We start from the raw sequence: 72,089 nt of genomic DNA, 5'->3' as shown, positions 1-72,089 counted from the left end.
CAATTTGTGTTTTTCAAGGAATTTGTCCATTTTATATAAATTGTCTATTGGCATAAACTGGTTTACAGTATTTCCTTTTTATTGTCTGTAAGACATTCCTGATATGGCCACTTTGTGCATTTTCTCTTTTTATATTTATTAGTATAGTTAGAGTTCTGTAAATTTTATTTATCTTTCAAAGAACGAGATTTTGGTTTCTTAGATTTTTTTCCTTAGGTTTCTTTATTTTCTATTTTATTGATTGCTGCTTGTACCTTTGTTATTTATTTTCTTCAACTTTGGGTTTAATTTTCTCTTTTTCTAGCATCTTAAGATGTCAGCTTAGATTTTTGATTTTGGATCTTCTTTTTCTTAGATATAGGCATTTAATACTAAAATTTTCTCTAACCACTAATGTAACTGGATCTCCCATATCTTGATATGTCATGTTTTTATTTTCATTCAGTTCAAAATGTTTTCTAATTTCCCTTGTGTTTTTTGACCTTTGTGTTAATTAGAAGCATGGTGGTTAATTTCCAATTATTTGAGGATGTTTTAGATTTCTTTTTTATTATTGATATTTAACTTCATTATGTTAGAGAATATGCTTTGGTCAGAGAATATTCTGTTTGATTTCAATTATTTAAAATATATATCAACTTGTTTTATGACCCAATTTATCTTAGTTGATGTCCCCTTGAAAAAGAATACAGATTCTGCCGTGTATGACTGTAATGTTTTAAAATATTAAGTCATGTTGGTTGATAGTGTTATTTAAGAAGTCTATGTCCTTATTGATTTTCTGTCCACTTGTTCTATAAATTATTGAGAGGGGAGTGTTAAAGTCTCTGAATACAATTGTGTTTTCTATTTCTCCTTTCAGCTCTGACAGTTTGATTCTTTTGGAGCTTTTAGAGCTTTGTCAGGGCAGACCCAGAGTAGCCTTTACTCCAGGTCTGGAGTAGCTCTGTTCTTAAAGCGTGGAATTCTCTGGGAGTTGAATGAGTTCACCACTATACAGCTCCACTATAGTTCAGATCTTGAGGATCTCCCAGCTCTGTGAGAATTTTAATGGTTGTTCAGCTACTAGGTCCTTTGTAACTGTTCTCTCCCTGGTGATGCTTTGCCTGGCCCATGGAGATTCACACTATAAATACATAGCTTAGCCTAGAGCCAAAGATGCAAATGGACCCCTCTGCAGATTTCTGGACCTCATTCTGCGTAGCTTCCTTCTCCCAGGTGCTCTGCACTGCAAATTTCAGGTGTCTCAGCCTCCTTCAACTCTGAACCTTATCTCCACGGCTCTATAAGACCCCGCCCCCATACTCTATATTTCCCCTCTGTGTACTGGAATCTGATAAATTCCTCCACGTAGAAATAGGGGATCACAGGGCTTGCCTCATTTATTTCCCTTCTTTCAGGGATCACAGTCCTGGGGTGTGTTGTCTACTTTCTGAAACAGTCGGTTACAGCGGAAGGACTGGTCCATTTCTAGTTACTATTCTTTCATGGCTGAAAATGGAACTCTCCATTCGTTTAATTTAATATTTAGCCTTCATGGTCTTTTCCAAAATCTTTTAACACTAATAATATGAACCACATGTCATTATAACTTTGACGCTGTTTCAGGTGGCAGTATGATCTTCTCGAGTAGCTTTTAACCCTTTGGGTGAGGAATGTCTCATGCTTCTGCATTCCCTGTATTGGTGCACAGTATTAATAGGTGCTCAGCAAGGACTTGATTTCTGGTCAGGTTTGATTTGATACACTGTGTTTATATATGGGTACTGGGAACCATGAATTGTATTTATTAAAGCAGACAAACCAAGCCTCTAGATGAAAACACTTTGTAAATGGCTAAAGTTACTTCACATACTGTCTTAGCTATTTGGCTGCTAGAACAAAACACCACACACTGGGTGGCTTATAAACAACAAACGTTTATTTCTTACAGTTCTGGAGGCTGCGAAGTCCAAGATCCAGGCACCAGCATGCTCCCCTTCTGGTGAGGGCTCCCCTTCTGGCTCATAGCGGCTCTTCACTGAGTCCTCATGCAGTGGAAGGGGCTAGGGAGCTCTCTGGAGCCCTTTTATGAAAATAATAATCCCTTACCCTCATGACCTAATCACCTCCCAAATGCCCCACATCCCAATACCATCATATTGGGCATTAGGATTTCAACATATGAATTTGGGGGAGACATAAACATTCAGATCATAGCAGACACCTAAAAGTCACACTTGGAGGAGCGCCACGATAACGGTATTGAACGTGAGTCCTAAGGTCTGGGTTCAACGCCTGCTCTCTTACTCATTGGCTGATTGAATCTCTTAAGCCTTCTGGGCTGAAGCTGCTGTTTCTATAAGCAGAGAAGCGAGGCTGCTTGCTGAGACTCCTTCCAGCTCTTGCTCTGTAATTCTGTGGCTTGTAAATCTGCGTTTCTTTATTTAATTCAAATCTTGCTTACCTGAAGAGGTAATTTTTTTTCCAAATCAGTACGGTTTGCTATCCATTGTTTCCCATAGTGCAGATGACCATACAATGCCTTGTACGTTTTCACTCCAGCAAAATGGCTTCCTCGAGTGAAATCATTTTGCAAATGGTATTTTACTTCATCCTAAAGTAATATAGGTAAGCTTTGTGGCAGATGCCATTCTTCGAGATATGTGACCTGCTTAAAAAAGACTAGTTTATCATTCTCACAGGACTATTAGTAATATATCAAACTATCATGGTGTCCAAACATTGTGATAAGTTAGACTAGAGTCAAGCGGTAATCAAGAGGCATGATTTAGAAGCCCCAGTTTTGCTCATAGGTGGATTCTTTCTAACACTTGATTTTTCTCTTATCTTGATATTTTTCTTTCACTTGAAAGTCAGAAGTATTATAATTTGATTTTATTATTCTGAAAATAGCCTTTTTGCTTTATTCTAGCCCATGGATAGTTTGAAACTGTTTTAAAACACGTTCTCCTCCTCCTCCTCCTTCTTCTTCTTTTTCTCCTCCTCCTCCTCCTCATCACATCATCATCATCCTCCTTCTCCTCCCCCTCCTCCTCCTCATCCTTCTTCCTCAGCCCCTTCCTCCTCCCTCTTCTCCTTCCTCTTCCTTCTCCTCCTCCTTCTCCCTCCTTTTCCACCTTCTTTTTCCTTCTTTCTCTCTTCCTCCCTCTTTCCTTCCTTCTCCAAAAAAATTGAACTTGATGCTCCATATACTTGATAATTGTTACTCAACTGGAAAAAAATGCAAACACTTTGAGGAATTGTGGGGCTTGTTGGGCGAGAAGCTTGAAGTGATTTTATTCCAACAGGATATTTATAATTTTCACATTCACTGAGGGAGGGAAGCATGAAATTCAGCGATTTGAAGGTTATACTGGAAAGGCAGTTTATTACTTTCTGCATCTGTTTAACAGATTGCACTGATTAATGTTTTTGAATTGTGTGGTAGGTATTGAACACAATGTGGGGAGTGTTTTTAAGCCCATGTTAAAGATTGATATGCAAGGTGGTACCATGTGCTTTGGGAATCGGTGTGGACTTTGGCATTTATGATATTGCTGCAGTGGATTTACTGCTCTGTTTGATAACAAACAGGCTGTCAGCCAATCAATTGCAAGACCCTACTAGACATAGGCAGAGGATACAACTTCCCTTAAAGTATGTAAATGATACTAAACTTACCTGTGTATGGCTCTTCAGTGTGGGGGACACTATGGCATCCTCCCAGGTGGGGTTGCACACTTTCTGGCCCTGAAGGCTCATAAGATTTCTCAGCTGCTTGTGATACTGTCTAACAGGGGTGGGAATATGGTCAGATCGTTTACAAATGGGATTCAGGGTATCTCTACCCTCTTGTCTCTTTCCACTTGCTCTGGAGACTAGAGGTGTGCCTGGCTACTCCTTCTGTGTAACTGGTAACAACCCCAGGATCATCTGAGAATTTCCTGTAAGACTGGGTAAGGTGAAGATGAGTTTCTCAGGTATAGCCTCTCCCGGCCAGTCCAGGCCACAGAGCCTCCCAAAGTCTCTTCCTGCATACGCTCTGTGACAGATTTACATAAAATGTGATTACCTTCGCAAATAATTAAGGTTTGCAAAGAAAATTACCTAAGATGCTAGAATGTTTAATTTTATGTGTCAACTTGGCTAAGCCATGATACCCAGATATTTGGTCAAGTATTATTCTAGATGTTTCTGTGAAGGTATTTTTTAGATGAGATGAACATTTAAATGAGTAGACTTTTAGTGAAGCAGATTACCCTCCATAACGTGCATGAGCCTCATGCAGTCAGCTGAAGGCCTTAATTTAAAAAAAGACTGAACTTCCTTGAAGAAGAGGGAAATCTGCCAGTGGATGGCTTTTGGACTCAAACTGCAACTCTTCTCTGGGTCTCCAGCCTGCTGGCCTACTCGGCAGATTTTGGACTTGCCAAGCCTTCCCAGTTGTGCGAGCCAATTCCTTAAAATAGATCTCTCTCTCTAGATGTATACATCATGGTGGTCCTGTTTCTCTGGAGAGCTCTAATACAGATGCCTTTATCATAGAAGTGCATTTTGGCATTCTTGAATGGAAGTAGATAAAATCTTCCATTTGGAGTACTGCATTACATTTTCTAATAAAAATGTAACTTAAGACACAAGGGTTTTTGGCTATTTTTTATAGAGGATAGAAGAGTGCATGGGAAACCTTCAATGATCATAAACATTTGTGAATGAAAGTCGAATGAAAAGCCTACAATTACTCTGTGATGACATTTCCCTCCCCTAGCAGTATAAGGGGTGTAAGAACCATTTACCTAATCCTCTAAAGAGAGTGCATATGGCTTGTTGGCTTATGGTGATGTTTAAGTAAAAAGCTTGCTAAAAATAATTGACTTTTGAAAATTACTCTTTTGCATGTTTCAGTAGCATTTTTCTTCCCATATATGCTTCTTGTTGACTGCTCTTCCTGAGGGGAAAAAGGGCCTGGCCCTTCCCATTTGAGAAGATGTACTGGAAAGACCAATGGACATGTCATTGACTGGAATTTAGTAACATTCTAGCCAGAGTCACCAGAGAGGCTGGGAATTAAGGTCTTTTAGCTGTGCACGTTGACACTCCAAATAAATTTGGGTTCAGTTGCCCAGGAGAAAGGGCAAGTGAATATTGGGGCCAACAGCTACCAGCCTCTGCCACCTGGTGCTTATCTTTGTTAGTGTTATTTAAGATCTCAATCTGTGGAAAAGCATTTTGCCTAGTGATTTTCAGTACTGCTATATTAAATCTGGCAGACCTGAATCATCATTGTTTTTAGGGAAAAACAAAAGCCACATACACACACTTAAAATTACTGGAAAATGTTGGAGCTGGCAGGGATCTTAGAGTCTGGCACATTATCTTCATTTGGCGGAGGAAGAAACTAAAGCACAGAGACGCGAAGTGACTTAAAAGTTATAATGCACTGCAAAGACTTCTTGGAAGCAGGAAGTTGGTTGTCTCAGCCTATACCTATACCCACCCCCCGCCCCAAACCCTGTCATTTCAAGTTTAATCCAAGTCAGAAAGCTATCCAGCCCTTCAGGGCTGCATTTGTTTCTTTCCATGAAACTTAACTCTACAAATACCTGCCATCTGGGAATAAGCAAGCCCAAGTAAAAAGCTGCAAATTCTTGCTGTACCGCTCACACCATTTATTTTTAGCAGCGAAAGGATCATTCCCACTCTTAGCATCTTGAAATAATAAAAGTCGGCATCTATTGAGAATTAGTTTGTAAGCTCCATGGAAGCAGGGATCAAGTTTGATTTTCCTCATCACTCTATCCGTTGTGCCTAGCCCAGTCCGTGATGTGTACTACAGAACACAACAAATAAATAGCTGTTGGATGAGTGGACGTAGTGTTTACGAGGCGGCAGGCACTGTCTGAAGCACTTTTCATGAGTTATCTCATTCCATCTTCATAACTATCCCATGAGGTAGGTAATATTTAAAACTAAAATTTGAAAACGTGCTCAAGGATACAAACATAGTGAGTGTTAGGACCTGGATTACTCTGTCTGACTCTATCCTGAATTACTAGGGAGGCTGGAGGTTTCGGGGTTGCCATTGATTATCATATGAAATGTATAAAACTACTGTTAGCTTAAATATGGGGAATTTTAAAAGCCTGACTAGCTGACATGTTATCCAACACTAAAGATAAGTTACTGAGCCTTAAAAAATAAAGGAAGAATAAAATAGGAAAAGACTGACCTGCTGGGTTAGCTAAAGATGGTTGGGTATTTGGGGAGGAAAAGAATGAGGTTGAGTGGAGAATAATTGTGCAATAAAGTTTCTACCTTATCTTGTTTGAGAGTCAAGGCACTTTCTTCCGAACCGTACCTTCTGTTTGAAAATGCCATCCTGTGGCGTATCACTTCTAGATCATAGATGAGAGACACTGAAATCTTACTTCCAGGGTTTATTCCCATGATGCTAAACCTTTCAGAGGAAACGGTGCCTTTGCGCAAACACAGAGGAGAGCAGTGAGCCCCAAGAACTGACTCTGGTTTCTATGCCTCAGGCACTGCTCTTTCACCTTGTTGGGACAGAATTTTTCTATTTTTGTGTATGGGATTTTTCTTTTTCCCCCTGAGGCATTACTAATGCCAGAAGTCTGTGTTAGGTGGTGAGGATGAGATCCTGTTTCTCAGACTCCTACAGCGAGACCGAAGCCATTGTGTCTGGAACAGAATCCCTAAAGCTGATCCACGGGACTGACTTGATCTAGGGCTCAAGTCTTTGAGTGGATGTGGGTTGGAGACCATGATGCCACATTCCTTTAAAGGTTTTATTTTTTCCCTCCCTCCATATTTCTAGAGCCTGGTTGTTCTGGACCATGGGTGCACATAGAATCATCTGAGGACACCTAAAATATGGATGCCCAGGTTCCACCCGTAAGGGTCTGGTTTAACTACTTTGGAGAGAGGTCCAGGCACTGGCATTTATTTTAAAAGCATCCCAGGTGATTCTGATGTGTAGTCTGCGTTGAGAGTCATTTCTGTAGGCTCCTGCCCCAGTGACCATTGTTTTTCTTTGCCTTTCTCCCCTTCCTGTGTCCTGGCTCATGTAGCCTGGGGGCTTCTGCTCATATTGGGCGGCATTGGTAAGGACCGTTAAAGACTGTGCATTTGATTGGGGTGCGGAGGACAGGGCACAGAAGGCTTCTATGAAATCACAGAGTGAGGTATATATAACAGTGGACTATTTTTCTTTTTAATTAAAACTTAATGAATAAACCTAAGGAAAGAAATAATTAAAGCTAAACAAATGTGAACTAGAAAATTTTTATGGCTTTTCTGTAACCAGTAAATCTGAGCACAGATTATCTTCTAACAAGTGGAAAAAATAGGCTAAATGAATGCTTTTGTAAGAAATGACCTTAATAAAACTGACTCAAGATGAATTGAAAAGAAAAAAGAAAGCGATCAATTATCATGGAAGAAATTGAGCCATTTGCTGTAAAACATCAGACACAAACAGTGTCCGCTTGGATAATTTTAAAATATTGAGGACCAGATGGTTCCAAGGCTGTTTAAAAGGGTTCTAGAACAGAGAAAAAGAAGTAAAGCTTCTGAATTATCTTTCTGAAGCAAGCACACCATTGGTATAAAATAATGGGTGAGGGTATCTCTTAAAAACAGTTAGTTAAGGGATATATGTATATGTGTAGCTGATTCACTTTTTTATAAAGCAGAAACTAACACACCATTGTAAAGCAATTATACTCCAATAAATATGTTTAAAAAAACACAAAAGTTAGTTAAGCAATTTAATCTTTCCTAAGAACATTGATATAAAATTCCCAAATAAAGCATAAGCAACTAAAGCATAGCAATGCATAAAAGGTTAGCACCGTGGCCTAGAGAGGTTCATTTTAACAAATCACAGATGGATCAATAGGGGAAATCTGCTAAAGTAATTGTCTATTTTGATGGATAAAGAAGAGGGAAAATTATGGTGATTTCAATAGATGTGGCAAAGGCAATTGATAAAAGTCAATATATATTCTGGATAAACAAAACAGTAAAATAGTAATAGATCATATTAGGGAAATTTCAATAGGTTTTCATTATGCTTGATGGTGAAACACTAGAACCAGTTTTTAAAGTTAGAAATAGATGGGATGCCCACAGCAATAACCACTATGATTTAACAGATGTGACAACAAGTTTAGAGCACCAGGTGAACAATGCTTTCTATGTTCCAGGCAAATCATTGAATTCTCCCAACACCTTGCAAGAGAAATGCTACTATTCACATTTTACTGATGAGAAAATAAAAGCACAGAGAAGTAACTTGCCCAAAGTCACACCGCCAGGAAGTGATAGTACTAGGACTGGACTTTGTGCCTACATTGCCCCTTTAGGAACAAAATTCTTGATAATAGGAGACTTGAATAAATGCAGATTGGAAGATAATTTTGTAAGGATGACATTCCCTCTAAATTTATTAATGAATTAAGCAATTCTCTGATTGTAATTCCAGTAAGATTTTCTTCTCTTGAAAAAACAATTCTAAAGTTCCTCTAGAGAAATAGATATTAAAGAATAGCCAGAAAAGACTTGTAAAGAAGTATAATGAGAAAGAGTTTAAAGTTGTAGTCATGCAGTGAGCATGATAATGGCCCAGGAATAAACAAATAGGGGATGTAGAACAGGGGTTGGTAATCTAAGACTAGCAGGCCAAATACAGCCATGCCCATTATTTACATATAATCTATGGCAACTTTCATGGTACAAAGGCAGAGCTGAGTAGTTGCAACAGAGACCATTTGAGCAGTCCAAAAAATATTTACTGTCTGTTTCTTTGCAGAAAAAATTTGCCAACTCTTGTGATAGAATGAAGTCTGCATTCAAGTGTCTATAGATGACATTTAAAAATCACCAGGATTATTTGATTACAGCAGTTGTCATAGTTCTTTTGCTCCTCTCTCCTCCAATACACACATATAAATTGCAAATAGTAAGCAATAATTGTACTGAAAGAAAATATAGCATTTATCAACATGCCATGGAAAAACTTTTTCCAGGGATGCCATAAATGAAGATAAAGAGTTTTAAAATATGACCACAAACAAAATATTGTTTAAATGGCAAGGGAACAGCAGAAACAGTATTGTAAGTTAAATGGCAATCTTGGAAACATATTTTAAGATATGTTTAGCATGGTTTAACATTTAGTGGTTCAGTTGCAGATTATAGAACCCACTCTGGCTCGTTAAGCAGGAAGGGATTTAACGCAAGGAATTAAGCGGTTCCTGAATTGTTGGGAGGGCAGAAGGAGGAGATTTCAGAGCTGGACTGCCAGGGCAACTGCTGCTCTGGTTCACCCAGGAAGCTGCTGTCTCCTGCCATGGTCACTGGATCCCAGGGTCACCGTTGTGATCCAAAGATCAGGAAGCTTTAGCCAGCACTGTTGACTCACAAGCCCCATGGAACCCAGTGACCCCAGAGCAACAAACGTGAATGCCACATGTGCCTGGTGTGCCGACTCAATTTCTCAAGTTTCCGGCCAGCATGTCCCAGGGGTAGAACGATAACACATTTGCAATCTTAGCTGCAAGGGGGTCTGGAAAGTGTGGTTTTCAGCTCTCCTGGAACAGGAGGAGGTTAGGGTAGGTGCTGAAGGAGCCAATCTACTGCCCATAATGATGCCCCCTGGCACGTACACAGTGAGAGCTGTGAGAAGTTAACCAGGAAAAGATAAGGGTGCTAATTTAAAAAAACAGGCAAAGGAAAAGACATGTAACTCAAAAGAAGAAAACCAGGAGGTCAATAGAAATGAAAAGCTGTCAACCTTATTACAGTCAAAAACTGCAACTGAAATTACCAATGACAAAATTGGTATCGGCCAGGATGTGGGCGGAAGAGGCACCCTCATTCCACTGTAAGGTCAGAAAACCTTTGTAAAAGGCAGGTCAATCCCCTGATTTAGCAATCCTGCTTTGAGGAGTCTCTGCCAAAGAAGGAAATCATCTCATGACGGTAACAGGAGGCATATCCAAGCATCAGAGTACTGCTATCAGAGTGTTGCTTTCAGTTGCAAAATATTGCAAACTAAATGCCCATCAAATGGGGACTGAGGAAATAAATGGCAGTGCATTTACGCCACAAAATAGCCTTTGAAGAAGAGGGGCATTCTCAGGGACAGTGTCATGTGGCAATTAAGTGCACAGGCTTTGGAACTAGAGAGCCTGGGTTTGAACCCCGATTCTACCACTTACTAGCTTTGAGATCTTGGAATGTACTCAGTTTTGCCATTTGAAAAATAGAGATAATAACAGCAAAGTAGACATAATAGATAACCTTCTTGGCTGGGGTGTTATGAGAATTAAATGAGTTAATACAATGTCTCCTTTTGAGCTCTCAATGAATATTAGACGTTATTATGTTTGTTGCTCAAGATCAATGACCATCGCATGACATTTCAAGTGATAAATTAAGGTTTCAGAAGATCAAGTACATTATGATCCATTTTATGTAAAAAGCAGTGTACATATGAGCCCACACACATTAAATAATAGAGACAACAAGAGAATTTTCCAGAGTATGTTCACGATATTAACAGAAGTCCTCTTTGAATGGGATTTCTGGTGATTTTACTTAGTTTGCACTGTCTTGTATTTGTGTATGTGTATGTATGTGTGTTTATAATGTACCATGTAGCGTTTCAAACAGAACCCCAAGGTCCCTGAAGAGAAACTGGGAGTGTCAGCCATGAACACGCTGGACCACAGCAGGGAGCCAGGGTCTCATAGCAGGAGTCAGGCACCAGCTCAAATCACCATGGCAACCACAATGGAAAGTTAAAAAAAGTAGTTTTGCGGGAAGAAAGCGCCTCTCTTTATCATTAGTGACATAAAAATAAGAAGTTATATTTTTACTATTTTTGACAGCAACCTTCTTTCCTCCATCACTGAAGCCTCAAAGCAAGAATTCCAGTCCTTTGGCCATAGGTGCAGACAAATAATGAATAATTTGACATATAAGCTCTTTTCATAAACAGTGCTCTTTGGCAGATTTTTCCTGTTCTGATGATCTGTGGACTCTAGAGATTACTGTTCAATACACGTGTTGGAAATGAGGCATCCAAACGAGTGGTACTCTCTTCAGAACAGAATCAGCAAATCTTCGAGTTACTTGGAAGGTGCTTCGGAGGCTGGATGAGAGGAGAACCCCCGCTTCACAGCTCTGACCTGTGATGGTTTAGCTTCTGCCTGACCCCTCTAATGATAGGTGTCCCTACTTGCCTGGAGATGTCTTCATTGTAGGAAAGTTACGATCATTAGAAATTAGTTGTTTTGAGCCCCAAATCTGCCTTTCTAGAACTGCCACCAATTGTTTCTAATTCTAGGTCAGAATCAACTCCCAGAAAGTGTAATTCTTGTCCCACTCCAAAGCTTTTCAAATACAGAAAGGTGGCTGGCATGGACCATTTTGGATAATGGTATCCATTTATTGTCTGTGGAGGTGATTTCTGGGGTCCTCAGGTCTTGGGCATGTGAAGGTGAAGCAGACACCCCCTTATAGTCTTGTTTGAAAAGCTGATGTATTGTCTCCTCGGCTCATCTCCTCCTGACATTTCCCTCTTGATCTAGCTGTGCTTCAAAAATCAGGACATATGCTATGCCTCTGAGAAGTTTCTTGGTTCTCTCGGGAGCTGCCAGCCTCTGCTGTGGCGCCTTCCCCTATGGCTAGGGGGTTTGTTGTTGGATCCATTTCCTCCCTAAGGCTCACAGTCACTCAAGGTGGTGGTGGGGTGCCGTCCATCTTTGATTCCCAAGTGCCCATCCGACTCTGGGACTCGGTAACTGTCGAATGTTCGGTGTGGCTGGCACTGAGAACAGGGAGACAAGCCCCCCATGTCTGGTGCCCCTGCTGGTGCCACCTAAGGTGACATTCCTGTTCTGTTGGTTGTTAGTGAGTGTGTGGTTGAGCTGCTGACAGATGAGTTGTCACCAGCTGAGATGTCACTGAGCTTTGAGGGCTCCAACCAGGGAACCAGGGGGTCCTCCCTTGGGCTTTTCCCATCTTTTCAGTGTGATATGTTTGAATTCTGATGCTCTCACCCATTTGGTCTTGAGCAGTTAAAATAGTGTAACAGCCTGGTGTTGGCCATGGAGTGCAATCATCTCTCCCTAGAATTGCCCACAAAGCCCCACGGCTGACACCCAGTGATGCTAAGGACCCCATGTTCCATATTCAGAGAACTGCTAGCAGGTGGACCCAGCCCCTCTCTGCAGGGCTTTCCAAGATAACACCAGCTGGAGAAGTGGCCTTATCCTGTCGCCCTAACCCTCTCCTGGTGGAGAGGGGCTGGGGGCAAGGGAGAGGCAGCCTCTTGATGTGTGTATGTGTGTGTGAGCATTATTGGTGAAGAGAGACTATTCCTTTTGCTCTCTGTCCCAAAATAAGGGGTAGGAGGCTCCCAAATCCAAAGAAGGAGCCTAAACCATCCCGTCTCCCACTAGTGTGGGAACTAGTGGTCTCCTCCGCCTGGGCTCCCAGGCTGCTGGGCTGTGCAGGTGGACTTCCCAGAGACAGCTCCTCTGAAGCTGCCTGCACAACCTCTGTGGTCCTGGCAGGGACATCCTTTGTTCTAGGACATGCCCCAGAAGGGGTGGCTGGCTGCCTTTCTCAGATCTCCCTGAGAGAGAGTACCTACTGGAGATGGGTCCCTGCAGCCTCCTCTGGGGTGCCTCGTCTGGGGGTGCTGAGGGAGCCGGGATAAGGACAGACCCAGCAGGACTTCCTGGGGGGAGAGGCCCTGAGGACTACTCTCCCTCACAAGAATCCACAAATGTGCTCCTGAGAGTCCGTTTTGAAGCCCCATCCCCTGGAGACGACTGATGTCTAGTCAGCCTTTGACAGAGAAACAGGGGCCACCAACTGAGAGGGGCTGGTCCTCGGCCCCAGGCAGCTCTCTGTCCTCCTGTTCCAACACCACAGCAGTAGGAAACAGAAAAGAGAGAGAGTGGGGGGGACCCACGGGGCAGAGGGTCTAGGCTGCCTTGCAGAGAGGGCTTTGAATCAAGTATGAGTCTGAAGAGTTAAAATGAAGATTGAGTCTTCAGGAACTGGAACTATATTGTTCTAATAATTGAAAGTGACCAAAAAGTGATGGAATGGGCTGAGATATTATTACAATCCCCTTCTCCAGCAGGGAGATATTTGCAGAGCAGATTCTTCTGGGCAGGGAAGTTACTGGAGAAAATAAGTCCATTCCATGTTCGTATCACCACTGAGTGGGACCACCAGAGAATCGGCTTCTTTGGATATATTTATAAAACAGCTAATGAATCCATGGAACTGTACTGTCATGGTCATGGAGGCTGCTGGGAGGCTGGATCATCTTCCCATTTTTAGCAAGTCCCCTAGAAGTCACCCGGTCTGGTGAATGAGGTTGGGAAGAGAAGATCTCTCCTTACTGTATGGGTGTGGTGTCATGATTGTGTGGAATGGGCCTTGGGGGCCTGCAAAGAGTGGGGTCCTTTTCCTGATCAAAGGAAGGAGATTGGATTAGGAATGGTAAGATGGGAGTTACCAGCAATTAGCTATGAATAGGCACGTTCCTTAGACAGCAAAAATCACAGTGGGTCGGAAGGAAATTAGGAGTGTGGAGAAGTTGGCATAATCCATTCTCTTGCGGTGTCTCTTAGTCAGCAACGCGAAGAAGTCCTAGCCCATATACGACTATCTTTAGTTGCGGGATGCCACCGAAGCACTTCCAAGCTCCCAGGTAAAAGCGTAATCACTCACATCCCGCATCAAGTCTTCTTCCCCTCTCGTCCTCCCTTACATCCTCCTCCCTCCCTCCTTCATTCCTCCCTCCCCCCTTCTTTCCTTCCTTCCTACCTTCCTTCCATTCCTTCCTTCCTTCACATTCCTTCCTTCCTTCCTTCCTCCCTCCCTCTCTTTCTTTCATTGTGTTTCCCTCCCTGTGCTTTTCCTTTGTAGAATTTACAAGCACATAAACATTTGTTTAATTTCTGTTTTTTGTCTGCCTTTTCCACTAGACCACAAGCTTCCGAAAACACAGCCATGCCTGTTGGGCTCATTATTCTATCTCTGTTACCCGCCCAATAATGGGCACATGGCAGGCACTCAATCAATATATACTGAATGAATAAATACATGAATACTCGATGGTGATCATTAAAATAATAACCTTTAAATTGCTAATTTTATTATAAGCTAAATGTCCTGGTCTCAGAGGTGTGATCCAAAATAAGGTCATGTTTTCCTTTTTAAGTACCCACACTATAATGTTCTGCACTGTCTAACCATAGGCGTCCCCTCCCCAGGGGAATTCTGGGAGTTGTGTGAGGGGCTGTCTGTCAATATATTTATGGTCTGTGTAAATGGTCAGACCATAAATATTTTAGGCTTTGCAGGCCATGGGTCTCTGGGTACAACTCTCAACTCTGCTGTTTCTGTACTAAAGCGTCCATAGATAAAATATAAATGAGTGGACATGACTGTCTCCAACAGAACTTTATTTATGAAACAGATGGTTGGCCTGGGTGTTGTAGTTTGTTGATTCCTGTTCTAGACTATAAAACAGATATTTAACATGGCGGGTATGACAAAGTGCTAAGAATAAAAACAAGACATGGTGGACAGCAGAGGACAGGAAGTTATGCTGAGTGAGATTGGAAATCCTTGGAAGATTTAAACAGGGAAATGGTCTGCTCTGACTCCCAGGTCCAGTGGAGCACATTGCAGAAAGGGTGGAAACTTGGAGACCAGTAGGAAGGTTATTGTGATGGTCCAGATGCAGAGGGGTGGAGGTTGGTACCGGGATGGGAGTGATGAGGTGGTAACAAGCGGTTGCATTCTAGATAGACTTAGAAGTTGACCAATAGGCTTTGCTGATGGTCTAAATAAAAGAGGGAAGTTCAAGGATGACTCTGAGATTTTAGTCTGAGCAGTTGGAAGAATGGTTTTTCCATCTACTGAGATGAATAAGAGGGGAGGAGGTATGGGTTTTGGTCAGAAGACCAAGAGTTCTGTTTGGGACATGATAAGTTTGAGATGCCTGTCAGACACCCAAATAAAGCTGCTGAGCAGGCAGGTGGATAGATGAGTCGGGGATAAAGGGGAGAGTCATCAGCATGTGGATGGTCCTTGTAGCGTGAATGAGATCAGCTAAAGAGTGAGAATTGTGTGGAAGAGAGGTCCAAGGATTGAGCCCTGGGATGTTCTGAGTTTGGAGGTCAGGAAGAGGAGAGCAGGGAGAGGAGAAATCAGCCAAGGAGGCTGAGGGGTGGGGGTGGGGGTGGGGTGGGGGGAGGGCAGTGTGATAGCAGAAAGGCAAGGGAGAGCCGGCTCAGGGCGGGGAACATGAATGGCATGCCCCATGCTGCTGGTGGGGCTACCGGGATGCAGGCTGAGAACATCTGCTTCTTAAGCCCTGCACCCGGGGCTTCCTGTGATTAGATGCTGGAGCTCAGCTGGAGAGCTCTTTGCATTGCCTCTTGGACTCTGCATTTCATGTCCCCCTGTGGTTCTGGCTGCTGCTTTCAGCAAACTCCCAGGCCATCACTCTTCCCTGATCCTTTTATTGCCTCACCAGTTGCATTTTCTTTGCAACTTGGCAGGGAAATCGTACCTCCCAAATTGCTCATAATCCTTGGCTAAGCTGACTCCTTTTGTACTGAAAAAAGGAAGCCAGCAGAGCCAGAGAATGATTTCTGGAACAAAGAGGAACATTTTCTAACAAAAATACAGGCACATCATATACCCTCCACCCCCTTTCCCTATGCCCTGGGGCAGGATGAACTCTCCTGGCCAAGAGAGCAGCTTTCCCCTTACAGGGTGAAAACGCAGCTCCCCTGAGGGCTGTGGGAAGCATCCTCAGTTTCCCACGGAGGCAGGAGCAACAGGAATGGTCTTTTCTGAGCCTGTGATTGTGTGCACAGAGCAAATGTGGGGTGAGAGGGAGGGTGGACAGAGGTGAGAGAGAAGGGCCCGGGGGCGCGAGGAGGCCGGCGAGAGGAGAAATACTGAGGGAGAAACCCTGAAACTGGAGGCAGCAGGCTTTTTGTGTATCATCTTGAGTATCTGTGACCGAGAACTGGCCCCATGTTTAAGGTCGTGGATCCAGGGAGTTGGTCCCCTCCTTCCTCTCTCCTTTTTCCATCACAACAAAGATGACACCTGGCATTCTGGGCTCACATCTGCTCATGCTTTTGTTCTATTTTTTCCTACTCTGTTCTATTCGGGTGTCTGGCATGAGGGACTGAGGTTTGAAAGCGACACTCCAGCTGTCCCCTCCGTGCCCACTCCTCCTGAATTATCCTGAAATCCCTCCTGCTGGCATGATCCCCTCTGGTTCCCCCTAAGAAGAGTCTGGGGCAGGCTTCTGTTCTGACACGGAATCATGCACTTGGCACTCCACGCCCCCCAACAGTCTTCTTGGATTTTTTTTTTAATTTAATAAATGTAATTTGAAGGCATTAACCTAGGGAATTATTTCTGTGTAAACAGAGAAGAGTTTAGGTCTTTGGTCAGAGATGTAGAATTCACATGTGTTTGGGGACAACGTTTCTGACAATAGAACAGGAAAGGAAAAAAGCATAAGCTAGCTCACAGAAGATAATCACGTGTCTTCCTGTTTAAAACAATCTCTTCCGTTAAATTCAGTATTTCGGGCTATTCAATTTATATCCAATACACTTACTTCTGGCATACTTATGAAGAAGCGAATGTAACAGCTATGTGTTTCTTTGGCTGGCAAGTTAAAGAAACAAATGAAAATTGGAATTTTATCTTTAAAATCATTAAATAAACTATTACAGGGATGCTTTTTTTCCCCCCCCAAATTAATAAAACTAAACTGCTTTCTGGAGAGAAGATTATTTTTAAACCTAATGTATGAACATCCATCATCACAAGGTAATATTTTTAATAGTACGAGCATATTCTTAATTTATTTAAAAAATTTTATGCTGGTCATTTTGTTAGATTATTCTTATTTATGTTTCAATTCCTACTTTTAGAGAAACATCAAATATAATTTATATTCTTTACCAGATATTTCTAATACCTGAAGTCTTTTTTAAAAATTGAAATATAGTGACATATAATATATGTTAGCTTCAGGTGTACTACATAGTGATTTGACATTTGCATACATTATGAAATGATCACCATGATAAGTCTGGTAACCATCTGTCACCATACAAACTTATTACAACATTATTGAACTCATCTCTTATGCTGTATATTACATCCCTGTGACTTATTTATTATAAGCGGTATGTACCTCTTTTTTTTTTAACATCTTAGTTGGAGTATAATTGCTTTAAAATGTTGTGTTAGTTGCTGCTGTATGACAAAGTGAATCAGCTATATGTATACATATATCCCCATATTTCCTCCCTCTTGCGTCTCCCTCCCACCCTCCCTATACCACCCCTTTAGCTGGTCACAAAGCACTGAGCTGATCTCCCTGTGCTATGCGGCTGCTTCCCACTAGCTATAGGTTTTACATTTGGTAGTGTATATATGTCAATGCTACTCTCTCACTTTGTCGCAGCTTACACGTCCTCCTTCCTGTGTCCTCAAGTCCATTCTCTAGTAAGTCTGCGTCTTTATTCCCATCCTGCCCCTAGGTTCTTCATGACCATTTTTAAATTTTATTTAGATTCTATATATATGTATTAGCATACGGTATTTGTTTTTCTCTTTCTGACTTACTTCACTCTGTATGACAGACTCTAGGTCCATCCACCTCACTACAAATAACTCAATTTCGTTTCTTTTTATGGCTGAGTAATATTCCATTGTATATATGTGCCACATCTTCTTTATCCATTTATCTGTCGATGGACACAGGTTGCTTCCACATCCTGGCTATTGTAAATAGAGCTGCAATGAACATTGTGGTACATGACTGTTTTTGAATTATGGTTTTCTTGCAGTATATGCCCAGTAGTGGGATTGCTGGGTCGTATGGTAGTTCTCTTTTTAGTTTTTTAAGGAACCTCCATACTGTTCTCCATAGTGGCTGTATCAATTTACAGTCCCACCAACAGTGCAAGAGGGTTCCCTTTTATCCACACCCTCTCCATCAATTACTGTTTGTAGATTTTTTGTTGATGGCCATTCTGACCGGTGTGAGGTGATATCTCATTGTAGTTTTGATTTGCATTTCTCTAATGATTCATGATGTTGAGCATTCTTTCATGTGTTTGTTGGCAATCTGTATATGTTCTTTGGAGAAATGTCTATTTAGGTCTTCTGCCCATTTTTGGATTGGGTTGTTTGTTTTTTTGATATTGAGCTGCATGAGTTGCTTGTAAATTTTGGAGATTAATCCTTTGTCAGTTGCTTCGTTTGCAAATATTTTCTCCCATTCTGAGGGTTTTCCTTTCATCTTGTTTATGGTTTCGATTGCTGTGCAAAAGCTTTGAAGTTTCATTAGGTCCCATTTGTTTATTTTTGTTTTTATTTCCATTTCTCTAGGAGGTGGGTCAAAAAGGATCTTGCTGTGATGTATGTCATAGAGTGTTCTGCCTATTTTTTCCTGTAAGACTTTTATAGTATCTGGCCTTAAAAGTCTTTAATCCATTTTGAGTTTATTTTTGTGTATGGTGTTAGGGAGTCTTCTAATTTCATTCTTTTACATGTAGCTGTGCAGTTTTCCCAGCACCACTTATTGAAGAGGCTGTCTTTTCTCCATTGTACATTCTCGCCTCCATTGTCAAAGATAAGGTGACCATATGTGTGTGGGTTTATCTCTGGGCTTTCTACCGTGTTCCATTGATCTATATTTCTGTTTTTGTGCCAGTACCATTCTGTCTTGATTACTGTAGCTTTGTACTATAGTCTGAAGTCCAGGAGCCTGATTACTCCACCTCTGTTTTTCTTTCTCAAGATTGCTTTGGCTATTTGGGGTCTTTTGTGTTTCCATACAAATTGTGAAATTTTTTGTTCTAGTTCTGTGAAAAATGCCATTGGTAGTTTGATAGGGATTGCATTGAATCTGTAAATGGCTTTGGGTAGTAGAGTCATTTTTACAATGTTGATTCTTCCAATCCAAGAACATGATATATCTCTCCATCTGTTTGTATCATCCTTAGTTTCTTTCATCAGTGTCTTACAGTTTTCTGCATACAGGTCTTTTATTTCCGTAAGTAGGTTTATTCCTAGGTATTTTATTCTTTTTGTTGCAATGGTAAATGAGAGTATTTCCTTAATTTTACTTTCAGATATTTTCATCATTAGTGTATAGGAATGCAAGAGGTTTCTGTGCATTAATTTTGTATCCTGCTACTTTACCAAATTCATTGATTAGCTCTAGTAGTTTTCTGGTAGCATCTTTAGGATTCTCTATGTATAGTATCATGTCATCTGCAAACAGTGACAGCATTACTTCTTCTTTTCTGATTTGGATTCCTTTTATTTCTTTTTCTTCTCAGATTGCTGTGGCTAAAATTTGCAAAACAATGTTGAATAATAGTGGTGAGAGTGGACAACCTTGTCTTGTTCCTGATCTTAGTGGAAATGGTTTCAATTTTTCACCATTGAGGATGATGTTAGCTGTAGGTTTGTCATATGTGGCCTTTATTGTGTAGATGTAAGTTCCCTCTATGCCTACTTTCTGGAGGGTTTTTATCATAAATTGGTGTTGAATTTTGTCAAAAGCTTTTTCTGCATCTATTGAGATGATCATATCATTTTTATTCTTCAGTTTGTTAATATGGTGTATCATATTGATTGATTTGCATATATTGAAGAATCCTTGCATTCCTGGGATAAACCTCACTTGCTCATGGTGTCTGATCCTTTTAATGTGCTGTTGGATTCTGTTTGCTAGTATTCTGTTGAGGATTTTTGCATCTATGTTCATCAGTGATATTGGCCTGTAGTTTTCTCTTTTTTTGTGACATCTTTGTCTGGTTTTGGTATCAGGGTGATGGTGGCCTCACAGAATGAGTTTGGGAGTGTTCCTCCCTCTGCTATATTTTGGAAAAGGTTGAGAAGGATAGGTGTTAGCTCTTCTTTAAATGTTTGATAGAAATTGCCTGTGAAGCCATCTGTTCCTGGGCTTTTGTTTGTTGGAAGATTTTTAATCACAGTTTCAATTTCAGTGCTTATGATTGGTCTGTTTATATTTTCTATTTCTTCCTGGTTCAATCTCAGAAAGTTGTGCTTTTCTAAGAATTTGTCCATTTCTTCCAGGTTGTTCATTTTATTGGCATATAGTTGCTTGTAGCTATCTCTCATGATCCTTTGTATTTCTGCAGTGTCATTTGTTACTTCTCCTCTTTCATTTCTAATTCTATTGATTTGAGTCTTCTCCCATTTTTTCTTAGTGAGTCTGGCTAATGGTTTATCATTTTGGTTTATCTTCTCAAAGAACCAAATTCTAGGGCTTCCCTGGTGGCGCAGTGGTTAAGAATCCACCTGTCAATGCAGGGGACACGGGTTTGACCCCTGGTCTGGGAAGGTCCCACATGCCGTGGAGCAACTAAACCTGTGCGCACCAACTACTGGGTATGTGCTCTAGACTGTGCAAGCCACAACTACTGAAGCTCGTGCTCCTAGAGCCTGTGCTCCACAACAGGAGAAGCCACCACAATGAGAAGCCCGTGCAGTGCAATGAAGAGTAGCCCTCGTTTGCCGCAACTAGAGAAAGGCCGTGCATAGCAACGAAGACTGAATGCAGCCAAAAATAAATAAATTAATTTAAAAAAAGAAGAAAGACAGATACTGCATGTTTCCATTAAAAAAAAAAAAAAGAAACAGCTTTTAGTATTATTGATCTTGGCTGTTGTTTCCTTCATTTCTTTTTCATTTATTTCTGATCTGATCTTTATGATTTCTTTCCTTCTGCTAACTTTGGGGTTTTTTTTTTTTTTCTTTCTCTAATTGCTTTAGGTGTAAGGTTAGGTTCTTTATTTGAGATTTTTCTTGTTTCTTGTAGTAGGGTTGTATTGCTATAAACTTTCCTCTTAGAACTGCTTTTCCTGCATCTCATAGGTTTTGGGTCGTCATGTTTTCATTGTCATTTGTTTCTAGTATTTTTTGATTTCCTCTTTGATTTCTTCAGTGATCTCTTGTTTATTTAGTAGTGTATTGTTTAGCCTCCATGTGTTTGTATTTTTTTACAGATCTTTTCCTGTAATTGATATCTAGTCTCATAGCATTGTGATCAGAAAAGATACTTGATACGATTTCAGTTTTCTTAAATTTACCAAGGCTTGATTTGTGATCCAAGATATGATGTATCCTGGAGAATGTTCCATGAGCACTTGAGAAGAAAGTGTATTCTGTTGTTTCTGGATGGAATATCCTATAAATATCAATTAAATCCATCTTGTTTAATATGTCATTTAAAGCTTGTGTTTATTTATTTTCATTTTGGACGATCTGTCTATTGGTGAAAGTGGTGTGTTAAGTTCCCCTACTATGATTGTGTTACTGTTGATTTCCCCTTTTATGGGTGTTAGCATTTGTCTTATGTATTGAGGTGCTCCTATGCTGGGTGCATAAATATTTACAATTGTTTTATCTTCTTCTTGGATTGACCCCTTGATCATTATGTAGTGTCCTTCTTTGTCTCTTGTTATAGTCTTTATTTTAAAGTCATTTTTTCTGATATGAGAATTGCTACTCCAGCTTTCTTTCGATTTCCATTTGCATGGAATATCTTTTTCTATCCCCTAACTTTCAGTCTGTATGTGTCCCTAGGTCTGAAGTGGGTCTCCTGTAGACAGCATATATATGGATCTTTTTTTTGTATGCATTCAGCCAGTCTATGTCTTTTGGTTGGAGCATTTAATCCATTTACATTTAAGGTAATTATCGATATGTATGTTCCTATTACTATTTTCTTAATTGTTTTGGGTTTGTTTTTGTAGGTCTTTTCTTTCCTTGTGTTTCCTGCCTAGAGAAGTTCCTTTAGCATTTGTTGTAAAGCTGGTTTGGTGGTGCTGAATTCTCTTAAATTTTGATTGTCTGTAAAGATTTTAATTTCTCCTTCAAATCTGAATGAGATCCTTACTGGTTAGAGTAATCTTGCTTGTAGGTTTTTCCCTTTCATCACTTTAAATATGTCCTGCCACTCCCTTCTGGCTTGCAGAGTTTCAGCTGAAAGATCAGCTGTTAACCTTATGGGGATTCCCTTGTATATTATGTTGTTATTTCCTTGCTGCTTTTAATGTTTTTTCTTTGTATTTAATTTTTGATAGTTTGATTAATATATGTCTCAGTGTGTTTCTCTTTGGGTTTATCCTGTATGGTACTCTCTGTGCTTCCTGGACTTGATTGACTCTTTCTTTTCCCATGTTAAGGTAGTTTTTGACTATAATCTCTTCAAATATTTTCTCAGACCCTTTCTTTTTCTCTTCTTCTTCTGGGACCTCTATAATTCGAATGTTGGTGCATTTAACATTGTCCCAGATGTCTCTCAGACTGTCCTCAATTCTTTTCATTCTTTTGTCTTTATTCTGCTCTGCGGGTAGTTATTTCCACAATTTTTTCTCCCAGGTCAGTTTTCCGTTCTTCTGCCTCAGTTATTCTGCTATTGATTCCTTCTAGGGAGTTTTTAATTTCATTTATTGTATTGTTCATCACTGTTTGTTTGCTCTTTAGTTCTTCTAGGTCCTTGTTAAGCGCTTCTTGTATTTTCTCCATTCTATTTCCAAGATTTTGGATCATCTCTACTATCATTACTCTGAATTCTTTTTCAGGTAGACTGCCTATTTCCTCTTCATTTGTTTCATCTGGTGGGTTTTTACCTTGCTCCTTTATGTGTTGCATATTTCTCTGTCTTCTCATTTTTTTAACTTCTGTGTTTGTTGTCTCCTTTTCCCAGGCTGCAGGTTCATATTCCCCATTGTTTTTGATGTCTGCCTCCAATGGGTGAGGTTGGTTCAGTGGCTTGTGTAGGCTTCCTGGTGGAGGGGGCTGGTGCCTGTGTTCTGGTGGGTTTGGCTGGATCTTGTCTTTCTGGTGGGCAGGCCTGCTTCTGGTGGTGTGTTTTCGGGTGTCTGTGAGCTTAGTATGATTTTAGGCAGCTTCTCTGCTAATGGGTGGGGTTGTGTTCTTGTCTTGCTAGTTGTTTGGCATGGGGCGTCCAGCACTGGAGCTTGCTGGCTGTTGGGTGGAGCTGGGTCTTAGCGTTCAGATGGAGATCTCTGGGAAAGCTCTCACCAATTGATATTACATGGGGCCAGGAGGTCTCTGGTGGTCCAATGTCCTGAGCTCAGCTCTCCCACCTCAGAGGCTCAGGCCTGACAGCAGGTCAGAGCACCAAGACCGTGTCAGCCACATGGCTCAGAAGAAAAGGGAGAAAAAAGGAAAGAAAAAAAATTATTAAAATGAAAAAATAAAATAAAAATTTAGAGCAACAAAGACAATAACAAAATCCACCAGTGATAACAAGCGCTAAAAACTATGCTAAGGTAAACATAAAAATCAGAAAGAAATCAGTCACAGACAGCAAACCCCAAGTCTACAGTTGCTCCCAAAGTCCACTGCCTCAATTTTGGGATGATTCATTCTCTATTCAGGTATTCCACAGATGCAGGTACATCAAGTTGATTGTGAGGATTTAATCTGCTGCTCCTGAGGCTGCACGGAGAAATTTCCCTTTTTCTTCTTTGTTTGCAGAGATCCTGGGGTTCAGCTTTGGATTTGGACCTGCCTCTGCATGTAGGTCACACTCAGGCATCTATTCCCACCCAGACAGGATGGGGTTAAAGCAGCAGCTGATTAGGGGGCTCTTGCTCATTCAGGCCTGGGGGGAGGATGGGGTACAGTAGTTATAACTGGAATGCAGGGCGAGCCTGTGGTGGCAGAGGCTGGCATGACATTGCAACAGCCTGAGTTGCACCGTGTGTTCTCCTGGGGAAGTTGTCTCTGGATCATGGGACCCTGGCAATGGTGTGCTGCACAGGCTCCTGGGGGGGCGTGGATAGTGACTTGTGCTTGGACACAGGATTCTTGGTGGCTGCAGCAGCAGCGTTAGCGTTTTATGCCCATCTGTGGTGTCTGAGCTAATAACCACGGCTTGTGCCTGTCTCTGGAGCTCGTTTAGGCAGTGCTCTGACTTCTGTGGGCACACAGGGGAGGAATCCCCTCTCCTCGTGCACCACGAAACAATGGTCTTTTGCCTCTTAGGCAGGTCCAGACTTTTTCCTGGACTCCCTCCCGGCTAGCTGTGGTGCACTAGCCCCCTTCAGGCTGTGTTCATGCAGCCAACCCTAGTCCTTTCGCTGGGATCTGACCTCCGAAGCCTGAGTCTCAGCTCCCAGCCCCTGCCCGTCCTGGCAGGTGAGCAGACAAGCCTCTCGGGCTGGTGAGTGCTGGTCGGCACTGATCCTCTGTGCGGGAATCTCTCCAATTTGCCCTCTGCACCCTTGTTGCTGCACTCTCCTCCATGGCTCCGAAGCTTCCCCCCCGCCCACCCCCCCCCCCATCTCCACCAGTGAAGGGGCTTCCTAGTGTGTGGAAACTTTTCCTCCTTCACAGCTCCCTCCCAGAGGTGCAGGTCCTGTCCCTATTCTTTTGTCTCTGTTTTTTCTTTTTTCTTTTGCCCTACCCAGGTACGTGGGGATTTTCTTGCCTTTTGGGAAGTCTGAGATCTTCTGCCAGCGTTCAGAAGGTGTTCTGTAGGAGTTGTTCCACATGTAGATGTATTTTTGATGTATTTGTGGGGAGGAAGGTGATCTCCACATCTTACTCCTCCACCATCTTGAAGGTCCCCCCAAGTTCCATATTTTTTTGATTATTTCAGCTTTGTAGTATAGTTTGATAGTTTGAAGTCAGGGAGTGTGACACCTCCAACTTTGTTCTTTCTAAAGCTTGCTTTGGCTATTTGGGTTATTTTGTGTTTCCATGAAATTTTAGAATTATTTGTTCTAGTTTTGTGAAAAATGCCCTTGATATTTTGATAGGGATTTCATGAATCTGTAGATTGCTTTGGGTATTATGGTCATTTTAACAATATTAATTCTTGCAATCCATGAACATGATATATGTTTTTATTTGTTTGCATCATCTTCAATTTCTTTTATCAATGTCTTATAGTTTTCAGAGTACAAGTCTTTTACCTCCTTGGTTAGATTTATTTCTAGGTATTTTATTCTTTTTAATGCAGTTGTAAATGGGATTATTTTCTTAATTTTTCTTTCTTCTTGGGTTACTGAACATCTGCCTTCTAGGCTTCAGATCTTGTGGTTGAGGGTTGACCAGCTGTCCCTGAATAGAACTGAGTGCCATGGAATCAATGGGGATTCTGGATGGTTTGGATCCCAAGCCAAGGAATATACAGGTAAACTCTTTGTGTTTAACACAATCTAGGCCAGTAAAGTCCTTTAGATTAGTGGGATACCCATAAAGATAGAATGGTTTTAAACTTAATTAATGATTCTTTGTGTTACTGGGCTTTATCAAATCCAGAATATGGCTTTTGTTTATTGTCCTGGCTACCAGGACAAAGTAGGTCAGGGAGAAAATAGGCATGAAAAAAGTAGGGAAGAGAGAAGCATGTAGGGAAAGAATGTATTATTTTAACATCTGCTACTGGAAATATTCCCAGGAAGGGAGCTATTTTAGGAAAGTATCTTGAGAAGTCATCTGGGAATGAAGGTGGAAGCACTGAGGGTTTTTAGGAGTCAAGACAACCCAAGGAATTTCAAAAGTGTTGTGTATAGATATCAGGACTTGGGGAGAAGGAGAAGGGAGGGTGAAGCTGGAGAGGGGGCCAGAGGCCAAAGAAGTATGAGGTGCTTCTATTCTGTTAGTCAGTGTTCTCCAGAGAAACAAAACCAACAGGGTATGGATGTATATGTATATGTACATGTACATGTATATGTAAATCTAGAAAGAGATTTATTATAAGGAATTGGCTCCCATAATTATGGAGGCTGAGAAATCCTATGATCTGCTCTTTGCGAGATGGAGTTTCCAGTCAAAGTCTGAAGGCCTGAGAACCAGGAGCACCAAAGACAGAAAACCAATGTCCCAGCTCAAACAGTCAGGCTGAGTGAATTCAACCTTTCTCCACTTTTTTGTTCTATGCAGGCCCTCAACAGATTGGATGATGCCCACCCACACCTGAGGAGGGCCATCTGCCTTAGTCCATCGATTCAAATGCTAATCTCTTTGAGAAACCTTCTCACAGACACACCCCAAGATAATGTTTAACTTGATATCTGGGCATCTTGTGACCTTGTCAGGGTGACACATACAGTTAACCATCATGGTACCCCTGTTGGTAAGGAGCTCGAAGGGATTTTATGCACAGAGATGACAAATGCTCAACACCAAGGGGCTGCATGTTAGTAATGTAGCTCTCCCCCCTTCCCAATTTGTTGAAATCTTTGGTGAAGTATACTGTGCACCCAAGCGTATGCTTTTTCTATGTGGTGTGCTTGTGTGAGTGTATACGTGCATGTGTGTGCATGTGAATGCAGGCCTGGTTGTGTGTATGCATGTATGATGTATGTAAGCATGTGTGTGTCTGAGAGAGAGAAATTGAGAGAGACAGAAAAAGAGAAAAGGTGGTTTGTACAGATGCAGGAAACTGCGATATCCCCGGGGAGGGCTGGTGCCGAGCAGAACAGGGATCAGATGAGGAGATAATCCAGAAATTTAGCAAATTCGGCAGAAGCAGGACTCTAAATCAGAGGCCATGGAAAGGCATGAATCCCCAGAAATCTTGTGGATGGTTGAAATGAAATGGGAGTTACAGCCAATCTTGTCTGGATTATCAGGGACATGGTGATGCCAGTGATGAATTCTCCATGTGTTATGGATTTTCCATTAACTTTTGGTAGAATATAAAGGCCTGAGGCTAAAAGATTGATAATCTGACCATAATTGCCCTCCACTCTCAACAAAGCAAATAATCTGGATTGTTCTTCTACCATTATATTCCTCTGTAGTTATCATCTTTATGACAACTTTCCGTCTCCTCATTTATCAAAGACACTTTAACCTAATTTTAGCAGACAAAATTGTTGGGGGTGAGGGTGTGATTTCTGTAGTGGCTTGGGATGCAGGGCCCTTTCAATACTTTTCGGGGGCCAAAAAGTATAATTCAATAACAGCAACTTGTTTTACTTGGAACGTCTAGGACACCAGTTGTGTAAGATGAATTATATTTTCATGCAAGGTTCTGAGTGGCCAAATGACAAAACACGAGTACAGTGTTTTCTCGAAGACTTAAATGGCTTTGCAGATGTGAATTAGTCTAGAACATCACAGGCACTCTTTTCGTGTGGGTCACACCACCCCTTCCCTATTCCACTGTTGTTGACAGAATCATTAGTATGTGTCAGCCTCTGAACTTGAGTCATCAAATACTAATCAGATAAGAAATGGATTAGCAAGGAATCATATAAACTGTATTTTCAGAGTGAAAATAAAAGCAGTGCACATTTAAAATTCACAGTGAAGCTACCACAGCTATTTAGGATGCAATAAAAGTCCATTTTAATAAGTATCACATAGTTTACCTGTAGCCCATTAACTGCGTTTCAGAGATAGGCAAAGTGAAAAGTGTAATCTGCTTTTAAGCATTTTCCACTAATATAAATTACCCAAATGAAGTATTTGGGCATGCTTGCTCTGCTAAACAAGGCAGAAAACTTTACCAAACTTTTATGTTAATACTCCATAGATGCTCGGCTGCGTTAGCAATGAATCATGCAATATAAGTGACTGCCCCCTGCCCCCCATCGTTGGGTTTGGAAATCCAAACAGACCTCCCTCACCTCTGCCTTTTGTTCTCTGATCTTGGGCACAACACTTCCCTTCTTTGGGCTGCAGGTTCCTCATGTGTGAAACTAGGTAAATTAATCCTGTAAGTATGGTTATCAGGTTAAATGAGATTATGCACGCATGGCATATACTAAGTACTCTGGAAATGAGAGCTATCATTACTATAAACTTGTAGTATGTGTATTTAATTCAACACTGTTATTTTTAGTGTTCTATTTATTTTAACCATTTAAGATGGAAATTTTAAATAAATTCTGCTCTTTGTGCTTGTTAGGTCAAATTTTATCTGTTATAAGAACACATTATAACAATGGAAAGGACATTTTAAAAATTTAAAATAATTCGCCATAATACTTATATCCTAACAACAAAGCAATTTTCCTCTTTCTGGATTCCTTTGCCCATGTATAGGCACATTTTGACATCGTCATAATCAGTCTTCAAAGCATTATTCTATAGTTTGCAATTTTGTAAAATGTACTGTATTTTTATGTGGCTTCATAATTGTAATTTTTAGTGGCCATGTTACATTCAGTTGAGGTTGTGGACCCTAATCTAACAGTCCCTGTTTTTAGTCATTTTGATTGCTTCTGGTTTTTATATACATGGCAGAGATGAGTATCTTCAGTCTAACGCTCTCGCAACTGAGCTATTTCGGCCACCTAAGATGAATATCCTTTGTAGAAGGAGTCAAGGGATTCTAGATTTGGCGAATTGAAAGAGCTGGGTCCTTTTGCTTGGGGCTGGGCAGAGCGCTTTGTAGCTGAGGTGTTTCAAGAGGGAAGACTGGGGCTCCTGAGTGCTTCAGGAGATGCAGCAGCAGTGGGGGTGGGCTTGGGGTTTCCAAAGGAGAACACCCCACTGGGCTGGCATACAAGGCTGCAGGTTATGGAGAGAGGCAGAGGGAACCTTAAGGTTGCCTTCTAGGTGGACCTACTCACTTCAGCAGAGAAGGAAAAGACCCAGGGAACAGGGGCAGAAGTTCCTTCCAGTAAGGAGAAGAGGGAGTCAGCATCTTGGAGGCAGCCTCTGCTTCTGCTACTTTCGAAGTGAGCTCTTTTAATCCTGTAAAGTACTACTTGCAGAAAGTAAGGCACAGAGAGGTGGCATAAGTAGCCCAAGTCAAGAAGCTGGCACCTTGGGGGTGTGTGTGTGTGTGTCCAGCTCCCCAGGCTTCCCCAAGCTGGGAGCTGCAGATCCTTAAGGGGCACCCATCTGAGTGCCTCTGGGAGTCCTGTGAACAGCCTTCGACCAGTAAAGGGCCAGTTCTGTATTACAATTAAAACCAAAAGCTCGCCTTTCCTGCTGAGTGAATGGGGACACTGCAGAGCAAACAGAGACAAGATGGCCACCAGGGGCTCAGCAGTGGTTGGTCACATCCTCAGGAGTGTTGCCTTGGAGGGTGATGAATTTCAGAACAGAGCACCCCGGGGTGTGCGGGTAAAACAGTTCTTCCCTTGAGGACCTCTGCAAAGCCTGCAGGATCCACGGAGAAGGGCCTTTTTAGCAGTTTGTGGTAAGGAAGCCACCTTAGCTGCCATTCCCAAGCGGAGACCAAGTCAACCAAAGCATTCTGGTGGTCACCATATGAGACTTGCATTGCTCTAGTGCACAGGAGATATCACGAAAATGTACAGGTTAATTAAAATAATAAAAAGACAGCATTTTTTGGCTTATCACTTTGGCAAATACATATATATATAAATATTTATACATTATATATTATTTTATGTATAGCAGGCAATGTATAAATTAATACATTGTGTATGTTATGTATTTATTCGTATTACATGCTTATCTATTTATATATGTTTGTAATCCTGGCACAGTACTTGCTTTGTTCATAGGGCAGTAAAGCTCACCTATGTAGGTAGATGTACCTGAATGTGCTTTTGAGTGAGGAGTTACTTTCATCATCTAATGCCCCTGCCCTTTTGGCAGAAGGAGAAACTGAGGCTCGGAGAGAGGACTCCTTCAGGGTGCACAGCTGGGGAAGGAGCCCAGCTTCTCTGCTTTTTCATTCACGTCCTTCCTCCTCCGTGGTGTGACCTCAGTCCTGCAGCCATGCATGTAAAGGGGCTAAAGCAAAACATCTCTTTCCAAACAGTAGCACTTTTGTCACACAACAATGTTCATAAATGTCTCAGGACAACAACAAAAAGAAAAAAAAAGAGGAAGCGATTGGCCAGAGTTTCCGTTTGAGGTCTAGCTCCTCAAAGACACGCCATGGAGCTCAACAAAAGGCAGGCGATTGCCCCTCTGATGGTGCTTCTTTCCAGGGGACATCTTTTCTCTTGTGAGAAGCTTCTCATTTTTAGACAAAAGCAGATAAACAGAAATTCTATTCTGACTCACCGAGTGTCACTGACATATTTGAAAATATCTTTCTACCAAGACAGGAGAAAGGGATAGTGTAAGAATTCTCTGAGATACACTCAAGGAAATCTATAAAGGAATTCCACAAATTAGCCTCCTAAGGGAAAAGCGATGTCTGACACGAACCTTAGCACTTTAAATCCTTTCTTAACAATTTCCAGGAGATGGAAGAACAGCAGTTCTAAGAGATGTCCACTAGATGACAGCATGACTATGGTTAAAGTCTCAGTAGCTTTCTCTGGCACGGGAAAGGGCATTTATTACTCTGATCAGAGGTTGGAAGTCAAAGGTTTTATGGATACGAATATGCTGTTAAAGTATTATAAACTAAACTATATATTTACATATATCTAATATATAATTCTTACTATTATTGTGTGAAGTATCATATTGGCTTTCTTACCATAATTCGTATTATCATTACTCAGATCCATGTGTGATTTAGGCAGGTTTAATGCTCTGACTAAAAGTCCTTTGCTGGCTGCCACCACCCTTACCCTTACTTGAATAATCCCAATGTTTGCCTTTGTTCTTCAAATGCTAATTTATTAAATGGCTTTAGTGTACATTAGCCACACCTCTGTGATCCTGCTAATTACTGGTCAATCCTGATTTTCACTCAGTTGTATGATAGTAGTCAATTGCTTCTTTTTCTACCACAATTTAATATTAACTATAGTCCGATTTTTGATATTTCGTGGATGCAATATGTTAAGTCATTATGTTTTCAGTGAGTGCCAGGCCGTGTGAGCTGTTGGCAATGCAGACCAAGGTTTTCATGGTGGTTACACGCTAATGAAATATACCACGACACGTAGGTAAAGTACGTCCTTCAGTAAGTACTAAGTAAATTCTTTTTTACAAGTCCTTTTAAGATTTAGATACTTTCCCTGTTGATGATGGAAAGTTCTTTTGGAAAGAGCTGGGTGATGAGGAAAAGGGTTTGGACCTGACAGCATCAGAGGTGGCTTTCCAAGTTTAAGGATTATTAGGAGAACACCGACACCAGACATGTTCTTTAGGGGCCAGGACTGTCCTGCAGCTGTCCGCTATTGTCACCATCTGTCATCTTTAGGAGACATCCACATGGACAAGGCAAAATGTTCGAAATATGTGGACAGTCTGGTGAATTTAGTTAGCTGAATAAATGAATACACACACAGACTGGTGACAAATAGAGCAAGTTGTGCTAGGCAAAATAATTCTTTCCTGTCTTAAAGCACTTGATAGTTGATAAAGCGTGTTCAGATGTATTACATGTGAGTTTAACAACACTATGTCCAGAAAATGCAGCAATCTGCCCCAGCTGCCAGTGAAGAAAGAATTCAGAAGTAGAAGGATAAAACATGTCAAGTGCCCATCGGAGGTACCCCATCAATTGCTATTTTACTGTGGCTACTATTTACTAGGAGTCAGGTCATTGGTATCCAGGCATAGCAGTCTTTTACATCATGCTCTATCTGGTTCAAGACTTTAGGACTTGAGGTCTCCAGGTGATTCTTTAAGTTTGAGCTTTGACTGTGTGTGTGTGCCTGATCTTCACATTCTGCTCCTGGGGTCTCTGTGTATCTGTTCCACTTGTGTTTTGGTGAGTCGTGAAGGAGGGGGCGTGCCTTGTCCAGCTGGGGTTGGCAGGACCTGAAACCAAACCAGCACTGTTACTGGGCAGAGGGTAAATTAAACAACAGGTTTTTCCAGAGAAGATGTGTGGAAGGACTACCCCGCATGTGATTAGCCTGGAACAGGCTTTTCTTGCTGTGGTGAGTGGGACTTAAGAGCGATGCTTATTTATAACTCGGGGCAGCAGGAGGGCTCGGCGGTGCAGTGGCTATGAAAGAACATTGAAGTGTTAGAGGGAAAAGCTGTTCGCCATAACCTTATAAAACGGGATTTCTGTTTCCAACAACAAAAACAAGCAAACAGAAAAAGAAATCTGCAAAAAAGTAAAAACAGCAAAATGATGGAGGGGTGTGAGTCAGTTCAGAGGAAAGGTGCCAGGGTTTCTAGGGGTTGAATTTTCCATAAACAAATATATTTAGAAAGTGGCAGTACCTTTTGACATTTGCTAAGTGATTTCGATGATTGACTTTTCAATTGAGTTTCTGTAGCGAGCAAAGGAGTGGTGTGAGGAAAAAGCAATTTTCCCAGTGGGAGTATAAAACCCTTCAGCCTAATGAAATGTTTTCTCTGGTTTAGAGATAACAACCCACTTTTGGATTTTATGCCTAATATTGATTCTTTGTGTATTTTTTATAGAGGCCTTGATGAAATTCAGTTAATTGTATTTTATTACACTGAGAGATTGTCTTTTTTAATATTCTCCAATCCTCCTCACCCATGGTTCTTCCTACCTTCTCCTTTCTCCCTATCAATAGTTTAACTTTGATGGGTGGTTTGTGGAGGTTAAAAAAAAAAAAATCAAATTCTCCCTCTACCTTTTTGATCTGCTTCCTGTTTGCACAGTTGCAAAAGCGCTGAAAAAGCCAAGTTCCTTTAAGCAATAAGATGCTGAAATATGGTCATTAAATCCCGATGGGTTTTTCATTCTGCATCTCATAATTTTAAGGAGAACTACTTTCTGAGATGGTTGGATAAATGCAGAAAATGTAATAAGGGGGGAGTGAGGTCCCAAGGCAGCTTTTCAATCTGCAGGGTGCTGAGTTTATTTACAAACACCAGAAGAACTCGTGAGTTATCAGGGTTGCCTTGCCAAACCATGGTGACTCTGGAATACAATATGGCAGGTTTGGGGGAGTCAGCAGTTTGGGGGCTGGCGGCAGGGGCTGCGGTGTCTTCCATCTTTTTACGTCTCGGTGTTTTATCTAGAGAAGGCATTATCTTGAGAGAACTACTTTGCTGTTGGGCAATAAGATGACTTAGTTCTTGGCATAAAGGGTCTTGTAAAAGAACTGGGCAAGAAGACTTAGTGGTTTATAGAAACTGTAATCTTTCTTGACTGATGGGGTGGGCATGGGAAGCAGAACTAAATTTAGAATTGCTCAAAAGATAAAAAGGTTCAGATTTATTTAAACCCAAAGAATAATGAAAATGAAAGGTAATAGAGAGACAGGATATTTTGGTGCAAAGAGTTCTGCCTTGGTATTTATAAATTTATTTATTTATTTTATTTTTGGCTGCATTGGGTCTTCGCTGCTGCGCTTGCACTTTCTCTAGATGCGGTGAGCGGGGGCTACTCTTCCTTGCGGTGCGCGGGCTTCTCATTGCGGTGGCTTCTCTTGTTGCAGAGCACAGGCCCTAGAGCGTGCAGGCTTCAGTCATTGTGGCACTCGGGCTCAGCAGTTGTGGCTCACGGGCTCTAGAGGGCAGGCTCAGTAGTTGTGGCGCACGGGCTTAGTTGCTCTGCGGCATGTGGGATCTTCCCGGACCAGGGCTCGAACCCGTGTCCCCTGCATTGGCAGAAGGATTCTTAACCACTGCGCCACCAGGGAAGCCCCTGCCTTAGTATTTAGAAGCCTTGGATTTTAGTCCTGGTTTTGTGACAGAAGCCAAATGTCCTTAGGGAAATCACTTAACTTCTCTGAGCTTCAGTTTTCCTATCATATAAAAGGGTTTTCTGGGGGCTTCTTCGGGGCTGGATGAAGAACTCTACATGTGTTCTCTAATTTAACCATCTCAAGAACCTCATGAAGCAGGAACTATTATGATGATTTCTATTGCACGGATGAAGAAACCGAGGATTATCAAAGGTTAGTAACTTTCCTGAGTCAGTGACTGGGGCAGGATTTGCACAGTCTAAGGCTGGTGTCTGAAACATACATACTGCTATGGTAGAGCCATGCTAGAGACACAATCCTTGCCTTGCTTACATGATTGTGGTATGATCAGATAAGTTTATACTGGTAAAAAGTGCCTATAAAATAAAAACTTATGCACACAAGTAAGTTGGTATTGTTTCCAGTTTCTTATTAATAGCTTCCTTAATGCTGGCTGTGGAGAATGTGTCTCCCTTAGACTGTAGACTCAAGTGCCTTGAGGTTGTTCTGCACTGTGGGTGTGCTATTTTCCTAGGGCCTCTGAAACAAAGTACCACACTCTGGGTGGCTTAGAACAGTTCAGTTTTATTGTCTCAGAGTTCAGGAGGCCGGAAGTTCAAAGTCAAGTTGTTGGCAGGGCCATGCTCCCTCTGAAGGCGTGAGGACTGTTCCAGGCATCTCTCCTAGCTTCTGGTAGCCTCAGGCATTCCCCGGCTTGTAGATGGCTGTCTTCTCCCTATGTCTCTTCATATCATCTTCCCTCTGTGCACGTCTGTGGTCAAATTCCCCCTTTTATAAGGATACCAATCACTTTGGATTAGTGCCCACCCTAATGACCTCAATTTACCTGGCTCATCTGCAAAGACCTTATTTCTAATGAAGGTAACATTTACAGATACTGGGGATTAGGATTTCAACATTATTATTATTATTTTTTGAGGGTAGGGAGGTGGGGACACAATTCAAACCACAACAGTGAGAAAGCACAGGATGAAATCTGGAGTCAGGTACACCAGAGTTCAAATCCAGCCTCCATCGTTTACTAATGTGAGGTGACTGTGTTAGTTTCCTATTGCTGCTGTAACAAGTTACACACAGGTAGTGGCTTAAAACAATACAGTTTTTCTATCTTAGAGTTCTGGAGGTCAGAAGTCCAAAAGGGGTCCCAGTGGGCTAACATCAAGGTGTCAGCAGGGCTGTGTTCCTGCTGGAGATTCTGGCAGAGAATCCATTTCTTGCCTTTTCCAGCTTCTAGGGCCTGCCTGGACGCCTTGGCTTATGGCCCCTTCCTCCATCTTCAAAGCCAGCAATGTAACATCTTCAAATCTGCCTTTGAATTTGACTTTACCCTCTGCCTGCCTCTTCCATATTTTAAGTCTCCTTGTGATTCCATTGTGATTTCAAGGATCCTTGTGATTACCACCTGGATCATCTATCATCATCTCCCCATGTCAAGATCCTGAACTTAATCTCATCTGCAACGTCTTTTTGCCATGTAGCTTACTCACAGGTTCCAGGGATGAGGATGTGAACATCTCTGGGGAGAATTATTCTGCCTACCATGGTGACTATCCTAAGCCCCCTCTGTAACTCGGGAATCCTCCTGGTTTTACTTCAGAGTATTATTGAGAAGGTTGAAGGAAGCCTTTCTTTTGATGCGCTCAGGCCAGCGCCCGGCAAAGAGCAGCAACTCATTTCTGGTTAGCTGCTGACATTATTATCCTTTTCGCCCATGTAATGGTTGAATGGAAAACTTTCTTTTTAAATTCTTTTAGGTAGAGGGGAAACCTGTGCAAATATTTCTGATGTTTGTATGTATCCAAAACAAAGCATAGGCGTTCTGTTTTCTGAGCAATCAGTGAAGCTCCATGTACCTAATGGTGTGTGTATGGGGGCTTGAACATCATTTATGTTGCCTACGTGTCAGTTTGTTTGGTTCACTATTCAGTCAAGTGGCAATTACTAGAGATTGTGCTTGGGAAAATAGCCAGTTTCACTTGGCGATCTTAATATAGTTAAATATTCCATTTTTAGGAATCTTAATGTTTAAGACATTTTAATGGCTGCTGTAACACTTATTCTATCACCTCCCAATTCCCAGCCTCAGTTTAAATCATTTTGGAGTGTTTAATGTGTCTTATATAAGCAGCCCAAAGCCGTACCAATAGAAGGGAATAATAAAAATTACTGTTTTTTACAACTACAATAACAATATAAATAATTGAAGAATACTTTATCGTTTTACAAAAGGCTTTCTCATAGACTATCAAATAAATGACTGATTTGATGGTTACACAAGACTTCTAGTGTCTAATGAGGAGAGTGATTGGGGCGCTGGCCTCAGAATGAGCTTTTTAATCCAACCGTTGCCCCTTATGGACTCTGTGATCCCAGCCAAGTCACCTGGTCCTCTCTGAGCTTCAGTCTCCTCATCTGTCAAGTGAGGCAAACAGCACAACTTCCTCATGGGTTGTAATGAGGATTCAATGAGAGAATACTCATAAAGCACTTGGTCCAGTGCCCAGTACATCTTAGTGACTGATCAGTATTGGCTGCCATTGTTACTATTATTGTTAATAGAGGCTACCTTCCAAAGTAAGGTGCAAAACCACAGGCAAGACTGTGAACTAAACGTGGGTTCTGACTTCCTCCTGACCACTCACCTCCAGCCTCAAAGAGGTTGGAAAGATGGGCAAGAGGGTAGGAGATGAGAAAGAGAATTGAAGATGGAGTTGTTGGGGGGTGGTGACTTGGTCTCATAAGGGTGCTTCACCTCAGGTCCAGAGAGGAGGGCTGTAAGGAGTCTACCCAGAGAATGTACTATGTGTCTCTGGCAGTTTGGTGGATACCACAGACTGGTACACGACTCATCTCCAGGATCCCAGAGGGCGAGAGACTGGCCAGTTGCTGAGAGGATGGAGTGATGGAGAGATTGTGGCTGCCTTGGGGTCAGCTGCACTCCCAGCGCTTCTCTAGGCAAAGGAAGTGGGCCCTATGGAGCAGATGGGGCCGAGCTTGTGGATGGTGGGGCTGTCTTAGGTTTTAACCAGGATGTTAAAACCAGCAGGGGTGAGGTGTCTCCCACCAGAGAGGAGTGGGGGGTCTGGATTTCCAGCGGCTAAAGCAGGATGCGTGAATGTCGGCTGGAAGAGAGGCATTTGTCCAAGTCAACAGAACTACAGCAGAGCAACCCCCAGCTATGGGGCCAGGGAGGGCATGTTTCAGAGGCTCAGGGGAGAGCCCTAGGAGGGAAGCTGGGGGTTCACGCCAGGTCATCCCGAGATGAAACTCCTTTTCTTCTCTCCCTCCCTCAAGCTCTGATCCAGAAGGGTCAGAAATCATGATTAACAAGCTGAGAAGAAGGGATGAATGTGCAGGATGGGAAAGAGAAGGCAAACGCTACCTCCTCCCAGGCAGGCAGCCCACCTTCTTGCCCACAGTGAACACGGAGAAGCTGTGAGTGAACAAAGAAGTGAAAAGTTTTATTTATCCATTCAGACCCAAAGATATGAATTACCCAACCAAGACTTGTTTCATTACTTTAAGGTGTCTGGAAGAATCATGAGACTTTCCCTAAATCTGATACAGGGGCAAGAAAAAACCAGTTCTGGGAGATGAACCCATAGAGCTGGTGAGAACTGAATCTGCCCCTTGATCATATCCCACAAGTTATGTTTGTGTGACACAGTGCTTCCGTCATTACTTCTCACAATAACCCGGGAGGCAAGTATTGCTGTGGGAAGTGATAGTCGTTCCACAGATGAGGTCATCAAAGCTCAGAAGCCTGAGGGGTTTGTGCAAAATCCCAGAATGAAAACAAGCAGAGACAGGACCTGAACCCCAGATTCCTGATTCTACTTGTTCCACAGACCTCAGGGCTCCCAGACCCTGGTGGAAATGGTTACGGAACCAAAGTCCATGAGGACCCTGGAGCCCAAAGCGTACTGTTGGAAAGTCAGAGATTTCTTGGCAGGAGCCCTGCATCTGGTTTGCAAGGTGGTAACATCATCCTAGGTCAATATGTGTTGAAATCGGTTGTTTTGTGATAAAATCCAGATCAAGTCTATGCGCTTTTCTTTTAGCACAGGTATGCTTTAGGGGATTTTGTTTGAAGGAGGTGGTGCCATCTTTCTTAGAGAAGAATGTGCCATGAGTCATTTATTTTCTTAAATACATCAATTGTATTGCTTTGTGAATTAGGGCATCGTAAATGGTATTCTCTACAGGAGAGCCAAGATGGTGAAAATGGAAACTGTTATAGGAGATCATGGGTCAGATTCCCTTCAGGGGCCTGAAGACCCCACAGGGGCTCACCTGGAAGGAAGAACTCTTCCTTTTTCATGAGAACAAATTGGCTTAACCCAGCATGGTCACTGTTCTTGTGATCAGGGCCTTTCCCCTGGGATATTTACGGCGTTCCTGCGACAGGGGGCTCCGTGTCTGGAAGTTATGTCTGCCTGCATCTCTGGAGATGGAGAGGAACCTCCCCTGAATGTCTTGGATGAGACAGGAATGTTTCTGCCCTGGGGAGGAAATCAAAGGTCATGCTCCCCCTACCCCATTGAAGCAGGTTCCGGGTCATGCATGGGGTTGGCTGCGGGGTGTGGGCTACCACTGTGTGTCGCCCCCTGTGTGTAAGTGAGCGGTGCCAGCTTAGGGGACCACGGCTGCCCTTCATTCAAGTCATCACTCCCTTGACCGTGGGCTGGAAGCAGCGATTAGAAGAGCTAGACATTGCATTGCACTGTCTTGAGTAGTAACTGAAGGAAAAGAAAAACAACCCCCGAATCTGTGACCAGCTTCTCTCTGTGTGTCCCGAGGCGTGTGCCTTGCTGAGACGGCAGGAATCAAATCAAGGCGGCAGCCAGTTAAGGAGTCATCTCCGGTTCTGACAGATCCTAACACAGAAACCTGGTCTCACCAAGGGTGGTTGAAAAAGAGGAATGTGATTAGCTCAGAGACAAAAAAAAACAGGGAGGAGGCAGGAACGCTTCATCGCCTGGAGGGGGCATAGGTTTGTCCTCTGTGACCCCAGAGATCGGGGAATGGGAACGGGGTTGAGGTCATGTGCAGACAGACTTGGGCTCAACAAAATGAATGCTTTTCTAGCTCATCCCAAGAAGTCATCGTGTTCTTTGCAGAGCAGCACAAAACGATGGGCTGAGCAGTTCTCACTCTGCCTCTGGCCTTTCTGCCCCATCTCTCCCCAGAGCTAGTTGTTATGCTACCCTCAAACTGAGTCATCATCAGGGACTGAGGATGGGGTGGAACGCTTTTCTGGATGACAGTTTTTTGAGGGGACGGCAGATAGAGTTTGATAGTTTTCTCCCCGCTCAGTGGGGTTACAGAAGAGAGCATGGATTTTGGAAGCAGACTGCTCTTGGTTCCACCCAAGACTCTGCCACTCATAAAATGGGTGACTTTAAGCAAGTTATTTAAGCTCTCCAAGCCTTAGTTTCCCCAATTGTAAAGTGAGGAAAATAAAAATCACTGGTGTATTTGTACAGTTGTTATAATTAAATGTTTATCATGGCCTGGGGCCTTCTACATAGATGGCAACCTCAAAAGGCACACCTTATTATTGTTTTATTATTTTTAAAAATTTTATTGAAGTATAGTTGATTTACAGTGTTGTGTTAATTTCTGCTGAACAGCAAAGTGGTTCAGTTATACATATATATATATATATTCTTTTCCATTATGATTTATCACAAGATATTGAATATAGTTCCCTGTGTTATACAGTAGGACCTTGTTGTTTATCCATCCTATATATAATAGTTTGCATCTGCCAACCCCAAACTCCCAATTCTTTCCTCTCCCACTCCCCCTCCCCCTTGGCAACCACAAGTCTGTTCTCTATGTCTGTGAGTCTGTTTCTGCTTCATAGATAGGTTCATTTGTGTCATATTTTAGATTCCACATATAAATGATATCATATGGTATTTGTCTTTGTCTTTCTGACTTACTTCACTTATATGATAATCTCTAGATCCATCCATGTTGCTGCTGGCATTATTTCATTCTTTTTTATGGCTGAGTAATATTCCATATTTTATATGTATGTATATATATGTATACACACACACACACACACACACACACACACACACACACCACATCTTCATTTGTCGATGGACATTTAGGTTGTTTCCATGTCTTGGCTGTTGTAAATAGTGCTGCTGTGAACATAGAGGTGCATGTATCTTTTCGAATTAGAGTTTTATCTGGGTATATGCCCAGGAGTGGGATTGCAGGATCACATAGTAACTCTATTTTTAGTTTTTTAAGGAACCTCCATACTGTTCTCCATAGTGGCTGTACCAATTTACATTCCCACCAACAGTGTAGGAGGGTTCCCTTTTCTCCACACCCTCTCCAGCATTTATTATTTGTCGACTTTTTAGTGATGGCCACTCTGACCGGTGTGAGTTGGTACCTTATTGTAGTTTTGATTTGCATTTCTCTAATAATTAGCAATGATGAGCATCTTTTCATGTAAGTCACCTCTTATTTGTTCCCCATTTACAATGCTTAGAAACATTGAATATAACAAAACGGTACATTCCATAAAACATGATAACATTATAATTACAGGTCCAAATACCTAGGGTTTTTAAACAAGCAATTTCATCTTGGGCATTGATGATCCTGAGTTTTGCTGTTAATATCAATTCTTTCTAGTTCTTTTGTGTGGTCCTCTGCTAGCACACACCAGCAGACATGTGATAATAGATTCCCAAAGTATAAGAAAGACCACTGAGAGAAAATTTAAGTTTTACATAGTTTTAGATGTTAAATTCAATGTAATTATTTTGGACTCAAACTGGGTCTGAAGTCCCATTTGGCTAGGAATTAGCTTTACAACTTTGGACAAATTACTTAACCACTTTAAGTAATTGGTGGGTTAATGTCAAGATGTTGGCAGGGCTGGTTCCTTCTGGAGAATCTAGGGGAGAATGCATTTTGTTGCCTTTCATAGCTTCTGGAGGCCACCTTCATTCTTTGGCTTGTGATCCCTTCCTCCCAGCACTCAGTCTCTTGCTTCCATCATCAAATTGTCTATTTCTGTATTCAAATCTTCCTCTAATAAGGATACTTGTGAGTCCTTGGGCCCACCTGTATGACCAAGGATAATCTCCCCCTCTCAAACTCCTTAACTTAATCACACCTGCAAAGTCCTTTTTTGTCATATGAAGTGATGTTCATTGGTTCTGGGGATTTGGGCATGGACATCTTGGGGGCGGGGAATGGTAGAGCATGATTCTCGTACTGGCTGGACGCCTATTTGGGAGGGACACGTGGGCATTTAGAAATTGATTATAAATGAAAGACAATTGGGAAAATTGTACCACCCCTAAATGAAAGAATTTCTCTTTTCTTCTCTGCCCTGTGCTGTAATGTTTCATCTCAACTCAGCAAACGTTTTATCTGTAATTGCATTTTCTTGGGGTTATGTTTTGGCCAACTTGTACTAATCCACAAGCCAGTTGAGCCCCTCTCCTACTCTTTTTGGGGTTCCCCCATTCTTCTGACACTCCTCTCTTTTATACTCTCTTGCCCAAAACTGACAGGGCTATCATACTTATATAGCATTTGTATACCATCTCTGTTCTAAACACTTTACATACTTTAACTCATTTAATATTCAAAATATTCTATGATGGATGTATCCCCATTTTTCAGATGAGGGAACTGAGAAGGGGTATAACTTTCTCAAAATCTCAAGTGAGTGTTCAAAGCCTTTCTGGCTCTAGAGCCCAGATTTTAACCACTGTCCACCACTGCCTCTCTGCAAGAAGTACTCAGTAAATGGTTACTATTACTGTTTTTATAGAGCCCAGAAATAAATGTTTTGGAGCCTGACTCCTGTAGTTCTGCTCTGCTTTCTCTCAGAATAAGAAAGACAGAAGAAAGGGAAAGAGAAGAGAGCGGGAGATGTTCTTATTGACTTGATGCCGGAGTCACATCCATCCTGTGGCTGAGCGACGCACATGCGGGTGACGCCGCCAGTAAGCAATTAACTGATTTCATAGTCTAGCATTCAAGTTAGTGCCAAGCAGATGTTGATAGAGAAAATTCAGAGAATCATCATAAAATGATGATTAAGCAAATAAGAATTTGAGTGGGAAAATCTTAGCGTCTTACTTCTATAAATTTATGACTGCTCTGTGCCTTTGTGTAAAAATTCAACCTTAAATCTGTAGCTGTGATGAGAATTTGGAAAGGCAGAGAGTGGGTGTGGTGGTGGGAGATGACTGTGTCCATCTCCCCTCTGGCGGACCTCCCACCTGCTCACAGAAGTGGTGAGAAGTACAAGACAGCACACCGCACGGTGGGTAACAATTGAAGCTCTGGGGCCAGATGGTCTGTGTTCAAATTCTGACACCACCATATACTAGCCGTGTGACCATGACCAGGTTTACTAACCCTTTCTGTGCCTTAGTTTCCTCAGGAGAAAATGAGCATAATAATGGTAACAACCTTATAAGGTTTTGTTAAATGGTTAATATCCATCAGCCATTTGCCTCCCACATAAGTACTCAATACATGTTAACAGTTATTATTATGCCCTTATCATAGCTTATGGGCTTGGGAGATCATCACGCATTTGGGAAGAGGGAGATGTTTTTCTTTGGATGGAAATTGTAAGGGAGTCACTCATTGCTTGGGGGAGGAAAAGAGACAGATAACAAGCTGTCTTAGTTAGCTCGGGCTGCTACAACAAAATACCACACTGAATGGCTTAAACTCAGCCATTTATTTCCCACCATTCTGGAGGCTGGAGTCTGAGATCAGGGTGTCACCAGGTTGGGTTCTGGTGAGGACCCTCTTCCTGGCTTACTGATGGCTGTCTTCTCACTGTGTCCTCGTATGGCAGAGAGAGAGAGAGAGCTCTGGTCTCTCTTCCTCCTCTTATAAGGGCACTAATCCCATCGTAGGGGCCCTACTCTCATGATCTCATCTAAGTCTAATTCTCTCCCAAAGGCCCCACCTCCAAATACCATCACATTGAGGGTTAGGGCTTCAACATATACATTTTGGGGGAGCACTAACATTCAGTCCACGCTATTAGCAAACAGAAAATTTAAGAGATGGTTTCAGAGTGCGGTAAATGCCAGGAAGGAAATGTTTCATAAGAATGGGCTTGTTTGTGCCTGGGAAGGGGGTGGGACAGAGAAATCTACTCCAGTTGGGTAGGCAGGGTGGGCCTCTTTGGGCTGGAATCCGAGTGAGAGCAAGGATCTGGGAGGAGGATTTCGGCCATGGAAGCAGGAGGGCGAAGGCCCTGAGATGGGGAAGAGCTTGGGGTGTTGGGGAAAGAACAGCGTAAGAAGCCCCTTGTGGCTGGAGGAAAAATGCATGGAGACGGGAAGGGAATGAAGCTTGGGAGTCAGGCAGGAGCTGGACAGTGTGTGATAGGGAGGGCGTTTGATCCTAAGTGCGATGAGAGGCCACTGCGGGTTTTAGCCAAGTGGAGACGTGCCCTGATCATGTTTCAGACTTGATGTCACTTGTGCTTTTAGTGTGCTGTAATTTATGTTCACATTATTACTATAGGTAGATGCATTTTGTAAGTACTTATTTATTAAGCACATGCTGGGTGTGTGCTAGCAAATGCACACATGTGATAGGAAGTAAACTGGAAATTCCAATAAAGGCATCAGGATACCATAGACGTGAAATTCCAAAGTGAGATGCCAGACTAAATGCAGATTTTCAAAGGAGCAGGGGCTCGGTGGTGGGCACACCCACCCGTAGGATGTAAAGGGTAGAAAGAGCGGATTTGTGAAGAGGATTTCTTTGGAGACAGCTGATGCCAGACTCCTTCCCTTCCTCCCCCCACAACTGGGGGCTTCAGTGGGGCTACTTGGAGAGTGGATTGTCTGTGCTGGCAATTTGGGGGCACATTGAGATTGGGTGGGTCTGATGTGGGAGAGGGGGCAGGAGGGAGGAGGAAATAGGGAAGCAGGTCAAAGAAAAGTACATGAATAGTTGGCCAGAGATACAGACTGGTGGGAATATTGGGTCTAAGGTCATTTAGAAGGAGACAACCCAAGAGGACCCTCTAGAGGGACAGAGTCTTTGTGCAATAGACACTGGCTTGCCGAGGGGAGAAGATTCGAAAACAAGTCACACGTGACTATTGTCTAGAACCAGACCTTCCCATTTCTGAATTGAGATGGTATTTGAGAAGTGATTGGATGGATTTTATCATCTAGGGCTCATGAGTTGTGGGCCAGGGTTCAGACAGACCTCCATCAACTGCAAAGAAAAAACCTCTCCCACTGAATACATTCTGAAGAGAAGCTCTGAGTTTTGATTACAACCTTGGAAACTCTCTTGTTCCAACAATACTGGTTATATACAGTAGTTCATTCAAAAACCCCACCACTGGACAGTCTGACAATGAACTGCTGGAAATAGCTCACAGGTGGTGGGTTTTGAATTTTTTAAGAAGGAAGGATGTCAGCCAAGGTACCAAGCTTGATCCTCCCTCTCTCAACTGAGGACAACTTGAAAAGCTCCCCAGAATGAAGTGGAACTTTGGCCCCATGGCTTGGCATTTTCTCTCATACATTCCAAGAGGGCAGAACTGGGCCTTTAGGGAGATGGGGAAGACGGGGGTGCTTCTTTCTCCCTACCTCCTGTGGTACTCTCTCCCTTGCTGTGTATGCTCCCCAATGCTAGCTTCAGGGAGGACCCAGACTATAAGTTCAGGGCCAGGGCTGTGATTGTTCACCCAGGTCTCCATCTTGTGTCCACTTTGCTGAGCTTTGCAGGGTTGGGGGGCAGTTCTAAAGCCAAAGAACCATGCTGGAGAGGTGAGGAATTCTATTTTTCAGAGGGGCTCTCAGGGACCTCTCCCTGCTGCTTGGTTACCTTTCTCAGGGAACATCCTGAAACCAGCTTCATTGGTGTGTGCCACCATCCCCTGTATAAAGCTGTTGTTAAACGCCCATTGTTAGGATCATGGCTATCAGATAAATAAAATACTGCTGTATAATCAAGCATGGCCTTTACAGCATTATATTAAAACAATAAATCAAGCATCACAGGCTCAACGTTTGAGCCAGCTTTTATTGCATTATTCCATTCTCTCCATTATCCAGCTTTAAAAATCCCTTCCCCTGCATTTATGATTCTGAAACATTACATCAGTTATGTCCCCATGGCACTTTAATCTAATCCAACACTTTAAGGGGGTAGGTAAGTGTTTAGGACACCGGGCCAGGCTCTGATCATTTTATGAAACTGTTGTTTTATAGAAGAACATTACCTTTATTACCAGATTCTATGGCGTGTTTGGGGGGACAATCTGGTTACAATTACAAATAGCATTTCTTAAGAGTTGCAGTAGAAAACTCCACCATTTGAAGATGAGCTATGGCTTCCTCGGTGGGTTGGAGCATATTGGTGCAAGATGTCAGAAGCAAGCATGCCAATGCTGTAGCCTAGTGCTTTTCCTGGGGGATTTTAGGTTAACTCTTGGTGCAGGTGGTTCCAGTGGAAAAACTTGACTCTGGGCCCTGCAGTAATATTAGTTTTTCTTAGCACAGTTGTCACCTATATGAAGGGAGGGCGTTTACGTACTGGCTAATGCAGTCTGTTAAATTCACCCCAAATGAAGTGACGCCATTAAACCTTTAGAGCAACGGGCTCCTTCTTACAAGATGGAAGGTCAGACTCCTGGAAAAGGGATCACCTTCTGCGGGTCTGCTTCTCCATCTCTCGGGGAAGAAATAGGCGTCTCTCTCCATCAACTTTCAAGCAGCTGCCAATATCCATGTGTGTAGTTCCTCGATACCCATTTCTTTTATTTTACTTGTATTGGGAGGATAGTCCATAGGTAAAGTAGTTTTCAACAATAACCCAAACTGGGTCAGTAGGATACTGTTTAAAATTCAAGTGGCCTGTATTTCATATACCATGAGCCTCAGGGAAGCCAATAAATGTCAAAGAAATGTCATATTCTGTATGTATTTACTGGGGCCACGGTGAGTTTCTGAGGAAGCCTTGTGGTGTTTGGTCATCGCATTCTTTGAAGGCAACAGACAGAGTAGGGGCCATAAATACATCAAACGAATCTCAGCACCTACCTCTGTACAATCAACAGTTCAGCGTTAGAGAGTGTGCAAGGCTCTTCCCTCTCGGGGGTTGCCTTTGCCAGATGATTCTTTTAGCTCTGATGTTGAAAGCAGGTGGGCAGACATGTCCCAACAATCAGTGAGGAAGGCCCAAGTTTGGATGGTCTTTGATGTTCCGAGCCCTTATGGTGGAAGCCTTTTAACGTTCCAGGTGACTTGAGCAATCACCTGTGGAGTTGGGGAAGGTAAGCAGGTAGGTGGTGCCATGAAGAAAAGTGGGAAGAGCGTGGTGTTGGCAGCTGGTGTCAGCAAGGGCTTTCTGAGACCACTCTGGCCCCTGCCTAGGAGGACATGTGCGTCTTTCTCTCTACTTCTTGTACAGAAAGACCCCCTGAGGAGCCCAGGCCTTTCTGAGTCAGCACGGCCTTCAGGGACAGAGCTGAGCTGAGCTGAATTCACAGGCAGCCAGTTTAAATATGTCTTTTTTCTCTTTATTAAAACCGAAAGCGAATGTGTCAAACTTCTTATAAAAATGCTGCATCAGCATGAAGAATAAATTATTTTCTTTTCAGTAGATCTCTTCCCGCAACCTTTCTCTCAAACTACCTGAATTCTATAGCCCAATTTTTCCTTTTCTAATATCGAGGATTCAACATTTACGGAGTACCTACTATGTGACAGGCACTGCGCTCAGCCATTTATGTTTATATTATCTCTAGTTAAGCCTGCAAGACATGTGGAATTATCCCCATTTTACAAGGAATGAAACTGAGACTCCAGTTTGCCGAAGTAACTTAACCTACTCAGTGCCAAAGCAAGTGTTTGAACCAAAGTTTTCCTGGACCCCAGTCTACTTTCTGCTCATCGCCCCAGGAGATGCCCAGGAAACGCCTGCTCCTGAATTTGGGGGGGCCTTTCTGAACAAATATATTCAAAGCTGTTCAGCTCCGAGCCGCATCCAGAAGCAGAATAATTGCAGAGGGCCTCAAACCACACCCATGTTTACCCAGCAATTTTTCATAGGAAATGGAGTCCCAGTCTCTTTGCCAGCACGTTATGGGGAGGATGTGAGGTTGATCGTCATCAGTCGGTGCGGTTCAAGGCAAAAAGGATGAAGAATAGGATAAACTGAAATCGAGAAGAGTGTGGCCAACTGTAGTGATTGTGTTCTAAGTTATTTATTTGAAGCTTTAAAGAAAAATGGAGTCTTGAATGGGCAGTGATTGGCCATCAGGGAAAAGCACGGAGTGTGGTGAAGGCAGAGGAGTGAGCCCGGACAAGTCCTGTACGTAAAACGTGCCAAGAGGTTTCAGAGAGTTTTTCATTTGACTATCTCTCTGTTATTAAAAGGGGGCGACCACAAACTCCATGCGAACAAAGTCACGTTTGTGAAAGAGCTTTGGAATTTTAGAAAGAAAACTTCTTTGGGAGGAGACTCCATCAATCTAGTTTTATCATTAGAATAACTCTTCATTCTCCATTTGATAAACTGCCCTCATGTGTTCTGTCTCCCTTGAGCCCATCATGAAACCGGTTTGCACTCGAATCAACTTGCAAATTATTCTTCAGCTTGGCCTTTTAGGAGACGCAGATTCTGATCCAGAGGCCACTTAGTCAGGTCCTGCACTAGACATTTGCTTCTATGTCCTTCTGAGATATTTCTCCCCTGAAGAATTCCACTGACCAGTTTCTTACAGGGGCATCCCTCATGGTGGAAGACAAGGGGCATTTTCTGGCTTCTTCCCTGGAATTGCACTAATGGAAAGGATTGTGTCTTTAAAAAAAAAGCCCAGATACCCAGTGAACTTGTTAGGCAAACCCTGCTTTACCCCTACTTAGAAGAACATTAATAATTTGGACCTCACTAATGTAGAATCTACTTCAAGTCAGACATAAGCTTGAAAAATTACACTTATCAGTAACAAAAACTAGCTGCAGAGTACATGGTTGACCTCCCCTGAGAACACATTATTTGAAAATCCATTGGGCACCTATTTCCATATCAGTAATTGATGTGCTGTTTACTGATCATTTAAATCTGATTATTAAAGCAGATCCTGAAAGAAATTGACTTGCTACTTTGTAGCAATCCTGTTTGGGCTAAAATATATAGCTGGACTTAATAAGCTTGCATATCTTTAAATATCCAATAATTCAGGATTATTTTCTCTGATGGATCTTTTGCAGAATCAATCTAATTAATGAGATTATTCTGTATTTCAGGGTTGACAGCTTTCTTTTCATATGTTTGAATTTTATATTCAAGAATTTTCATTCCTAGAAATATAAACAGATGACACAGGGGTTTTGAAAATATTAATAAAAGGCAACTACAGAAGGGTTTTGTAAGGGGAATTAGAGATGCTTTGAGGTTCATTTCTGAACCATGGCTGCCATCACAGGTGTGATGGTTGATTTTATGAGTCAACTTGGCTAGGCCATGGTGCCCAGATATTTGGTCAAACATTATTTTGGATGTTCCTACGCAGGTATTTTTTGGATGAGATTAGCAATAAATGGGTAGATTTTGAGTAAAGCAGATGGCCATCCATGATGTGGAGGTGCCTCATCCAGTTGCTGGAGACCTGAATACAGCAAAGACTGATCTCCCCTGAGCAAGAAGAAATTCTGCCAGCAAATGGCCTTTGAACTGGACTGCAAGTCTTCCCTGGGTTTCCAGGTGGCCGGCCTTCTCTGTAGATTTTGGACTTGCATCTCCACAACTGTGTGAGCCAATTCTTTAAACTCAATCTCGCTCTCTCTCGTATCTATCTATATTTCTTCTTGGTTCTGTTTCTCTGGAGAGCCTTGACTAATACAACAGGCTTTTCAGAATACTAACAATCTGTGAAAGCACCTAGTCCCACTCGTGGCACATTTTAGAAGATGACTGTTCAAAGCTTTCTGACTGTGGTGTGTTGCTGGCTTTTAGGTCTGATGCAGAACGACACTTCATATAGTTTACTTGTCTCTATTATCAGTTTGATGTTTGTCTAGTATTTAGCACAATGGTAATGACTAGTAAACATATGCAAGAATTTTGTAGAACAACTGGATGAGAGAGGGCAAAGCAGTCCAATGGCATAAAATCATAGAGGAAATAAACTTTTATTTCTTGGGCGGGATTCCATTCCAGAAACGGTTTCAAGCGGTTTCTAAACGTCAGGCTTAAACCAGCACATGTGAAAAGTGGAAGAGAATAGATTGTTGAATTTAAATAGAAGATGTTAATTTTTTATGTGTTTAAGGGAACTTTGAAGTATTTAAACAAGAGCAGTTGGCCTCCACTGTATAGTTCAGATATTAAGAGAAATGCTGGTTTCTGTGCAATCAACTGATAAAACAGGTCATATTCATTTTATGAAAGAATATTTTTTTCCTTCATAAAAGTGCTGCATGGGAATATATAGACAATTTGGAAAATACAGGAAGATAGAAAGTAGGGTAGGAATCACTTTTAGAACATGACAATTATCAACATGTTGGAGTATTTCTTTCCATTTGTTTTTCTATGCTTTGTTACTTTAGTGTTTGGATTTTGCCTCGTTGTATTACATTGTAATACACAAAATCATTTGTATGATTCTTTTTTTCTGTTTATGTGAAATGAATATTTATTGAGAATTTATGGAAGTGTGGGCAAATTGTCCAAGGAGTGGAGCTCACTTTTCTGGAAATCAGAGCAAAAGACTGTAAAACATTTAATAAGAACACATGTCATTACTGTCAGAACCTTTTTTCTCTTTCCAGTTGGTAGTTGGTGTCTCTGTGAGTCTCTCTGGACTATAAACCCCAGTGGTGTTTTCAAGGCGAGCAGTCCAGACTGGCAGTCAAGTGTAGCTCTGGTTCAAACCCCAGTGCTCACCTGTGGATAAACTTGGCCAAGTTTTCTCCTCAGTAAACTGGGGATGATAGAACTTCCTCTTGTAACTGTTGCAAGGATAACATAAAAGCATGGAAAAAACTCCTAGAACAGTGCTTACAACATACCGACAGACCTGTTTGACTGTGATTCCTGGATACTGCATTTTTCACCGATTGAAAGTTTGTGGCAACCCTGTGTCAAGCAAGTCTGTCGGTGCCATTTTCTCACAGCAGTTACCCGCTTCATGTCTCTTTGTCACAGTTTGGTAATTCTTTGCAGTATTTCAAACCCTCCACCCTCAGATGATGGTTAGCGCTTTTTAGCAATAAAGTATTTTTAAATTAAGATATGTACATTGTTTTTCTTAGAGATAATGCTATTGCACACTTAATAGACTACAGTATAGTGTAAACATAGTTTTTATACGCATTGGGAAACCAAAAAATTCACGTGACTCACTTTATTTTGATATTTGCTTTATTGCGGTGGTCTGGAACCAAACCCACAATGTCTCCGACGTCTGCCTGTAGTAAGCTCTCAGTTGGTGAAAGCTATTATTAGATAGCATGAGACTGCTTCTAATCACATCATTAACATAATTTTCAAAGACAGTAATAAGGCCCTAGTTAGTGAGTGCAATGTATTAAGCACTTTGCCTACATACCCATTAGCTCATCTGTTCATTATGACAGTTTGTGATATAGGCATCGGTATGCCCATTTTGTAGATGAGAGAACTGAGGCTTGGATAAGTTACATAGCTTTCCCAAAGTATCCCAGCAGGTAAGTGGGAAGACAAACCACTAATTTTTCAGGACCTCCTTTTGGCCTTTAAAACAAGTAAAACTCAGCTACCTCCAGTTTCACCTGTGCAGATGTGGGAGCAGCTGCCATTGGAGAAGGAAGTGGAAGGGAGAAGGAAAAGGGGGGTTTTAAAGGAAGTTTGTTGTGATCTACAAGGGGTCTGGAAATTCACATAAAGAATGGGAGTTATTGTGAAATCTCTTTTAGTGGCTGTACTCATTCTTTCAGCCCTGCTACTCTGAGACCAGACCATGTAAGTTACAAAAACAACAAAAGGAGAATGTCTGTTCTTCATGAGGAATTGCAGAAAAGGAGGACACACTTTTCTTTCTTCAGTTTTCTCTAGGAAATAAGTCATTGTATCTGAGACTGGTAGCTGAGAACGAGAGTCAGTTCTTATGAGTGATTATGTCATCTGCAAACAGCTTTGAAAGAAACGCCCAGGGTAATTTATCAAGGAAACTGCTTTTGAGTCTAGTTTTTTCCCTAGGGTTTATGAAACTTCAGCAGGTGGCATTTTGGTGTTTAGCATGACAAGCTTGTGAAATTGCAACAGCCAGCAAGGAGAGGGGCAAGTTGATTTGGCTTCCTTCAAACAGGAAGGAGAAGGGGGAAAAGAAACTAATATGTATCCAGCTCTTGAACAGACTGAATCATAGGCTATGGGCTGTAACATACATCTAATTTAGGTCTAATTTCACATGCATCTCATTAAATTGTCACAGCATTCCTTTAGTCATTCAGCTTACATTTATTAAGTGCCTACCCATAAGCAGAAAATAGGTCAGATGCTGGGTCTACAAGGTGAGCACACGGGTCTCATGGTGCCAGGCTGCACGTAGAGGGTGATTTGAGAATGAACAGCAGGGGCCCCTCCCCAAATAGGGTTTGCAATTGAGATAATTGGGGGTTAGGGTCATTAACACGATTGTGCTGACCAGTAAGTAATGAGGCCAGGATTCCTTGTGATTCTTCAAAGCCACTCTCAGAGGGTCTTCTAGGAGTCCATTTAAAACGCTGTATTTCCTACAGATGGCCAATGGGCACATGGAAAGATGTTCAACATTGCTAATTATTAGAGAAATGCAAATCAAAACTACAATCAGGTACCACCTCACACCAGTCAGAATGGCCATCATTAAAACGTCTACAAATCACAAATGCTGGAGAGGGTGTGGAGAAAGGGAGCCCTCCTACACTGTTGGTGGGAATGTAAGTTGGTGCAGCCACTATGGAGAACAGTATGGAGGTTCCTCAGAAAACTAAAAATAGACTTACCATATGATCCTGCAATCCCACTCCTGGGCATATATCCAGAAAAAAACTGTAATTCAAAAAGATACATGCACCCCTATGTTTATAGCAGCACTATTTACAATCACCAAGACATGGAAACAACCTAAATGTCCACCGAGAGGTGAATGGATAAAGAAGATGTGGTACACATATACATACATTGGAATACTATTCAGCCATAAAAAAGAACAAAATAACGCCATTTGCAGCAACATGGATACAACTAGAAATTACCATACGAAGTGAAGTAAGTCAGAAAGAGAAAGACAAATACCATATGATATCACTTATATGTGGAATCTAAAATATGACACAAATGAACCTACCTACAAAACAGAAACAGACTCACAGACATAGAGAACACATGTGTGGTTGCCAAGGCGGGGGTGGTGGGCAGGGAAGGATGGAGGGGGAGCTTGGGGGGAGCAGATGTAAGCTTTTATATATAGAATGGATAAGAGAACTATATTCAATATCCTATTATAAACCATAATGGAAAACAATATAAAAAAAGAATGTATATATATATATGTATGTGTGTGTGTGTATATATATATATATATATATATATATATGAATCACTTTGCTGTACAGAAGTAATTAACACAACATACATCATTGTAAATCAACTTTAAAAAATTTAAGAAAAATTAAAAAAATTATATGCTGTATTTCCTAACTTTCTTCCTCATGATCATAAGTGCTTTGTCTCACCTCCCCCCATTTAGGAAGTGTGACCATGCTCCTTTTTATCCTGTGTATTTTTCTTCTATCTCTTTGTTCCTCATTCTCTCCCCTCTCTTAATCATCCCTTTAGGGCTGAAGATATGGTGATGACAAAGTAGCACAAATAATCCTAACAATAAAACAAGACCTCTATTTACAGATTGTCAGCTGCTCTTGCCTGCCTGTAAGCCCCAGCAGTGGAAAAGTTTGGCTCCTGGATCTCCTTCCCAGGTTTTACAATGGGGATCATAGTGGTTCACTGTTGCAGATATTTCCTACTGATTTAAATGGTGTGATAAGAGGCTATAGAGCAGGGGTCTGCAGACTTTTTCTGTAGAGGGCCAGATAGTAAATATCTTAGGGTTTGTGGACCTTGCAGTGTCTGTCACAACTGCTCCCCTGTGCTATTGCAGTGCCAATGCAGCCAAACACAATTCATAAACCAGTGGGCATGGGTGTGTACCAACAAAAGTTTATTTATGGACCGTGAAATTTGAATTTCATAGAGCTTCTATATGTTATGAGATATTGTTCTTCTTTTGACTTTTTCAGCCATTTAAAAAACGTAGAAGCCACTCGTATCCCCTGAGCTATACGAGGACAGGTGATGGGCTGGATGTGGCCCAGGGGCCACAGTTTGCCAACCCCCCGCTGAAGAGCATTATAGGTAATATCCCAGGCCCAGGGGCTAGACCTGAATTCAAATCCCAGTTCTACAAGTTACTAGCTGGGTGAACCTGGCAACTTAGCTGCTTTGAGCCTCAGCTTCTGCACTGACCCTTGTTTTTGTGACTATGCGAAGCTTTTTCTTGCTTCAGGCCTTTGTCCTCATGGTAGCTTCTGCTTGGACTGCTCTTCCCCCAGAACTCTGCGTTATGGGATATTTTTCATTAATCAGATCTCAGCCCAAAGAGGCCACCCTCTACCTCAGTCACTCACTATCCCATTACCTTGCTTTATTTCCCTCATAGCATTTATCAAGTCTGAAACTATCATATTCATTTACTTGTTTACTCATTTACCGTTTAGCTTTCCCAGTAGAATAAGCTCCATGAAAGCAGCAAGATTTTTTTTTTAATGCTTTATTTACCACTGTATCCCTAGGGCTTCAGTGTTCAGCATATAGTAGGTGCTTGATTAATACTGTGAACAAACAAACCTATAAGAAAGTGGATGATTTCTACATTCTCCATGATAGGATTTCTACTTTATAGGATTTTGGTGAGGAGTAAACGAAATGATATATGTACTTGGTGCACAGTAAAGGCTTAAGAAAGGGTAACTATTTTTATCAAAATTGTTATGAATAAACATTAATAAAGGAAGGTTAGTAAACTAAAATGGGATCTGTCAAGTTATGCACGTCATTACAACAATAGAGTCTTGATAATCTTAGAACTGGAAAGAAACGTAGAGATTAGTTAACAAGGTAACCTGTCTTTTGCTTTTGTTCATCCTCACTTTTTGCACATAAGGAAACTGTGTTGTGGGAGAGCTTAAGTAACTTGTGTGAGGACACGAGCTTTTGAGAACATTGATAAGCATTATCTATCTATCTATCTATCTGTCTGTCTATCATCTATCTATTATCTATCATCTATCTATCTATCTACCCATCCATCTATCTACCTATCTGTGTAACTACCCTTATACATACATAACTAATTTGTGTGTTTGAGGGAGGAGAGGGGAAGGGTATATTAGTTTTCTTTCACTGTATAACAGTTCACTTACACAGTGGCTTACGACAATGCCATTTATTATCTCACAGTTTCTTAGCTCAGAAGTTCAGCATGGCTCAACTGGATTCTCTGCTCAGGGACCCACACTCAAGGTCTCAGGTGGCCGCAATCTCTTCTGAGGCTCTGAGGAAGAGTGTGCTTCTAAGTGCATTCAGGTTGTTGGTAGAATTCAGTTCCTTGTGATGTAGGGCTGAGGTCCCCACTTCCTGGCTGTCAGAGGTCAGCTGCTCTCAGCTACTAGGGGCCAAGTTTCTTGTCATCAACCTTATCACAGGGCATCTTACCTCATCACAGTGGTGGCAGGATCCCTTAAGTTGAATTCCCCTTCAGACTCTGAATTACTCTCACTCCTTCCTCTGCCACAGCTGGAGAAAACGCTGGCTCACCCAGATAATCTCCCTTTTGATCAACCCAAAGTCAGCTGACTGGTAACTTTAATTACATCTGCAAGAATTCCTTTTGCTCTATAATGTAACATAGTCACAGGAGTGATATCTCATGATATTCACAGGTATCCCGTATACTCAAGGGGAGGAGATTATGTGAGGGTGATGTCATGGGAGTTATCTTAGAATTCTGCCTACCACATCATGGCTCCCTGTTACAGTGACGGGGTAATAAATGATGTCCTGGATAAAGTCTAGCTCACAGTGGGCCCACAGGCTCCATGGACACCTTTAGCTGTTATTTCCACAGGCTTTCCCTGGGCTCTTCCAGCCAATGGCTGAGCACAGTGGGGACACAGATGCAGTTCCATTTCTGCAAGATGCAGCGCTCCTCTGATAGGTAACATTGGCTCAAGGATTCCCTGACAGCCTGATGGAACTTTCCTTAGACTGCATGGCAGTCCAAGACACTTCACCCGAACGTTTTCATTCTGTCTCTTTTTCAGACGGGTCAGACCTGCATTGTGGTCTGACAGCTCTCCCAGCCTCCACCTACTCCTTTCCCATTTTCCCTCAGTGGCAGTTTCCCCAATAAATCTCTTGCTCATCTAATCCCATTTTGGCATCTATACCTTGGAGAACCCAAACTAACACAATAGAAGTTGACGACAGGGTCTCTCGTTTATGCATGTAGCTGAGCGGCTGTTCCATTGGAGTCTTGCTTTATTTTTATTTTTTAGCGCTGACAAATTTCTTTCCTTTTTTGTGTTTTCTCTGTTTTTCCTTTATTCCCTCTTTTAATTTTTTTTTCTGGCTTAGTTTCTTTCTTTTTTTTTTTCTAGATTTTTTTATTGGAATATAGTTGCTTTACAATGTTGTGTTAACATGCGGGTCAAATCACACGTTCCTTCCGTCAGTATAAAGCAGCCGAGTGAAATGCATTCAGTAGCTGGCAGAGCTGTGGTCACGTCAGGAGGTGATACCACATTTACTCCACTGTCATCTCAGATATTTTCTTACTCAGTGATCTCAGTCTGCTCTTCAGCCAAGTAGGTTTTGCCAAAGAATGCCTCTCAATATCTCAAAATATCAACTCCTCACTGGGACACTTCTTTTTGTGAAGATGCAACAAATCAAACCCCTTTCCCAGGGACTCAGCATTGACCTGTTTCCTTCTGAAGCAATTTGCCATCCTTCCCTGTCCTGACAATGTGACTCCAAGTGCAGAGTTCATAAACTAGTTTATAAAGGGACTGGCCCCTTCCCTCAGCCAAAGTGATTTCTCCAACTTGAGAACACAGAGCTATTATTACCTAGGCCACTAGCTTGGCCTTTACCACCTGCTATTCTGTTTTATGACAGCTATCTTACTGGTGTGTGTAGTGTTTTTAATGTTTAAAAGGAGTCACAAAGAAAAAGGTTAAGAGATCTAAGGAGAGAGGGAGAGAGAGAGAGAGAGAAAGAGAAGTTCTGATTCCAGCTCAGATATCCACTAACCATGAGCCCTGTAGTGAGTTTTGTAATGTCTATGTGCTTTAGTTTTCTCATCTGGAAAAGGGAATTATACTGCTGCATGGCTTGGAGGGAAGTAACTTATATAGAAGATCCATTTATGAAGAAGCACCACAGTAAGAGAGGTAATGGAACAGGGCTTAACCACTGGAAACCAGGGGGCCAAAATGCTCACGAGGCTGGCAAGGTCTGAAGGGCAGCCAAGGGGGCCTGACCAGCTGGGAGTTAGTAGCAGGTGTCAAATAATTGGGCGCTGATATTTAAACCCTGCATGAGTACTATGAACAATCATTCTGGAATTCTATTATAGACTCCTAAAGGGCAGGGCACTTGGGATCCACTGTGCCAGAGAGAGGCCTTGAGCCCAGTAAGCACTTTATACATTATGGATGAGTAAATAGCAAGGAGGTTGGGAAGGGTAGGAGACCACTAGTACACGAATATGTCAGTCATTCTCTCCCTGAATCTGTATTCTTCTTCCCAAAACATGCACAAAAGGAGGGAGCTGCTGGCTTTGAGAGGAAACTATTTAGATGTTCAATTGCTCACTCATTTATCAAGCATTATTAGGCATCGTCTAAGTGCCAGCCTCTAGGCTTGGTGGACAAACGTGAAAGTAGAAAAAGACGTGATCCATGTCTCAGGGAACTGTCAGTCCAGTAATGGCAGGAGTTTACGACAGGTCACCATGGAACACTACCTAGAGTAAGGAAGGGGTGACCCAGAAGTCTCCTGAGAGGAAATGCCACAGGAGTTTAGTCTGTGAGGTAACAAGGTGCAACCTGGTAGTTTAAAGAGGGAGCATCGCCTCAAGGGGTCAAGGCTGTGAAAAGCCTGGTTGTTGACAGTCCAGGCTACTTTTCGTGAGTTATGCACCAGCAAAAGTACAGAAAGTAAGGTGTCTCTCAAGTGAAGGAGATAAATGTTGGAAGGGCTGTAGCTGGGGCATGGATATTATTCCTTTCACCAACAAAATCTCAGATAAAATGCCGGGCTTGGGGATATGCCATGTGGAGTAGGAATTTGTACACCCATATGTCCAAAGCCATAAGATCTTGGTAGATTGGGGTCAGTGTCTCTGATGGGACTTTTAGAGACAAGATTTATCTCCAGAGACTCTCTTCTAGGATAGCAGTGGAGATGGATGGGAATATGCATAAAAGAAAAGCAAGTCCTAAGCCCTCAGGCAGCGTTGGCAGATAGTTGGGCTCTATGGGGATTATTTCTTCACTAGGCTGTGGGTTATATTCCTCAGTTCCATAGCAGACAGGTACGTAAGAAAGTGCTCGAAGGAGCCATTTAGTTTCTCCGTGCAGTCTGCTTCCTGCCATTTTCCAGCCCACAAGTAGATTCTTTCTCGTAAAGGCCTTCACCCGTTCCTGTGTCACTTCTGCCTGGCTCTGATTTCTGCACCTCGCAACAGTGTGTGCACGAGCAAGCTCCCCTTATTTCCCATTTCACCCGCCGTTGTGTTAAGGAGTTTTCACTCTGTGTTTAGAGCCAACCTCTCCTCTCTGCTTCATCGTAGACAGCCTGACCCTTCCCCACCTCATTTCACAGATCCTCTTTGGCTGAAATATCTTTCTTTCTTCCTTAATTCATCCTCATCTCCATTTCCCTAAGTCATTTTTATTTACCCTGTAATCATTTTCTCCACCAGTTAATAAACTCTGCTTTATTTATTTTTTCCCCCATTCAGTAGGTAATGAGGTTTCAATGTGCTTTCTGTCCTTCCTTCTAAAAACTGTTATTAAGCTGTGTAGTAATAGTGTCACTTCTCTGAGGGCGGGCGCTTTATCCACCAAGAAGGCTCCGGCTGGGTTCCAGGGGGTCTTCCCATCATCCTTTCCCTGTTGGCTCACACAGAGTAAGCGATGGACTTCAAGCTCTCTTCAGGTCCAACAAAATCAAGCCTGACCTCCCGCCTTCCTACCTGACTGGCCCCTGCTGCATCTGTTCTCATCTTTATCTGACTCACAAGCAATGACTTGAAGCCATTCCAGTCTGTTGAGCTCCAGTGGCTGTGAACTGTATTTTCCAGCCCATCTTTGGGGTGGTGCCTTGGATGAAATGGCCAAGCCGACCAACTGAGAATTAAAATGCATTTCGTTTTTGCAGCTGCACTTTTGCCTGGAGTTGAATTATAATTGTACATCCACCTGTGGCCCTCACAGACCATATTGTGGGCTCATTGCTGTGGCTCTAAGACTTGCTCCATCTATTAATTTCCCCTGAGAGTTTGCTTTGTAACAGTTTTGAAAATAAAAAGTATTTTATTTTAATATTCAAAGGAAAGCAGGCATGTCATAAAATCATAAAATGCAGATAATTAAACAGAAACAACATAAATAGAAAATAAATAAAACAAATAATACATTAAATAAAAAGATAACTGAAAATAAAATGCACCCCTAATCCCACAATCCAGAGATAACCACCTTGGCATTGTATCACATCTGCAATTACAGACACACACACAAGGACACATAACAGTGTGGTGTGTGTGTGTGTGTGTTATACACACTTAAAAAAAATAAAATTAGAATCATATTATACAGAAACTTTTGTAGAATGCTTAATATGTCATGAACATCTTTTCATGCCGATGCCTATTTATCTGTTTCAGTTTTAATAGCTAAATAATGCCACCTCATTTCAGTGTGGCATAATTTTCTTAACAGATTCCCTGTTCTGAGTTGTTTACGCTGCTTCAAACTTTTCATTATATATACAAAAATAGACACCGCTGAATCTTTATGCACAGGCTTATTTTTTCCTTAGCATACATTCTTTCAAGTAGAATTATTGAGTCAAAGAAGGCATATTTTGAGGTTTTGAAAAACACCTAGTCAAATTCTGCCCCATTCCCCCACCTCCTGGATAATTTTTGCCACTATACACCATCTCCATTAGTTGGAATGTGCCCAGTTTTGCTCACCCTGAGATTTTTGAGTAGGTAGGAATTTTGTGGTCCTGGACAGGCTCTTCCAAAGACAGATAACAGGTGTCCGGGATCCGGAAGTCTGAGTCTAGCTTCCTGTGACTGTGGGTAGATTGCAACTCTGGGTTTGGAAGCCCCCAGATAGTGCCTGGAACCCCAGCAGCAGAACACTGTGCATTCTTCCAAACCTACCCAGATTTGCCCGGCCCATGATGCCTTCTCCTGTTGCCTTGCTTCTGTCCTGACCACCTTTATTTCTACTACACATACACCTTGCGTGATCCCCACTACTAGATTCTGTGCTCATCTTTTTTGGTCTCTGAGTTCACATATGTAGGTGCTGCTTCTCCACCCTGACCTAACTTCTCCAGGGAGAAGAATGTTTGAGTTTCTTCTGTAAGTTCCACCTTTCCTGGATCCTACACTGCCTACAGTAGGTAATAATTACCTGCCGACCCAGCTGGCTTTCAGATAAGACCACAGTCTTATCCTGTAGCTATTGCTTAGTAGGCATTTCTAGGAAGTGGCATAAGTTGTAGAAAAATAGCAGCATGGATGGGAAGAGTGTTTTCTTCACAATTTCTAGAAAATCAAATCATATACTGTACTGGGGAGCCTTTTTCTAAGCCTTCTGAGAAATACATCACATCCTTTATTATCCGCTCAAGGAGTCATAGAGATTGCTATTTTCAAGCCGTGTTGCATGGAAAATCAAAGCTTAAATCAAGTTTGCCTCTTGTTGTCCCTCAGTTCCAGTCTCTTGATTTTATTTCCTGAGCCGGAATTTGTAGAAGAAAGGGCACATTCACAGCCTGAGTGGAGTCAACAGGCTGTTTACCAAGGTAACTGATGCCGAAGGAGTACTTGCCTCCTTCCCCAAACTCTCTCTCCCTGCCCAGTTTCACGTACTCACCCATAGCTTTCGGGCAAACTACAGCAGAAGCAATTTCCCTCACCTTTAGCACTGATAATCAGATCACTTGGAATTCTGTTCAAACAGCTTCCCCAGCCTCCTCTCACAGTGAATTACCTCCTGGTTTCCTTGAGTCTTGACATTACTGGGTTGCATTGAGAGGATAGAGTTGTGAGTGATAATAAAAGATATTGTTAGATCGGGATGGTGGTTATAATTTGGTAGTAATTTGATGTAGTAATAGCACCATGAGTCATGAGTCATATTTATATCCATCTATAAATGGAGGAGGGAGCTTGGGGCCTGGGGGTCACCGTGGCAATTGCCTGTGAGGCCTGGGACTGTGTGGACAGAGTAGAGAAAGGGAGGAACATGGCAATCTCCCAGGTCAGGCTTTGGGATCAACAGATTGACAAAGGTTTGTGATTTATTAGTTGGGAATAGCCACACTCAAGTGATTTAGCATTGATGGATATTTTTCTCATTACATTTCAAACATAGAAAATGGTCCTTTCTGAATGAGAAATCTGGGGCCATTTTAGTCATTAGTCATTTGAAACTTTCTCTCCTGGTGTTACCGAGAGAAAAAAATGACAAGAACTAAAGCACATTCCTTGCTCTGAATTGCTTGTATAGAACAAAATGAAATGCTTACGTTCAGTAACTCTATTAGCCTGGTGGTTTGCTTCTTTTTCTGTTTTCTGTTTCTGTTTTAGTAGCTTTGTTGTATTCAAATCTTTTATTATGTGGGAGCTATGAGTAATTGAACACATACTGGCCTGGGTACATATGCTTATATATTAACTCCCAATGTGTCCCTGTGGCACCTATAATAAAATCTAACTCCCTAGTATGATTCAAGGGAGGTGCTCAATTCACATTTGATTATTGAACTGAGTGGGCTCAAACAATGACACTCAACTCCACATGCATGAAAGCAGATATTTGGAAAATTCTGGGGAAGATTGTTGATTTGTCTTTAGCTACATCAGTGTCAGAGAGATACACCTACCAGGTGGCTTGGTTGAAACCTCTTTTGGGTTCCTGGACCGTATTTCAATGTGTGTGTTTGTGGAGTCGCCATGCATGTAACAAGGGGTGCTCTCACCAGCTGGGTGTCCTACCATTCAACTCAATTCTGACACCACCTACCCAGAGATAGCATCAGATCCCACAAGTTAAGGACTCAGCCCTTCAAGACCACCCCACCCTCCACTTCAGACCCCAGTTGCAAGTCCAGGTTATCACCTGTGCTTCTGACCAACTGACTACAGATAGGAGGTTCCAATGACCCCCTCCTTAGGTTCAATTATTTTGCTAGAGTGGGTCACAGGACTCAGGAAAACAGTTTACTCATGTTTACTGGTTTATTATAAAAGGATATGATAAAGGATGCAGAGGAACATCGAGATGGGAGAGGTGCATAGGACAAGGTATGTGGGAAAGGGTGGGGAGCTTCCATGCCCTCTCTGGGTACCTTTCTCCCAGCACCTCCACGTGTTCACCAACGTGGAAGCTCTCTGAACACCATATTACTGGGATTTTATGAAGGCTTTCTCACACAGGCATGATCATTCATTAACTCCCTTTTCAGCCCTTCTCCCTTCTCAAGAGAATGGGGGCAGAGCTGAAAAGTCCAAGCTTCTAATCATAGCTCACTCTCTCTGGTGACCAGTCCCCATCCAGAAACCATCCAGGAGTCTACCCAGAGTTGCCTCTTTAGAACAAAAGATACTCTTATCACCCAGAAAATCACAAGGGTTTCAGGAGCTCTGTGCCAGGAGCCGGGGTCAGAGACCAATATGTATTTTCTATTATCTCACACAACCTCAGCCTACTTTGAGGCCATGCTCAGCAGCTGAGTACATACAGCTGGGTGGTTTGCAGGGAGCCATTGTCCTTGAAGGAAACCAGAATATGCCACTTTGGCATAAGGATTATTTTGAGCTGAAGGCAATTGAGAAGAAGCAGATACAAGAAAAGCTCCCTGACCTCCCCCATTTGCCTAAAAGTGGGACATACATTTTCAAAGATGTCCCTCTTCCCCTCTCTACCAGGAAGGACAAAAGTTAATCATGGGAGACAACTTGAAACCCTTATCAGCCTGGAGATGGCACCAGAGGTATCTACATAACTTTACTAACTAGCCTTTATCTACTATCAGTTTCCTTTATATTTACCTTCCCACAGTTTGCCAGACTTAGAAGCCTAAAATAGCTTTCCTTTGTCCTGTCATATCTCTATAGATTTATTGTTCTTTGTTGATGATGCAATATAAGCCTGAATTCCAAGCCACATCTTTGAGTTACTCATCTCTGGCTATTCTCATGTGTTATGTGTGCAATACACATGTTGATAACTATGTTTGTTTTTCTCTGGTGAATCTATTTTTTATTACTGAACGCTAACCAAGAACCTAAGATAAGTAGAGGAAAAATATTTCCTCCCCTACATTTCCCTGTTTTGACAGGGTCCATCAGATTGTAGAATTCCCTGGTATTTCCAGGAGACTTGCATAGTTGCCAGTGCACTGACTCTAGAAAATTGCAATGACCCATGCAAATGGGCTCAGGTTAAGGTCCTCTGGGTTAATTTAGATTGCTTTATCAAGGTTCCTCATGGTTTCTATAATCCTAGTTGTAGTATCTGAGGTAGCCATAGTAGTTGTGGTCACTATGATAGTTTGTGAAAGTGGTAGATGCAGCAACAGCGTCTACAGATGGGAATTTACACAAGCTTTCTCTTGCATTAGCGCATGTAGTCTTCTGAACAATAACAGGACATTGGAGTTGTTTTCTCACTTCAGATAAGGAAGTTGAGGCCCAGGAAAGTTAAGGGACATTTCTATGTCCACTCAGGACAGTGTACTGTAAAATGTTAACGTGACACTGGAATTTTGGCCTCACATGCTAGTTCTGGGACAATATAGGAAGTTGGTGAAGAGCGAACTTCAGGGAGCAGGTCTATTTACCAAGGGCTTGTGGGCAAATGCAGTGAAGAGATTAGGTAGGGCTTCAACGATTTCTAAGTAATTATTCTTAAACTCTCCAGGCTACATCTCCCAAGTATTTATATGACCATCCTGCTGACTTATCCTGGTGGACACAAGGCAAGTTTACACACTCACTCAGTTCAGACCATCACATCTGCCTGTTTACTGTTCTCCGAGTGACCCAAATTCAACACCCACCAACATCCCTCCATCTACAAAAGCTTCCTCCTCATCTCAACTTGCTGAGTGTTCCTTTAAATCCCACCTCCCTCAGGAAGCCTTTCTAGATTTCCCAAAGCCAGCTGTGCCCTCTTCCTCCCCTGAATTCTCACAATCCCATGTTTGCGATCCTCATTACACCACATCTGGCCTTGTGTGTTTTTCCCTATGGGTGTATGTGTCCTATGATCCCTCCCACCATCACTCTTACTTCCTGGAGGGTAGACACCAAACCATCTTCATCTTTGGGGCACCAAAGTGTCTAGTGATATAATAGATGTTCGATACATAGCTGACAAATGCATATATGGAAGAATATGAGGGTGAGGTGATGTAATCTCTTGATGGCGTTTGGGATCAAAGCAGTTCATGTGTGAAGTATGCTGGGTGGTCCTAGAGAGTGTCCAGTAGCTCAGGCTCCATGAAGTGGCCACACATGTCCCATGAGGACAGCCACGTTGAGGCCAGAGGCTTGTTCCTGGTGAAAGATAGGCCTGAAGATTTGCTTTAAAGTGAGAGCCACACCCTTTAGGCACTGCAGAGACCAGGCTGCAGCAGGCACTTGGTAAAAGCTGCCCTAAGTGCTTTTCTGAATAAGGTTGGCCTCCATCTAACACATTATTTAGAGCCATGGGGCCTCAACTCATCACTAGGAGACTTTGAAATGAGTCAAATATGTCTTTAAAATATTATATATACAGCCACATGAGTGTGTGTGTGAGTGTGTGTGTATTTTCTCTGCTGTCTACCTGTGATACAATGTATTGTGTTCATGGTGCCTGACATCTTACCAGGACAGATCCACAGAAAGTCTCAATTGAGCCTTTCTCATTCTGGTACACAGGTCTTTGGGTGGATGTCAGATTGTCTGAGTCAAACTGCTCTCTGAGAAAGGGACTTGGAATCATTAAAATCTCCGAGAATATCCACAAATGAAAATGCCTTTGAAATGTACACACGCTCTAATCACCTCTTATTAAAGATACAACATAAAGCAAACAACTTATTTAAGCATCAAACTTGTTTTAACTATTTTTGATAGAAATGTTTATAAAAAGAGGTGAAACTTATCCTGCCTTCTTAAACAGATCATATGAAATTAGTCCTAAACTTCGTGAGGGCAGGAATCATGTCTGTTTCGTTCATGTTGCATTCTTAGCACCCAACTCTGGATCTAGGACGGAGTAGATATTATATAAGCATTTGCTGAATGAATCAATGAATGCACCAAAAACACATCTAAATAGGACATAATGAATTTTAAAGAAGTTAGAGTATTTTTGGGGGTGATTTCATTTCAAGTCAATGCAGAGCTTTACATGTTTGTGGTCCAATCTGCACCTTTATTTTATTTATTAAAAAACAAAAACAAAACAAAACAAAACAAAACAAAAAAAAACACAACTCATCACTTTGGTCTGGATCTGCCTGGAAGTACTTAGCCATAACTCCACAGTTGCTAAACTCAGCTAGAACCAAGTCAAGTTTCAACTCAACTCCATCTGATTTCTATGACCTACTGCACCGCGGATTATTTTTCTAAGTAAAAGGAAACCATTTGCTTGCTGACAATTTACTAATTTAAATATACCTTCAGGTATGGATTTTCCATAAACCTGGTAACCAGCCCAGCCCATTTGGCTTTTAATTCTGAAATTTATTATTAGCTCTTCCTAGCCATTTGAAGCTACCAGCTCATTCTTAATTGTTCATTTTTATTCTTACCCTAAACATAGTAAATCTTAATGGCTATGCTTCCAACATTAAGAGGGAGTGTGGTAGCTGTAGGAAAAAAGTATTCAAAACCCATTAACTTAGCAGCAATATAATAATGTTTCCAAGCTGTTCATAGGAACTTATATTGGCTTTCAAAGAGTAATTGTGCTGAGAGGTTTTTTTGGAGGGATCCTCCAGATGGATGCATTCTCCCCACCTCAAGTTTTTGTCATAACATGTTTTCTTCTTCATCTCTGAGTCATTAAGAACCGTGAAAATTCTATTTTCCACTTTAATTACAGAACTGGTTGAGAATGTATTCTGTTGTTTGGCAGTGCTACTAATGCACTCTATTTGTTTATGGCTCTTTGAGAAAGCCATTTTAATAAGGTCAGATTTGCAATTTAAATGAACTTTAATATTTCTTGCAAAGGCTGAGGGGGTTGCTTATTTATGTGAGGGGTGAACGTGGTAGAAATTTACAGTTTAAAAATACGTTCTCCTGTTTTCTTTTCCAAATGGTGTATCTCAGGTGATAAATGCTTTCAACTATATTTACAATTTTTTTTCCAGAAAAGGGCTGAAAATCCAAATCAGTGAAATAAATCATGACTCTAAGTGGGTTGTTAATACTGTATTTTTCTGCTTTTCCCATTAAAACCTCTACCCCAAACCTCTATTGTATTCACGAATAAATATTAGTCACAATTGAATGGGGTGAACACTTGTATAAGCCTTCTGTCACTTTTATAACACACAAATAAGCAAAAACATAACAAAACAAAAATGTTCCCTGAACTTTAAGATGTCATCATTTATTGAATTTATTTAATCACTCTTGATGGAAAAGGCTTTAGGTAAAAAAAAAAATAGAGCCCTTACATTTACCTATTAAAAGAATCTGTAACTGACCATCAGGCAGGCCACCTTATATTGTATCCCTACAATTCAATTATTCCCAGGAGAGGTGGGCTTTAGTGAAATTCATTTAATCTGTTGAGGAATCGTTTCTCCGTTGGAATGAGGACAGAGGGAGAAGCACCACCGTCCCTTCCCTGGCTTGAATTCTGCTGTCCACTTCATAAGTGCTTTAAAGATGCTCTGTTGGAAACATAGTGAAGGATAAAGCAAGGGTTAGAAGACCTGAATGAAGGTTAAGTAGTAGATGCTTGTAGCCACCCACACTGAAAATATTTGACTGCACTGGAATAGGAGGACTCCTACACATTTTTTCAAACAATATAAGAATGAGAATGAGATGAGTTGTATAATGTAAGTTTTCTGAAAGATACAAATTTATCTGCAGAAACAAAATTCTACCAGGAACTAAATCTCGGTGAAATGACCCTCCTTTCTCCCTCCATCCCTCCCTCCATCCCTTCCTTCCTTCCTTCCTTCCTCTCTCCCTCCCTTACTTCCTTCCAACAAATTACTATATTCAGGTTCACCCATTTGAAAGGATTGGTGTTCTTTGGAGTCAAGGTAACTCCGGCTGTTACCTTGTCTCCCTCCTTCCCTGAACAGTCAAGCTTCATGGAAGAGTAACCTCAGTTACCACTTACAGTTCCTCAGCTTCCACTCACTCCTCAATCCACACCCTTCCCATGTCCACTCCTGCCATTTTGCCGAGTTCAGCAAGACCCTCACAATTGGAAATCCAATGGACACACTCTCTCTTTGGTTTGTGTGACTCCTCTTGAGAATAGTCTCTGTTTATACGGTCCTCCTTTACACGTGCTCTTCCCTCCTCTTGTGAAATCTTGGTTCTACTCATGAATCTCGATATTCCTCCTCGATCTCTTTCAAGAGTGCTGAGACCTTGAGAGTTGGTGTTTGTCAGAGTGCTCTTGGGTCCTGTGCTCTTCCTCCACGTGCTTTCCCAGGTAACCTCATCTGAACTCATGCCTTTAGTTACCACTTACATGAAATGTGAAAGGTAATATCTTGCAGTGTTCTGAGCTGGGGTCAAACAGTGGTGCTCACTTGTTTTGTGGTTACTACCTCCATGAAAGACCCCACAGATCCATTTATCCAGTTAGAAGTCTAAGTTGTAGATCCTTTTCACCCCCCACCCCATATCCAATCAATAAGTCATCAGTTTCTAGCTTCTTAAAATGCCTCTATGCATCCCCCTCTCTCCACCCCTTCTGTGCCTGTCTTGGTCCCAGCTATTCTCCTTTAGATCCCTCTCTACCTCCAATCAGGCTTTCATTCTCAGAGCCATCCCCCATGCTATATTTAGAGAGTACTTTCTAAAACATAATATCTGGTCAGGTCACTTTCCTGTTTCAAATCTCCATGGCTGTCCAAAACTTTGGGTACAAATTCCAAATCCCTTGACCATCTCTTTGTTATTGCTTTTTTAAAAAATATTATTGTCAAAGAACAGACAAAGAACTTGATCTGTATGATGTTGAGTCTTTGGAATTTGTCAAGATCCTTTTTTGTGGACTTGTACAAAATGATTTTTTAAAATTATTAGATCAATGTAGGCTTGAAAAGAATAATTTTCTCTTATTGTTTTTATTCATGAAAATTAGAACTCAATTTCAGTTTTCAATCTGGGAACTTAATTTTTTCTTCAGTTCTAGGAAATTCAAATGTAGCCTTTTTCCTGCTTTATTTTCTTCTTCTGTAAATGCTATTGGGTATATGTTAGACTGTCTCATTCTTTTCACTATCAATTGAACCTCTTGTTGGCATTGTTCATCTCTATATGGCTGTGCACATTCTGATGGTTTCTTTTCTTTTTTTTTTTTATTTGATTATTTTATTTATTTATTTTTAAAACATCTTTATTGGAGTATAATTGCTTCACAATGGTGTGTTAGTTTCTGCTTTATAACAAAGTGAATCAGTTATACATATACATATGTCCCCATATCTCTTCCCTCTTGAGTCTCCCTCCCACACACCCTCCCTATCCCACCCCTCTAGGTGGTCACAAAGCACCGAGCTGATCTCCCTATGCTATGCAGTTGTTCCCCACTAGCTATCTATTTTACGTTTGGTAATGTATATATGTCCATGCCACTCTCTCACTTTGCCCCAGTTTACCCTTTCCCCTCCCCGTATCCTTAAGTCCATTCTCTAGTAGGTCTGTGTCTTTATTCCTGTCTGGCCCCTAGGTTCTTCATGACCATTTTTTTTTTAGATTCCATATATACGTGTTAGCATACAATATTTGTTTTTCTCTTTCTGATTTACTTCACTCTGTATGACAGACTCTAGGTCCATCCACCTCACTGCAAATAACTCAATTTCGTTTCTTTTTATGGTTGAGTAATATTCTATTGTATATATGTGCCACATCTTCTTTATCTATTCATCTGTCGTTGGACAATTAGGTGACTTCCATGTCCAGGCTATTGTAAATAGAGCTGCAATGAACATTTTGGTACATGACTCTTTTTGAATTATGGTTTTCTCAGGGTATATGCCCAGTCGTGGGATTGCTGGGTCGTACGGTAGTTCTTTTTTTTTGTTTTTTAAGGAACCTCCATACTGTTCTCCATAATGGCTGTATCAATTTACATTCTCATCAACAGTGTAAAAGGGTTCCCTTTTATCCACACCCTCTCCAGCATTTATTGTTTGTAGATTTTTTGATGATGGCCATTCTGACCAGTGTGAGATGATATCTCATTGTAGTTTTGATTTGCATTTCTCTAATGATTAATGATGTTGAGCATCCTTTCATGTGTTTGTTGGCAATCTGTATATCTTCTTTGGAGAAATGTCTATTTAGGTCTTCTGCCCATTTTTGAATTTGGTTGTTTGTTTTTTTGATATTGAGCTGCATGAGCCACTTGTAAATTTTGGAGATTAATCCTTTGTCAGTTGCTTCTTTTGTAAATATTTTCTCCCATTCTGAGGGTTGTCTTTTCGTCTTGTTTATGGTTTCCTTTGCTGTGCAGAAGCTTTTAAGTTTCATTAGGTCCCATTTGTTTATTTTTGTTTTTATTTCCATTTCTCTAGGAGGTGGGTCAAAAAGGATCTTGCTGTGATTTATGTCATAGAGTGTTCTGCTTATGTTTCCCTCTAAGAGTTTGATAGTGTCTGGCCTTACATTTAGGTCTTTAATCCATTTTGAGTTTATTTTTGTGTGTGGTGTTAGGGAGTGTTCTAGTTTCATTCTTTTACATGTGGCTGTCCAGTTTTCCCAGCACCACTTATTGAAGAGGATGTCTTTTCTCCATTGTATATTTGTGCCTCCTTTATCAAAGATAAGGTGACCATATGTGTGTGGGTTTATCTCTGGGCTTTCTATCCTGTTCCATTGATCTATATTTCTGTTTTTGTGTCAGTACCATACTGTCTTGATTACTGTAGCTTTGTAGTATAGTCTGAAGTCTGGGAGCCTGATTCTTCCAGCTCCATTTTTCTTTCTCAAGATTGCTTTGGCTATTCGGGGTATTTTGTGTTTCCATACAAATTGTGAAATTTTTTGTTCTAGTTCTGTGAAAAATGCCATTGGTAGTTTGATAGAGACTGCAATGAATCTGTAGATTGCTCTGGGTAGTAGAGTCATTTTCACAATGTTGATTCTTCCAATCCAAGAACATGGTATGTCTCTCCATCTATTTTTATCATCTTTAATTTCTTTCATCAGTGTTATAATTTTCTGCATACAGGTCTTTTGTCTCCTTAGGTAGGTTTATTCCTAGATATTTTATTCTTTTTGTTGCAATGGTAAATGGGAGTGTTTCCTTAATTTCACTTTCAGATTTTTCATCATTAGTGTATAGGAATGCAAGAAATTTCTGTGCATTAATTTTGTATCCTGCTACTTTACCAAATTCATTGATTAGCTCTAGTAGTTTTCTGGTAGCATCTTTAGGATTCTCTATGTATAGTATCATGTCATCTGCAAACAGTGACAGCTTTACTTCTTCTTTTCGGATTTGGATTCCTTTTATTTCTTTTTCTTCTCTGATTGCTGTGGCTAAAACTTCCCAAACTATGTTGAATAACAGTGGTGAGAGTGGGCAACCTTGTCTTGTTCCTGATCTTAGTGGAAATGGTTTCAGTTTTTCACCATTGAGGACGATGTTGGCTGTGGGTTTGTCATATATGGCCTTTAATATGTTGAGGAAAGTTCCCTCTATCCCTGCTTTCTGGAGGGTTTTTATCATAAATGCGTGTTGAATTTTGTTGAAAGCTTTCTCTGCATCTATTGAGATGATCATATGGTTTTTCTCCTTCAATTTGTTAATATGGTGTATCCCATTGATTGATTTGCGTACATTGAAGAATCCTTGCATTCCTGGGATAAACCCCACTGGATCATGGTGTATGATCCTTTTAATGTGCTGTTGGATTCTGTTTGCTAGTATTTTGTTAAGGATTTTTGCATCTATGTTCATCAGTGGTATTGGCCTGTAGTTTTCTTTCTTTGTGACATCTTTGTCTGGTTTTGGTATCAGGGTGATGGTGGCCTTGTAGAATGAGTTTGAGAGTGTTCCTCCCTCTGCTATATTTTGGAAGAGTTTGAGAAGGATAGGTGTTAGCTCTTCTCTAAATGTTTGATAGAATTCGCCTGTGAAGCCATCTGTTCCTGGGCTTTTGCTTGTTGGAAGATTTTTAATGACAGTTTCAATTTCAGTGCTTGTGATTGGTCTGTTCATATTTTCTATTTCTTCATGGTTCAGTCTTGGAAGGTTGTGCATTTCTAAGAATTTTTCCATTTCTTCCAGGTTGTCTATTTTATTGGCATAGAGTTGCTTGTAGTAATCTCTCATGATCCTTTCTATATCTGCAGTGTCAGTTGTTACTTCTCCTTTTTCATTTCTAATTCTATTGATTTGAGTCTTCTCCCTTTTTTTCCTGATGAGTCTGGCTAATGGTTTATCAATTTTGTTTATCTTCTCCAGAACCAGCTTTTAGTTTTATTGATCTTTGCTACCATTTCCTTAATTTCTTTTTCATTTATTTCTGATCTGATTTTTATGATTTCTTTCCTTCTGCTAACTTTGGGGTTTTTTGGTTCTTCTTTCTCTAATTGCTTTAGGTGTGAGGTTAGGTTGTTTATTTGAGATGTTTCTTGTTTCTTAAGGTAAGATTGCATTGCTACAAACTTCACTCTTAGAACTGCCTTTGCTGCATCCCATAGGTTTTGGGTTGTCGTGTTTTCATTATCATTTGTTTCTAGGTATTTTTTGATTTCCTCTTTGATTTCTTCAGTGATCTCTTGGTTATTAAGTAGTGTGTTGTTTAGCCTCCATGTGTTTGTATTTTTTACAGACTTTTTCCTGTAATTGATCTCTAGCCTCATCGTGTTGTGGTTGGAAAAGATACTTGATATGATTTCAATTTTCTTAAATTTACCAAGGCTTGATTTGTGACCCAAGATATAATCTATCCTGGAGAATGTCCGTGAGCACTTGAGAAGAATGTGTATTCTGTTGTTTTGGGATGGAATGTCCTATAAATATCAATTAAGTCCATCTTGTTTAATGTATCATTTAAGGCTTGTGTTCCCTTATTTATTTTCATTTTGGATGATCTGTCCATTGGTAAAAATGGGGTGTTAAAATCCCCTAATATGATTGTGTTACTGTCGATTTCCCCTTTTATGGCTGTTAGTATTTGCCTTATGTATTGAGGTGCTCCTATGTTGGGTGCATAAATATTTACAATTGTTATATATTCTTCTTGGATTGATCCCTTGATCATTATGTAGTGTCCTTCTTTGTCTCTTGTGATAGTCTTTATTTTAAAGTCTATTTTGTCTGATATGAGAATTGCTACTCCAGCTTTCTTTTCATTTCCATTTGCATGGAATATCTTTTTCCATCCCCTCACTTTCAGTCTGTATGTGTCCCTAGGTCTGAGTCGGGTCTCTTGTAGACAGTATATATATGGGTCTTGTTTTTGTATCCATTCAACCAGTCTATGTCTTTTGGTTGGAGCATTTAATCCATTTACATTTAAGGTAATTATCTATATGTATGTTCCTATTCCCATTTTCTTACTTGTTTTGGGTTTGTTATTGTAGGTCTTTTCCTTCTCTTGTGTTTCCTGCCTAGAGAAGTTCCTTTAGCATTTGTTGTAAAGCCGGTTTGATGATACTGAATTCTCTTAGCTTTTGCTTGTCTGTAAAGGTTTTAATTTCTCCGTCGAATCTGAATGAGATCCTTGCTGGGTAGAGTAATCTTGGTTGTAGGTTTTTCTCCCTCATCACTTTAAATATGTCCTGCCACTCCCTTCTGGCTTGCAGAGTTTCTGCTGAAAGACCAGCTGTTAACCTTATGGGGATTCCCTTGTGTGTTATTTGTTCTT

The sequence above is a fragment of the Balaenoptera musculus genome, chromosome 2 (genome assembly GCF_009873245.2).
Source record: "Balaenoptera musculus isolate JJ_BM4_2016_0621 chromosome 2, mBalMus1.pri.v3, whole genome shotgun sequence".
NCBI lineage: Eukaryota > Metazoa > Chordata > Mammalia > Artiodactyla > Balaenopteridae > Balaenoptera > Balaenoptera musculus.
The sequence above is the reverse complement of the archived record's forward strand: the minus strand, read 5'-3'. Positions refer to the sequence as shown.